The sequence below is a fragment of the Thalia democratica genome, chromosome 2, assembly GCF_965202585.1.
Source record: "Thalia democratica chromosome 2, ktThaDemo2.hap1.1, whole genome shotgun sequence".
Classification (NCBI taxonomy): domain Eukaryota; kingdom Metazoa; phylum Chordata; class Thaliacea; order Salpida; family Salpidae; genus Thalia; species Thalia democratica.
Genome location: NC_139166.1, coordinates 91,081,659 through 91,153,747, shown reverse-complemented (window position 1 = coordinate 91,153,747; position 72,089 = coordinate 91,081,659). Strand labels below are relative to the sequence as shown.

General features: G+C 24.2%; 1 protein-coding gene across 1 annotated transcript; it reads left to right on the top strand.

Moving 5' to 3' along the window:
* The first annotated feature begins 33,145 nt into the window (after positions 1 to 33,145).
* Positions 33,146 to 44,335, top strand: LOC145829106 (cyclin-dependent kinase 9-like). The gene is made up of 11 exons (XM_082936838.1): positions 33,146 to 33,210; positions 33,778 to 33,859; positions 35,511 to 35,617; positions 36,222 to 36,321; positions 37,482 to 37,612; positions 39,783 to 39,871; positions 40,237 to 40,322; positions 40,986 to 41,119; positions 42,463 to 42,556; positions 42,834 to 42,959; positions 44,219 to 44,335. Exons 1-11 carry the CDS (start codon positions 33,146 to 33,148, stop codon positions 44,333 to 44,335), a joined length of 1,131 nt encoding a protein of 376 aa, XP_082792964.1.
* The last annotated feature ends 27,754 nt before the right edge of the window (positions 44,336 to 72,089 follow it).

Here is a 72,089-nt window from a genome sequence, read left to right as displayed (position 1 = left end):
AAAGTTGGCTATCCAGTAGCTGAAAATGAAAGATTTTATAGAGCAGTTGTGGTGGGCCGAAATATCTACGCAATAGTTCGCAAGCAGATGACCAGTGAAAAGAAAGAACTCGTGATAAAACTGCACGTCGATGGCGCGTGGAAAACCGTGGCCACGACGAAGTACCGCAGCCGGTTTTGCGTTTGCAACTTCATGAAAAACATATTTATCATCGGCGGCAGATACAAACGTCGTCTCATGTGCCTCTCCGCGATCCGCTACGACGCGGAGTCGGGCAAAACGAGTTCGGTCGCTGGAACGGAGAGGTTCGATGCGGCGTGCGCCGCTTTCGACGGCCGAATTGTCGCTTGCGGAGGATTTGTTTGGCAACAGGTTCAACGCGATGTTTTTCAACGGGAAAGTGTTTACACGGGTACCAGCAGCGCTGAAGCGTTCGACCACGCGGCCGGAACGTGGTCGCGAATGCCCGACATGGTCAAACTTCACTACGATCACAGTTTGGTGGCGATCAAAAGCAAGCTGTTCGTGGTTACCAACAACGATTGGAAGCGGGAGTGCGAAGTGTTTGACAAGAGCAGCAACAGATTTGCTGTCATTGCTTCTCCTTTTTCGTTCCGCGACGTTTGGGGTAAGTCTGTTCCAGGAGCTATTTCGATCGGAAAGAAACTTGTGGTTTTTGGAAAAAGAGAGAAAACGATTGTGTTTTATGATACGGAAAAACATGAATGGTATGAAGAAACATGCGGCTGTTTTAACACTTTACAATATAAGTCTTGCGTTAAACTTCCTCAAATATAAATACTAACTTATTGTTTAATAGTATTAGAGCAGTCATGCAAAATAAATAAATATTTTATTCTTAAAATTGTGCACGTCTAAATAAGTGGTGTACCTATCATTAACAAACATTACTAATATTTTATACCTAAAAAAAAAGTACAACTTTCAATTAATTATATTTAGATATTTTTACAAAGTTTATTTATTCTATAACTTTGTTTAAACCAAAGTTTATTTTATTTAGTATTTGCGTTAACGTTGAAGTTTAATTTTGCTTATAACTATGTAATCTGACTGTGGGCTATCAATGTTGGTGACCCAACATTTAAAGCCTCAGCTGGGTCAGGTTGACTTCCTGTGGGCAGATAGTCAACCTGACCTTTTTGATCACACTTCTCAGTTATATTAGTTAAATAAACTGTCTGTCACGTTCTGATGTTTAGTTGCATCAGAATTAGTTTGAAACACGTCAGATGATTTTCATTGGCTAGTGCAATGAAGCGTATCTGACTCAAAATATTCTCTGAGCTAAACTTTGAATAATGAATAATGCACGTATTCATAACATGACGAATCTGCTTCAGCAGTTAAACAAATTTACTAAGTTTAAGAAAAAACTATTGTAGCTGTTTTTGAAACGTATTTTATTTAATTTTTATTTTTTGTCAAGTAAACAAATAGAAGAGCAAGTTTACTTTGAGCTTATTCGAAAAATAAACATGGTTGAGCGATGGTTTATTATTATTATTATAAAATATACAAACTTAATAAGAGATACAAAAAAAAAGTGGTCTTAGGGTATTAAAGGCGGATGATAAAATTAAAAAATTTTATCTTTCTTGTAGACTAAAAATATTTTAGTTCATCTTTTAAAATAAAAACCTCAAAATATTAGTTGTGGAAAAATATTTGCTTTGTAATCTGTGTTTAACTTTAATTTAGTATTTTAGTATACTGCAGTTCATAACTATCGCAGTTTACGTTTAATGTTTTACAAATTATTCGTCGAGTAATGAAGCTGAAAAATATGCACCGAACTTAAAACTCTATTTATTCAGTTTCAGTAAAACAATGTCAATTTTATGTAAAAAATCTTCTACTGCGGGCTAGGGGCATTACTGGTTTTCTGTAGAAAATCCTTAATAAAAGAAAAAAATTAGAAAATGATTCTTTAAATTTTAAACGCTGTTTACTAAAAGTCTTAACATATGTTAATCAATTTGGTTGTGCTTTGTTTTTAAAATTATAAAGAAACGTGTGGTTAAAAATGATTGAAACGAATCACAACAGTTTAACTATTCACAAAGTCGTCTCTAAAGGAACAATACTAAATGAACTTTAAGGATATTTTTTTTACTTATATAGCTAATTAGAGCTTCAAAACTTTATTTGTTTTTTGTTGTGTTTTAGAATTAAATGTATTGTTTAAATATTTAAATAAATCCTGTAAGTCTTAAGCTGTCAAGGATCGTATTTCTTAAAAACCTTTTACTATAACTTATTACATAAATAACTCATACGGATGATATTGTGAAAAACAAAACACTTAGATACTTCATTGACTGTGTTTTGCATACTGATCAGCACACAATATGCATGTTTTCAAATTATTTTGTATGAAAGGAAAAGTAGGTCAAAACTTAACAAATTTATATCTAGTTGCTGCAGATTTCTTACTTGTTCGAACTATTACACAATTAAACATATTTTCAAACATATGTGTGTGGTAAGGTTTAGTGAAGGTATTTTAAAAGATGAAATTGTTTTGTATTTCAAGTTTAAACCTTAATTTTAAATTCAGAAATTATTAACTAATTTCACACTAGACTACAGTTTTTCAATTATGAAAAGTTGTTAAAGTTGTTTTTTTTTTAGTGAAAAATCATAGTTAAAAATAGGATCCATTCTTTTATTTTAGACTACAACAGTTAATTACAAACTTTTATCTATAATAAAGTAATTAAAGAATTAAGATTAATAGATTTAAAAATATTGTTATAGACTAGTAATTCTAGTTTTTAATGTATTATTATTATTAATCTAGTTTAGGAAATAGAAATGAAATAAGATTCTAAACTCTTCTGTTATCTTTATTATCGATATAGGTCCTACGCAAAAAAAAATCGCTAAAAAGTTAAACGTTGCCACACCTACAAGTTTTACAACACATATTTCATGAAAAATAATTGAATCTTACATTCTACTGCACAGCTATAGAATTCAAAGTAAAATGGGTTTATTGACAAAAATAAAATGAACTGTAAAGATTCAGTAAAACATACTGCAACGCCTAAACTTATTCAAAAAAAAAATTTTACAGTTGTTTAACATTTAAATTGTAAATTTAGATATAAATGTCATTTTTATAAACATGTCTAAAATAATTTATGAAAAATTTTTACTCTAAAGCTATTTAGGTACAGATTGAGATTTTATTTAAAAACGTATGCAAAAATATTAGGAACTACTTATCCTTTAAAGTAAAAAATCTTTTTTTTTTTTCTTTGTTTAATGACAATAGCAATATGAATTGATTAAATTAATAAAATGTGAATTTAAACAAAATAAACCAATTAAATAACTTATTATAAAATCTGAAAAGGACACCAAGTTGGCTTGGTTTGGTGGTTATTATAATAACAAAAAAAAAATTTAATTTTAAACATATTAAACACACACTACACTACTTATACATTATCACATGTGCAAACTAAACATATAATGATTTTGTCTATTGATACAAACAACTAAAAAAGTGCTGCATGAAAATCAACTTAAAATTTTTTATAGATTTTTGAAGTTAATACAAACAAAAGTTCTATTTGTTTAGTATGAAAATGTTTGAACAAACTTTGGTAAAACCATAGTCCACTAAATATTTTTGTCATTACAACACCTATAGTTGTATTTTTTCAAAATGTTTCTTGTGTAAAATATTTTGTTTACATTAAAACTTTGACTAAATAAAGCAGGTTTTGTCTCGACTATTAATTAGTAACTAGTAAAATAATACAGTACATATATCCTTATTATTTACAAGCAAAACTTAACTATGGATTTAACATATTGTCGTTGTTGTTGTTTATTTTAGTTACACTCAAACGGTTAAAATTATTTTAAGTAAAAATAAATACTATAAAATTCGCAATGCACAGAATAATTAAAATTAAATTTATAAAAAATTCTGAATTTTCGATACTAAAACTAAATTAAGTTAAAGTATAAAATTTACAATAACACATTCAAAAAGAAATACTTTAGTTTTTTTAATATGTAAACTTGTTTATAAACAACGATATATTCATGTATTGTATAATTTTCTTTGTCAACTTGAATCAGACTAAAATAACTTTAGTTTTTGTACTATAGCCAATTTTATAACTTTAGGTAGAGATATTTTGTAAAATTATAACTAAGTTTGTCTTATTTATTTTCATGTTAGCTCTAATTGTAATTACTAAAACACAAATTAAAAGTTTAAATGTTTTTAAAAATATTACTGATTCTTATTCTTAACAAATAAATAAATATACTTTAAAATGTTAATCGATCATAAATAAAATATTCTTTAATTATGCTAGGAAAAAGTAAAGTAAGTGATTTCATGAGCTATAACTTAGTTGTGTTATTTACATTCTAACCAAGCATTAAAACCAACCGAAAATAGGGTAGCCAAATTTTGCTGTAATTGTGGAATTTTTTTTACTTAGTTTTCTAACTTAAGGTAACAATCTAACCTTAATTTCAAGCTTTAAATATTTTGATAATGTTGAAAAAAGACTTTTTTTAAAAACGCTTATAGTTCATCGTAAAATAGGGCAAAGTGAAGTTTTACTACAATAGAGTTTTTAAAAATTAAATCATTTTAATGTTTTTAAACAGGTTGTTGTAATTTAAATGGTATTATGTATAAAAAGGTTAGATTAGTATGAATTACTGATGAAATAAAAAAAAGTTACTTTTAATTTTGGTGAGTCAAACTCTTAAGTCGTATAACCGTTAAAATTTCGTGAAGTTTTTATTTATGTTTTTTTTTTAATCTTTGCAATATGTTATAAAAATGTTTTTCGAAACCATTTAAAATAATTATTTCTTCTAGCAAAATATATATTTAAGTTATATTGAATAACTTTGTGAACATTATGGTAAGGAGTAAGTCTAATTAGTTTAGAAATTTTTATAAAATCAACAAGACATTTTTTTCATTTAAAACATGTGTATCAATTCTGCAGCCCTTTGCTGTATAAAGTAAAGTTTAGGTTTCTTGCATTAATTTTTGTATTTATCACAATTTATATTTTATATAAGTCTACAGTTTGCGAAATTGTATTGTTTATCACTTAGCAATAAAATAACTTAATACTTTTGATACAAATGTCTTATCTTATATTTAAAAATCTTTGTATAACCGTAGTACTATAGATGTAATGTAAGTAACTGAAAATTTCCAACGAGTATAGAAAATTTCTAGGACGTTTAGTAATAATACCTTATAATTCTTAGCTAATATAGGTGTGAAATAAAACCAGACTATTCAAGTCTAGTCAGATTTGTTATACACTATATTTATATTGTAATTTTATAACAAAAATATACTGTAACCGTCTTCACAATATAATAATTTTGGATGGTTGGGTCTTAGTAGGTTAAGCTGCTCTTAAAAAAGATTACTATTAACGGTTATTTTAAAAATTACAAAAGTTTAGATAGAATGCAGGCTTAATTTATTATTCTAGTTTATACTACAAAAATAACGTTATCAGATTAGTTATTAGTGCACGGATTTTATATAGAAATTTAATTAGTACAGTGAGAAGTAAGTAAGAATAAAATAAATTACAATAAAAGTGTTCAAAAAGACTGTTAAAAAGAACCAAGTATGCACATTTACTAAATAATAGTGATCTACCGAATTGAAGATTCGGACTCGATTTTAGTTAAGTCCTAATTTCAAAATGAGCGTCGGATTCGGATTTGGCTGCATCCTAAATTTCAAAAATATTCTCGGATTTGAACTCGGCCAAATCCTAATTTCAAAATAAGATTCGAATTCGGCTGAATTCCATATTTTGGATTCGGAAGACAGATTTATACTTTTTGCATTTTACTTAATTGCTTGTCAAAAATGAAATGTAAAACTAGTTAATGATTTCAAGCTTTAGTGGACGAAAAATGGTTATTCACACTTACAAAATCCTTATTAATTTTGATTTAGAGTTTTGCACACAGTATAAAAACTATGATGCCTCTAAAATAAAATTAAGTACATATCTAAGGCGTATAATCTCAGATTTTTGTTTAACCACTTTTATTTATTCATCATATGTTTAGTTTATTATGTTTGTTTGTAATGAACTGCTGAATTATTTATACAAAGATAAAAAAATCAACTTAAATATGTATTTTTAAAGCAAGTGTATTTATATTTCTAGCTATATAATTTTTCTTAATTTTTTATTATTTATTTAATTGATAATTGTAATTTATGATTTATATGTTATAACTTTAAATAATTTTTTTCAAACAACGTTCCAAAGAAAAAATAAAACTTTTAAAAGTAAAATCTTATTTAATTTGTGATAAACTGTTTCAACTACTTGCATTATTCATTGTTGAACTCATAATATGAATAGGGTATTTAGAGCTTACTGCAGTTATGAGAAATAAGGCTTAAGTCTGAGGAAAAGTATTGGAAAAAAGGACAGGTTTTTAACCTACTCACAAACAGTAAACCAATCCAAGATGAGACTTTATACAGCTTTATATAGTTTTTTCCATAGTTTACAAATTTTTATTAAATTTTTGTTTTATTCGATGTTTTATTTTTAAAGTGAAAGATTGTTATGAAAACAAAATCTTAGAACCTCGCAGTTATATCATTCTCCTTACTGGGTTTCTAAAATCCTGGAATTTGAAGTTTAGACTAAAACATCTGTAAAAAATCTAGAACTTGAAAAATTAATAAAACACTGGAAAAAAATGGAATTTTGAACGAAATTCACTAAAAAACCTAGAACTTTAAAAAAATTTTACATGTTGAGAGTAAAATTTTGATTTGACACAAAAAATCTAGCACAAAATTAAATAAAATTTTGCCATCATCACTTATTATTTTATTAACAAACTTTTATCAGTAGCTCCATTTTTTATAGCTACTTTGTATACAATTTAACACAGTTTTTAACCTTAAACTTAATTTTAAACCAAAAGTATACCCAAAAATGTGTGCTTTTAAATACCTAAAAGAATTTTTGAAAACTTGGAGTAAATTTGCTAAAATAATTTGGAAACCTTGACTTTAGCAATAAGTTGAGACTGGAGACCTTTATTTGTTATATATCATTAAATACAACAGCTTTAAATAAATGATTTCGCTAACTTTATAATGCTTTAGTGCGGAAGTATAGTTTACAAAAGTTAAACATTTTTAAATAATTTGTTTTTTAGCTTTTATTAATTACAGAAATTAAGGATTGCCTAACATTTAGGGTACTTAAGGAAACGAATGGTATTTTAAATTTTAGAAAAGCTAAAATTAAATGATAAAAAGTATATCTGTTTTGAGGCTAGTCAAGGTAGTTATTCTTTTATAATGCCACCAGAGAAACCAAAACCACAACACTCTGTAAATATTGATCCGAAAAAGGTTTCAGTATACTATTATTTTTTAAAAATAAAACTAAAAACAGTATACTCAGGATGACAAACAACAGGATTCTATTTACGAAAGAACTAAAGCAGAAATAAAGTGCTTTTTGCTACAGAAAACTGGAATGCAGACACTGAAGAGGATGAAGTAATAAACTGGTGGAACTTAAACAAGACAATTTACCCATATCTTGCCAGTTTTGGAAAAAAATATGCACCATTAGTTTCTGTGAATTATGAAAGATTATTTTCTGAAGCTCGAAGTTCATACGAGCAAAAACGCAATCGATTGCTTCCGAAGAACGGCGAAAACTTTTATTTCTCCATTACAACTTGAGAAAACAGAAGTGTCTTTTGTAGTATAATAGAGACATCTTTTGCGATTGTAGTTCGTTTTATATTTAAGAAAAAGTTGCTTAGATTAATCTATGTTTTTTTTTTTTCTTAAGGTAAAAGTGTAATCCTAAGTGTAACTTATAAATGCTTTATTACAATTATAATTCCCTTTTTAGGATTTATTTACAATTGGTATTATATTTCAATTCGTTACCACTCCATGTTTTTTCGATTGCATTTTGTTTTATCCACATTAAAACTTTAAAAAGTTTATTTTCTAATTCGTTTACGGTAACAATAAAAACTAACTTAAACAAAACGTAAAAAGTTTTATTTTTTGTGATTTTTTTTACGCTATAATCATTTATTAAATTCTCTATAATTTAATTTTTATGTATAACAAAAGAACAACTTAATTTTAAATGTTGTACGAATGGATATCCAAATATTGAAACTAAGTTTTGTGTATGTAGCTTTATTTTTCAAGTATGAACTTTGTTTTTTTTTTTGCTTTTAATATAAATTATTCTAAAAAAATAATGTGTTCATTTATTAAACATTATAAATATCTTTAAAACTTATTTTACGAAATAAGTGATAATATCGTCAACATGTCATTCTGTGCGTTGAAAATCGACTTGACGATGTAAGTTTCCTATCCTCGTTTAACTACGAAACGCCTTCAATACGCTTCATTCTCCTTGCCGGCTCCACTCGCCTCTGCGTCGCTGTGCCGTCTACCCTATCTCGCGTCTGCAAGTCAACTTGTAAACTTTTTTTTCTCACAATTAGTTCATGCTTATTTTTTCTAACTTTCTATTCTATATACGAATAGTGACGTCACATAAGGCTTTGAAATTCTCTCATTATGACTCTTTTTACTGATTAAGTGAAACAAATTAGAAAGTTTTATGACTGGTTCTACAATCCTAATTTATATCCTAAAAAGTGAACTTTGAGGTGAAAAAAAGAAAAATATTAATTAATTAAAGAAAAATGTATTATTTACTATTTAGTCTGCTTAATAAATAACAGAACTCTGTATAAACAATCAATGTACTTTTATATATATACATAAATTGTGCTATTCTTTTAACTAAAGGAAAATGAAGTAATTATAACTTACAACTTATTGTTTTTTAAACAAAAACAGACTTATTTTCGAATTAAATTAGGTAGCATATATTATCTTAAAATAACGTTCAAAGAACAAATTAAACGTTAAAATTTGTTTTTGAAAAGTATGTTAGTTTATATTACTTAAAAAAAGCATAAATAATTTAAGGCTAGTAATTCGTAGTAGTAACAATTTGCTTACACAACTACTTTACGACTACTTTAGTACTTTTATTTTTAATAACAATGACTATGGTGGTTTATTGTTTACAAAAAAAAAAACATAATTATTATAGTATTTTAGTATATATTGATTACAAATATATAGTTTAAAGAAAAGCATTTTAAAACTTTCTATAACCATATTCAACAGCCATTAAGCTCTACAAACAAAAAAAAAAAAACAGATTACATGTTTTATATTATAAATGGTTTCAATTTAAAAAAAATAATGTAAGTTTGTAATATCTTGAACATTATTTCACTAACCTCTAAAATTAGTAACTTAAAAGTAATAAAGGTTTTAAATTGTACTTTTTACTCACATTTAATATCTTGAAATACATCAGTTAACAAAAACATAGCTAAATTTATATGTCTTTAGTCAAACTATTTAAAGTTTTGAGTTTATTATTTTACTTTTTTAGCCTTAATAATGTTTTTAGAAATAAAACAATGATTCTCGAAAAAAAGCTTATGTACCATACAATAAAGATGATCATTTTAATATATAACAGTTGTTTAAATAACAATTTTCTAAAAAGTTTGTCTAACTAATTAAATAGTAATTTTTTAGTTTTGTATGTGACAGTGATTAAAACTTTTGATGAGTGATTCTTCATTACACCTATACATTTAACTATATAGCTTATAAAATTTAACTAGTAACTAAGAAGATAATATTTGATATTTGGTAGAAATTTGTTTTAAAGGATTAAATATACAATATGTGTATTGTTAACTTAACTTTTAATCGTCTAAATTTTGTAAATTTATATTTCATTTTAGGTCTTTTAACTACGACAACTTTGTCGAATCGCTTGTGTTGACGTAATTTTGGTAAAACTTGATAAATGTATAGAAGCAAATATAAAAACAAATTATACAGTAATCTTCCTTTATTCTACCAACATATGTTTCTGTGTGTCAACGAATCAACACACTTCAACTGGGTTCAGTAAAAAAATAATTACTGTAATGAGAGAATAGAAGCATAGAATAGAATATGTGTATACATGTTTTCATTAAAGTAAGATATTTTCTACAGATAACAGTTACTAATAGGTAAAATACTTAATATTAAATCCGACTGTTATAAAACTATATAATATTTATGATTATTAAGTCTAAAATAAGTAAAGTAAGCTAAATTAAACAACAAATTATAATATAAACAAACAACTCACGTTAATGGTAAAGATAACTGATTCAAAATTTATTGTCGTTAACTAATGAAAGTATATTCATTGCAACTAATAATTACGTCACAATGTAAACGAGGTTATTTAAACTATCTAATTTAGAAGCCAGTTAAAGTGTGTTGATTCGTTGACACACAGAAACATTCGTTGGTAGAATAAAGGAAGATTTTTGTGTAATTTTTTTTTTATTTATATTCTAGTGAAGTTACCTCACTAGGATCTTTTGTTAACAAACGATTAAAACTATATTTTGAACAGTTAGAAGCAAATATACTTTTTTATAACAGAAAGGAACTAACTTATTTTGTTTTTTTTTTGCTTGTGAGTAAAATAACTTGCTATATATTTATTTCATCACAAATAACCTTTTAATTTTTTTTACAGTATATAAGAAAAAAGAATATACAGTACCCTACGATTTACTTTTATATTACAACGTTTTGTTTTTAATGGTTTTACTTTTTAAAAGCATGTTTTGTATTATCATGATTAAGGATAGTAATTTATGTAATTTAGTTTAAACGCATTGAAGACTGGTAGTAAGATATGCCTTGTAATTTTACATAAACTTGTTAATGTCAACCTTAAAATTTTTTAAACATGTGTTTAATTTTTGCAAAAAATAGTTTTAGCAGCCATCAGACTGTAAAAACTAAAATTTAAGTCCGAGAATGTTATTATTAATTTTTTTTTTTTCATAATAAAATTAGTTATAATCTGTATTATTTACTATTTTTGTCACAAGTGATCTACCAAATCCAAAAATTTTGGATCCGGCAAGACCCAAATCCAAATTTATTTTTTAAATTAGGATTCGGCGATATCCAAATTTGAATCCGAGTCTCAGTTCTAACATTTTTATAACTGGATTCCTAAAAGTTTTAGTTGCTTGTAATGTAAATACAATAAAAGCTAATAAATAATATTTATGCAATATACTAACACTTACTTTCTAAAAAAGTTCGAACAATACTTTCATCGTGTTATTAAACAAATTCGTTTTATTGCGATGATAAGTTATTTAAAAAGCGAACTAAGAAGGAACGTCTTGCTAAAAGAGCAGCAAAATCAAGCTACATGCACTAGAGCTTAGTTTATAAAATTTTCTATACTTGCAAGCAACATTAACAATAAATAGTTTAACTTTATCTTTAAGTAACATGAAAAGATCTTTTCATTAGGAGAAGTAATAAAATTTTTTATTTCCTAAACGAAAAAAAAAACATAATAATTAAACTAATAAGGTAGATTTTATTACTGCCTAACACGGTCCGTTTCTTAACCACTACGGTCCAGGGAACAACTTTTTTTAAGAAAACCTTTTGAATACAGCTTAGTTCTAATAATTATTTTATTATATTTATAACACTTATCTATAATTATTAAGATAGTACATACTTAATAAACAGTTTATTTAAAAAATATATAAACAGCTGAACTAAGTTTGTTTGAAAACAAACATTTTAACTTTGTACATTTGAGGAGAGGCAAACCTTTTTTTTGAACATTAGCCTGATGTTGTACTTTATTTAAAACTAATAATATCTTTTATTAACACAAACGATTTTCAACAAATGTATATAAGTGTGATACAATTAATGCAAAATAAATTAAAAATTAAAACTTTTGTAACCTTATAAATTTGTTAATCAAGAAAACAACAAATTGTAACAATATGTTTTACCTGTTAAAAATTAAAGACATGTACATTTATTTAATATAGAAAAGCAAATATTTTTTGATTATTCATTATCCTTAATTGATTAATTAGTGCTCTCATGTTATATTTAATTTTGTTTAATAACAGATCTAATTACTTTCTTGTTTTGTTTTTTTAAATATTAATTATAAGGCTATATAAGTTTTAAATACTCCTTATTTTCTAAAAATTTTATCAGACTGATAAAAGTTTGTTAAAATATGCTTGTGTTTATTAAATACTTTAATTGTTTATAAAATATTTTTTGTCAATAATTTTTTAGTAATCAAGAAAACAAGAAATTATAACAATATGTTTTACCTGTTAAAAATTAAAGACATGTCATTTATTTAATATAGAAAAGCAAATATTTTTTGATTATTCATTATTCTTGTTTGATTAATTAGTGCTCTCATGTTATATTTAATTGTGTTTAATAACAGTTCTAATTACTTTCTTGTTTTTTTTTTTTTTTTTGATTGATAAACTAAACTCTGATGCAATTATAAGGCTATATAAGTTTCAAATATTCTTTATTTTCTAAAAATTTTATAAGACTGATAAAAAATTGTTAAAATATGCTAGTGTATATTAAAAGACTTTAATTGTTTATTAACTATTTTTTGTCTATTACTTACATTAAAAGTTTTATCCAATGTTACAATAAAAGTCACGTTTTACTTAGGTGTTATCAGTTAGGCTTTTGTTATGAGATAGTTTTCATAACCTGTTTTTTTTTATCAATTAATCTACTGTAAGAAGTATAGTTTAAGTAGTTTTTTTTCATTTCAATGTTGAAAAAAAAACTAAGCTTTTAACTTTAAAGATCTATAAAAACATTTATATAATGTACTACATTAACTTTTATTAATGTATAATAACAATAGCTTATCTTATATTAATATCTAGATATTACAAGTCTATATTTTGTTTTACTAAAGTTAGATTTAATTTAGTTAATGTAATATTTAGAATACTATCAAAATATAAATTTAAAATAAACATTCATTTCACAAGTTTATTTCCACAGCTAAAACTTAAACAAGAACAAAATGAATAGCCAGAACGGAGTTTATTTACGAGGTGTTAAAGGTAGTAGAAAAAATAGGCTAGTAACCAGTTTGATGCCTGACTGTGAAGAAAGAACTTCAATAATCCAGTATTACAATTTGTTGAACGTTTTACCAGAAGAAGATAAGTATCATGTTGAAGACGTGTACAAGATAACAAGCAACCAAGATACCCCTAACAATGAAGATGAAGACTTTCAGTATGGCTTTCATGGAACCCTACCCAACAACTTAATTCCAATTCTAAATGACGGATTTAAAAGCAGTAATAGTGGTTGCTGCGGATACGGCGGAGTATACATTGCGAGCGTCAGTTCCTTGGCAACAAAATATGGGCAATTCAAGAGCACTGCCGGCGAAGATTGCACCTGTGTTGTAGTTACGTGCTTAAGGCACAGCGAGTGTGTTCCGAAGCCATTCGTTGGAAATTCGTGCGAAGATAAACTGATTGAGAGAAATGCAACAATTGAACTTCACCGAGGCCAAGTAAGCCTTGGAATGAAGCCATATAGAACTTTCAATGCAAACAACTTCCGAAAACATCTGAATAAAAAGAAGAATGTTAACACAAAGGATTGTTGGGCGTTTGACAAGTTTTTTGTCAACCCTGATATTATAAAACCAAAGTATGTGATTTTTGCAAAAAAAAGAGCTTGATTGAATTTTAATAAACCTTATTCCTAAAATAGACTTTTATTTGTTTAACATGTTTTAAGTATTAAAGTATAATTCTTAACTAAAGTGTTTTAGTTTTTAAAACTAACTGACAGGAAATGTAGTTTATTCAGCATGAAAGTTAAGAGAATCAAAACTAGTAAAATAATTACAAACACAAAAATATTTTTCTAACTCAGATATCAAAAAAATTTGCATAAGCAATTGTCTACATATTGAAAAGTTTAGATTGTAATTTTCAAAATGTTTTTCTCTAAGCTGTAATATTTTTAGTCAAAATTAATAAAATATTTAACTTTGAAATATACTGAAACCATTAAAGAAATGGTTAATTTAGTTTAATTTCAGTGTTATGTTCTCAGTAGCCTGTTTGTAAAGATATTTAAATTCTAACTTGGAATAAACAACGGTATAAGAAAATAAATTTCAAAACATAAGCTTTCTTGGAATAGTTAAAATAAGTTTTAAAAAAATTTAAGTAATAAAAACTACAAAAATTAAGATTTACCCCTAGTATAAAACAAAAATATTTTTTTCAACTAATCATTATTACAAGAGTATTTTAGATAAATATTTTAACCAAAAGCAGATTATTGTCACTAATGAAACTTAAACTTAAAATGAAACTACAAAGATATAAAGAATATTTTAACATTCAATTACCTTTTGTATCTGTTTCGAATATTTGAAGTTGCTTCCCTTTAAATTTTCAAAACATTTCAGTGAATCTGAAGGAAATGGTTCGTACCAAAACAAATTGTAGTTCAATGCTTCGTCGGCGTCTAATCTTTGTTGAGTTTTGTATAAGTTGTTTATTTTATCAATTTTATTTATATTACAATTCTTATTATAAGATTTTTTTTAAATTAAGTAAATAGGGTTTTGTTATAGAAACGTGATTCAGTACGAAATTTGCATCTAATGTCTATTAATTAGTTGTTAATAAACATATAAAGATTTATTTTAAGTTTACAAGGTTGCAACTAGTTTTTGAGAAGTTTCATCTAGGTTTTCTGAATTTCTTCCAGGTTTTTAAAAGTAAACGTTTTTAGGTCTATTTTAGTTAACAGATAAGTTTAAGATTTAAATTGTCTTAAGTATTATAACAATATTGGAAATATACAATAAAGCATCTTTAAATGTGTTTTTTTAATTATAAAACTTTGATTATGACAAAATATTTGTATCTATATGATAAATTTTTCGTTTTAAATCAAAATTTCACTACTTAAAATGTAAAACTGGTTTTAAGTTTCAGACTTATAATAATTGTTGTTCAAAATTCTAGGCGTTTTTTCAAAAATTTCTTAGATTCCAGTCGTTTCCAGGTTTAAAATAGTCGAATTCAAGGTCTTTTCAGGATTCCAAGTTTTAAGGCGACCCTGGGTTCAGAACACATCAAATCGTGTTCATATTCTTCTTCTGCGTATTTTTTACTAAAAGAAAATTTTAAGTGACACAAAAATTTTAATGTTTATGATGAATTCTTTTGACTTTGTGGAAATTTCGTTACTACCATGCAAAAATAGTTTAAAAATCTAGGGTTTCAACGTATTTTATTGACTTTTGTTTAAAATTCCTTTTTTTTTCAGTTATTTTCAATGTTTTTAGGTTCAATTTTTGCCTAAATTGTCGAATTTCATGATTTTCTGCAACTCTGCATACATAATTTAACAAATCTTTTTATTTTACCAAATGAAAACTTATAGATAACTAACCTTTTAAATTTCTCCGAGTGAAAACGTTATATTTTTATTGCAGAGAAGACTTGCCAAATCGTGTTCGCAAAATTCAAACACCAAGTAAACGAATCTGAAGGAAAAACGTATTGTTGATAGTAAAAATAAAACAGTATAAGTAGTTTGTCACTAAAATTATTTTGTGTATTAGTAAACTCAAAACAGACACACATTTATTTGTAGTCAGTAAAAACATGTATATATATATATATAAACATGTAAACATTTATTTATTTTGTGTATTAGTAAACTTAAAACATTTTTTATGACACACATTTATTTGTAAACAGTAGAAACATGTCTATATATAACTAAATATGTAAACAAATATTTTTGGCAAATTCCTTCTAGAATTTTTAATTTTTACGTCTTTGGGTCACATGTTATGTTAAATGTATATATTTAATGTTAAACGACATTAAATGGATAATAAAGCTTCTTTGAATGTGTTTTTAATAAAAGGAATTCTGATTATAACTTTTTTTTTATCTTTACGATCGATTATATGTGTCAAATGGAAATTTAACTACTTAAAATTTAAAACTTTCTTATAATTTTAACTTTTTCCAGGTTTTAGTGACTTTTGTTCGGATTTCCAGGTTGTTAGTTTAAAATATTTTAATTTTATGTTTTTCTAGATTTTTTGAGCAAAAACTATCAATTCCAGGCTTTTCTAGGATTCTTTTTTTTTTTTCATTCTTTAATATTTATTGTGGCTTGTACTACACACTAATATGTAAATAATACACTAAATTTCTTAAATCGTTACATTTTAGGTTTAAACAAAATATGTTTTTTACAAATTTTGCAGAATCCAAATTTTTTTGTATAAGTGACATAGGATAGCTGTCTAATTTGCACAAGCGTACAAAATTGCACAAGGTTACTAAATTGCACGAGGGTATAAAATTACATGAGGAAACAAAATTACACGATTGCACAAAATTGGACGAAGACTAGTTTGCGTGGGGTACAAATTGCACGAAAATAAAATTTCATGAAGGAAAATCACTTTTGCACAAAAGGAATTTTTATGAAAACACTTTAGTAAGAGCAGACAATTTTGCACAAAGAAATTTTTTGCACGGTTTTTTTTTTCTTAGTTTCTGTATTAAGTTTAATTGTTTTTAGTTAATTTTTTATTCTTTTCTATCACTGTTACCCCTAACCCTCGGTCGTAAGTATTGCTGGTTATATGTGTTAGTTTTAGTGAAAAATATTTGTTTTAGTTGTTTTATGTGCACTACATAGGTGTTAGTAAATTTATATTATTATTTTTTATATCAGAAGAAATGAACTACTAACAGTTTTATACATTATAGGGACTGAGATTGGAGTAACACTATTAAACAAATTAAATTTAAATATCTTTGTTAATAACTGAAGGAAAAAATTGAATTAAACTGATTATAAAACGTTTTTTAAGTATAAATAACTAGTTAAAGGTGAATCCATAACTGTATTTATTTTTATCTCTGTTGTTCGTATTAAATATTTTATTTACTTTAAAATTTTAACAGAAGGCCATAGCTATGAAAAATATAACTTTTGTTTAGTCAATTTGGACTGGTTTTTCTTAATTAAAACTACTTCAAAAAGTTTTTAAGTCATCTGCTCGAAATTTATTACTTTTGTGAATATTTTACTTACTTTTACAAACAATATAAATCTAAAATAAAACAAACTGATAAATTTTCTAATTTTACAGAATTTTTTGGTTTATTACTTATAATTCATTATAACTATTATAAAACAAAAATAACAAATATATATTTTTTTTATTTGTTGTATTTATTTGTACTTGCTTTCTCGATGTAAGAAGTTTTTTGAATAATTTCGTGTTTTCTTTTTCACAGATTTGTAGAATTTTCACAAAAAGTTAAAGAAATATCCAGAAAGCACTTTATTTAATTCAATTGATATTAAACATGTCTGATTGTAATAAATATACATAGAAATTTTAATTAATTGTTTTTTAACTTTTTTATTAGTTTCCATTTTTTTATATAGTTTTAAATATTTAAAAACTGATAAAAAAAAATTCAAGTATTGGATTAGGGTTTAAAATAAACTATAATTTGATTTTTTAAAGTTATTATTACAGCTTTTAATATAAAACAATTAGCTGTTAACAATTTTCAGGTAAATAATAACAATAAACATTTAGCAAGTTGTTTTTAAATAAAATAACTAGTCTGAGTCAGATTTGTTTTTTTTTTTAAATTTAAATGTAACAAGAACAAAATTCGAAAAAAATAACAGTTTAAAAAACTTCAACACTTACAATAACAACAGAAAAACCTAACAGAAATCAACCACAGATTTAGGAAACACATCAGAAATTTCCTGAGCTTTGCAAAAAACTTAAAACAAGGCTGAGATGCTACTTAAAATACAGACTAGCCTGAATTAGGCAGTCTTTAAGGCTAATTGATTAATCATATATCAATTTTTGAAAAGAAACTGATTTTAATAATGGTATCAAGATTTAGAATAAGTTTTTTTGGGGTTTTACTAGATGGCTGATTCAAAATTTAAAAACTATTCTGACGCTAACAACTTGAGTTTATTTTAAGTTTTATATCATATTTATTTTTCATAGCTATACCCTCCTAAAAGAGTAAACTTTATCAACCCTAAAGTTAGGCTGATGAGTATATATTTTAACCTAGGCAACCAAACCTACAATTTTAAAATCAATTTAAATTTATTTTTGTAGCTATAACCTTCTAGAAAATATGTGTTGATGTATTAATAGTTTAAAATTAAACAAGCTACTCTGCAATATGTTATATTGCAAAATCGACTAATAATAACCTAGCTAATCCAAAATTAGCAAGTTTTATTGAGCCATGTTTTGTAAAAATCATCTTATTTGTAAATAAACAACTAATTATAACCTAGCAAGGCCGAAAACAGAAAGTTTGAGCGTTCCATCTTTTGTTATGAGAACGTTGGCTGCTTTCATATCTCGATGTATTATATTATTGCGGTGCATGTAGAATAATCCATCAAATAGTTGGTACATTATCTGTTAAATAACAAAAACTATATGTTTATATCATTCTTTTACCTACAATTGTTATAATGCAAGTAAAAAACTCCTTCTAGTAATTAGTACATTATTTGTTTATGTAAATTAATTAAGAAGTTCATCTGTATTTAACATTATTCAAATTATTTATCAACAAGCATTTAGAATAGAATAATCCTTCTAATAGTTTGTACATTACTTGTTTATTTATAAAATAAGGGTTAAATTTATGATTATTGTACATTTATCTATTAACAATAGAATACTATTATTTTATTTTATTAATCTATTATTTTAGAATACTTAGAATAAGAACTATGTTACATTATTCATTTTACATATACAAATATTTGATAGTGAATATTATAATTTATTATTATAATACTTTTCTAGAGTTCCTTATTAAACTAGTTAGTTACAACTAAAGTTTTGTAGTGCCAGTAATAAGTGTGTCTACACAAGATATTCAACTAAAATTGATGTGAATTCCTAAATTATTAGCAAACTTGAAACAATTTTAAAAATAAAGTTTTAAACAACTTTATTCTTACTTATTTCTGTTGCTTTAAAAATAATTTTATAATTCCAAGCTTATCACTGTCATTTTACAAGCTACTAGGTGTATATCAGTTAAAATTATTCATACAATTTATAATACATAATTTAGAAAACCAAATAATGCATGCTTTTTCACATGGGGTGCATAAGGTTTTTTGATTTACTTACAAGTTTATAAAAAACAAGTTTTTGGTCCATTTTTCTTATAAAGTTATCTCAAGTTAAAAAAGTAGTCATAAATAGTATAGCAGTATAGAAAAGATACTGTAAAGCTAATTAAAAGGTATTTTTTAATAAAGGAAAATTTTAAGTGACACAAAATTTTAATGTTTATGACAAATTATTTGAACTTTGTGAAAATTTCGTTACTTAACATGTAAAAATAGTTTAAAAACCTAGGGTTTCCACGTATTTTATTGACTTTTGTTCAAAATTTCTTTTTTTTACAGTTATTTTCAATGTTTTTAGGTTCTTAGTTTTTTTAGGAATTTTTGCCTAAATTGTCGAATTTCATGATTTTCTGCAACACTACATACATAATTTAACAAATCTTTTTATTTTACCATATGAAAACTTGTAAATATACTAACATTTTTAATTTCTCCGAGTGATATTTACGTTATATTTTTATTGCAGAGAAGACCTGCCAAATCGTGTTGGCAAAATTCCAACACCAAATAAACGCTTCCGAATCTGAAGGAAAAACGTATTGTTGATGATAAAAATACAACAGTATAAGTAGTTTCTCACTAAAACTATTTTGTGTATTAGTAAACTCAAAACATTTTTTATGACACAAATTTATTTGTAGTCAGTGAAAACATGTATATATATAACTAGACATGTAAACAAATATTTTTGGCAAATTCCTTCTAGGATTTCTATATTTCACGTCTTTGGGTCTATTTTTAGTTTAAGGCGAAAAACTATGTTAAATGTATATCTTTAATGCTAAACTACATTAAATGGATATCTTAAAGCTTCTTTAAATGTGTTTTTAATAAATAATTCTGATTATAACTTTTTTAAATCTTTACGATCGATTATATGTGTCAAATTGAAATTTAATTACTTAAAACTTAAAAGTTGCTTATAATTCCAACTTTTTCCAGGTTTTAGTGAATTTTGTTCGAATTTCCAGGTGAGTAGTTTAAAATATTTTAATTTTATGTTTTTCTAGGTTTTTTGAGCAAAAACTAACAAATCCAGGTTTTTCTAGCTTTCCATGTTTTTATTTTGCACTATTTGATATTTATTGTGGTTTGTACTACACACAATTATATTAACACTACACTAAATTTCATAAAATCGTTACTTTTCAGGTTTTACAAAAATATTTTTAACAAATTTCGCAGAATCCAACATTTTTTATATAACTGACATAGGTTAGCTGTCTATTTTGCACAAGCATATAAAATTGCACAAAATTTACAAATGTTAACAATTTATTGATAGTCAACAAAATTACATAAACATACTTGTTTAGGGTTGTAGTTTTAGATCTGACAACTTCAATCAAATCCACCACATTTTTATGATGGAGAGCTTGCAAGATTTTTATCTCCCTCAGAGCAGTAATTGGAAACTGTTGTGAAAAAAGTCATTAAAATATGATTTCTGTATTGATTTATATAAAAATCATAACAAGTTGCTCATTCTTAGAGAAAGATAGACAATTGCATGACATTGATCTTTCTCAGAGCAGTGATTTGGAACTTGTAAACAAAAAAAAAAGTACATAAAGTTGTATTTTCTGATATTTAAAACTTTAAGGTTTACTTATTTTTAAAAAGAAATACACTCTTGCAAGATTTAGATCGCTCTCAGCGGAATTATGGGAACTGTAAATTTGATAAAATAAAAGTAAAGTACTAATCTTAGTTGTGTAAATACTAGTTTAAAATCATCACAACATTTATTTACTTTTCATTATTAATAGTTAAATATTAAAATAACCTAATTTAAAATAAAAAATAATGTATTCATATCAAGTAACAAAAATTATAAAGTTCAAAAATGTTATGGTTAATTATAACTATGAAACGTTTTTAAACAGGGTCGCTAAATGTTTTTTAGAATTTTCTCTAGGGTTTTCTGAGCTTCTTCCAGGTTTTTAAAAGTACTTGTTTATGGTTCTGGTTTTAGTTTAAAGTTAGGTAAAATTCTGTGTTAAGCAGTATAACAAAATTTTAAAGACACTGTAAAGCTACTTCAAATGTGTTTCGAACAAAAAAAAATTATGATGACAAAAATTTATTATCTACATGATAGATTTTTCGTGTCAAATCAAAGTTTTACTAATTGATATGTAAACATTGTTTAACGTTTCAAGTTTTATAAAAATTTTGTTAAAATAATAGGTTTTTAAGTGACTTTTGTTTAAAATTTCAGCTTTTTTAGTGATTTTGTTGAAAATCCCAGCTTTTTTTTTCGAAATTTTTCAAATTCCAGGTTTTAAGAGGTGTCTTAGCCTAAATTGTTAAATTCAAGGTTTATCCAGGATTCCAAATTTTTTTGGCACCCCGGTTATAATTAAACTAAAACATTTCAACGCGGTTATAGAAACTGATAATTTGATAAATTTATAAAATAATGCTTACATACTTAACATAGCATTTTAACAAAAAGAAAATAAACTAAAACAGAATAGTTTTGACTCACTAACAGCTTTTGTAACTTAATATTATTTTTTTATAGAGTAAAATTAACATCTTTATTTTAATACAGGTGTATTTTTTAATAGAGTTGAATAATCTAAAGTTAGAACACTGACAGCTGAATTATTATATTTTTTCGCTACTTTTAAAGGTTATTTAAATCTAAACTCAAAATTAAAGTTTTCATTTTTTATAAGTAGAACAACATTATAAAACAAATAAAAAATACTTTAATCATTACGACAATACTAATCCTTACTATTTGTAAAAATAATTTTTGTTACCGAAGGTTTAAAGAAAATTTAATTAGTTAAAAACTAAAAACATTAAGCTTCCTACTCATAACTTGTTATTTTTTAACCTTTACTACTTTTTTTTTAATTAAATTTTAACTAAACAAATTATTTTCTATTATAATACCACCCCTTTTTTTGTCCATTATATTTTATTTTCAAACTGAAACACTTATTAAAAAACTAAAAAAACTTAATATAAAAATATTACAACAATACTAATTAAAATATAACAATTGTAAATATAGAATAACATAAAATAAAAAATTTAATTATAATACTTTTAAATATAGTAAACGTATTTTACACACAAACCCCTTCTTTTTCATTTTCCGAGACAACTTTTTTCAACGCAACAACATTTTTAGTTAATTTTTCCCTTGCTTTGAACACTACTCTGTTTATTCAAAATAACAAACGTAATTTTTGTTAAGTATATTGTTATTATTTGTTAATAAATACTTTCTTTGCCTTGAACTTTTCTAATTCTCTCTCTATATATATATATGTACAGGGTTGCCAAAGATTTTTTACAGTAAAATATTCCAGATTTATCTGAGAACAATGTTTTTAGTTTATTGTCAGTATATAATTATATTTAAGGTAAAAAAAAAAAATTTTGCAAAGAAGCTACGAAGTTACTTTAAACGTGTTGAAAACAAAATTGTGATATTTTTGTTTCATAATAGAATTTTGTACATAAAGAAATGTCTACACTTTACATTTAAAAATTATCTAAAGTTTCTTGTTTTCCAGGCTATTTTCAAAGTTTCTTAAGTCCAAGTTTCTTATGAAAGTTGTTAAGTTGGTTTGAATAATTTGTCAAAAAATATATATTCTGCTCTCATTAAAATGATCAAAAAATACCAAAAAACATGATGTTACTTTAAAACTGCAAACAAGAAAATCAATTGCAATTTCTAGTATGATATACAACCAGTGTAAAGAAACCCTGAAATTTAAAAAAAAACTTTAACTAACCCAAAAGTGCCTTGTCCGATCTTCTCAATTTTTCATAACTGTCCGCTGGTCTACATCTAAGCATTTTGTTTGTTTACTTTACAATGATAGCTGTAGATAATTAACAAGTTATTAGGTTTGTCAGTTTTTATTAAATTTGTTTGCTCGAATAACTGATATTTAATTGTTTAATGAGGTCTGTATGTAAGTATAAAAATATTAGATAATGGAACTTAAAAGTGTGTAAACTAATTATGCACATAGCTAGTTATTGTGATTACTAAATTCAAAGAAAACATTTTATGAAGCCTTTCACTTTTATTTTTGTATTAAAACAAAATATAGTTGATATAATAATAATATATGCCTATAAACTCCTAAAACGCCTAAAACTTCCAGGGGTACATTACAATTTATAAATATAACTACGGTCATTATTTTAAAGTTTAGATGCTGTAGGACAATTTAAAAAATTTTATAATGTACTTTTGATATATGGTAAAGCGCAATAAAGATAACATATTATCACTAGAAAGCTTAAATGTTTTAGTCACAAATATCTAAGTATAGTTTATATAAAAAATATTAAATAATTATACTATTATTCAAATATATTTACATTACATTATTATAAATTAAAATAGTACATAACATACAGTAGTTATTATTTAAGTACAAAATAAGACATTTATATTTATAAAATATATACCTCAATACACTATAAGCTATAGATATTGGTTAATAACTTGTAATGGTTATAATATGTTTTACAACCATACTAATAAGCAATAAAAAATAATATTAATAATAAGTGCATGATTACCAAATATTTTTTGCAAACTTTCACCAGGTTTTCAAAATTTCCTTCAGGTTTTTAAAAGTAAACTTTTGGATCTTTTTTAATTTAAAGTTAAGTTCAAGGTTAAAACCTGTGTTAAGTACTTAAAAAAATTGAAAAGATACTGTAAAGCTACTTTAAATTTGTTTTTAAATAAATAAATATTTTTATGACAAACAAAAATTATCTATAGGATATATTTTTTAAGTCATATCAAAATTTTACTACTTAACATGTTTAAATTAATAAAATTTCCAGGTTGATCAAGACTTTTTAGTGATTTTTGTTCAAACTTCTAGAATTTTCCAGGTTTATTTTTAAAGTTTCTCAAATTCCAGGTTTTTCAAGATTTTTAGCCTAAATTGCAACATTCCAGTTTTTTCCAGGTTTTTAGGTTTTTTGACAGCCCTGTAAATAATACTTGTAGCTAAACATTATAAAACTAAGCATAATAATGAATGAACATATTTTTATTAATAAACAGTTGCAGATACTAAAAAACATACAAAAAACACCACTATAAATTTGGTCAAAACTTTTACACAAAAACTAAATCTAACAGGAATATATCTTAAGAATATCTAAAATAATATTATAATTTCTAATTACTTAGAATTCGAATCAAAAATATAATTACAAGTATTAACATTGTTTCTTAATAAAAGACTTTTACAATAGAAACAAGAAACACAAATGTCTACATGTTAGCCAGCAAGGCTTGAAAGCTTGCACTGCCCAAACTCAATATACATATAGCTTAAGATATATTTCTATAGATTTATTTTAAGTTTTTTCAAGATAATTAAGTATTCAACTAAGTTAAGTGCAACTGGTGTTCCATTACACTTCTTACTTCGTTTAGGTGTTACTTAAATAATAAACTTACAAGGTCACTTGAATGTTTACAATATATAACTCACCTACACAAATAACCACAACTAAGTCTTAACTTAACCTATACTAAATGCTGATATTAGGTGAACCTTTGTTGAAACATTAAGACTTTGTTAAGTATATAATCTTTATTTTCTTAAATTAAAAGAAAACTAATGAAAACTGGTGAAAAGTTTAAAGTATACTATAAAATAACTTTTAGGGTCATAAGGTGATCCAAAACTTTTTTTTAACTATAGTTTGTTCTTATGAAAGCAATTAAATTTATACTACTACTTTAAGAACAAAAACAACAATTACCTCTACACAAAAAGTTTTTTTAAAATATCTCATTCAACATATGAAATTAAAGTTTTTTATGACCAATTTTCTTAGAATTCTGACAAGTTTATTAATATATACCTTCTTCATTAAAAAAAATTAACTTGAAATTTTGTGTTAAAAGAATTGTACTTTTAGATAATACATACAGTTTGTAGAAATAGATTTTTTTTTAACTTACGTCTTGATATTTTTTTTCTTATTCATTTTATATCATACTGTAATAAGTAAACCATAACAGTTAAGAGAATTTTGTAATTAAATAAAAAAAAGTAATACAAACTCTAAGAAACTTCAAAAATTAGAGTTTCAAGTTAAATGGCACATAACTAGCTTTACCCACAGTTTACTAAACAATCTTTAAATCTTATTAAACATTGCCACTGAATTTTAGTTTTAGTTACTTTTTAGTTTTAACTAATCAAATTTATTATACACTATACATCAAGTCTATAACAGAATATCAGGTGCAACCATTCCAAGTGCTTCCACCACTTTCTGTGGTTAGTTTATATACGGGGTTATAATTTTATATTATGGTTTTATACAAACTTATTACTTATAACAGTTAATTGAGTACAAAGATGACAAATTAGGGACACATACTATTCACTATTTAGTTTTGAGAAACTAATACTAAAGCAAGCATGTTTGTAAAGTGCTCTTTAGTACTTCTGCTCTTATACTTTTAGATTTCCTTTTGTATGGATATTTTAAGTATGAATTGTATTTATACTCTAATAACAGGTGTTTACATAGTAAGTAAATAATTTTTATAATCAATTCTGTTTTAAATTTTACTTACTTGATAACAACTTCCACCTTGTTCAACCTTTTGAACAAACCACTTACAAACATAAATTAACAATAAGATTAAAAATAAATAAAACTTACTATTAAATACTGTTATTCAACTTCATTGCAGAACTTATAACAATGTGATAAAACTCTACTACATATGTTTTACATAACTAATTATTATTTATTAATTTATCTTTATTATTATTTAATATGTACCAATTTGACAACTGCAATTTTTTTAACTAAAGTTTAAAAATACTAAAGAATCAGATTTTAAAACATCTCACTTCTAGGTTAACATTTTTATAACCTCATTTATACATTAATTTTTCAAGTACTTGTTTAAAATGCCTATGATTGACTACAATTAAACCATTAAGTATGTCTTCTTCTAAAAATTCTATAAAATAAAAATAAACTTTGATGTCAATATATTCTCCATCCCATATAACAGGAATGTACTTGATTATTATTTAAATTTGATGGAAAGTTTTGAGCTATAATCACTGTTCATTCAAGCGTTTAAGAGAAAGCTTACAAGGTCATGTGATATACTGATGCAATATAATTACAGTCAAAATAAGAAGAAAAAAAGAGTGAATACAAGAATTTACTTACATAATGTAGCATAAATTTAAGAACGTAGCTATATAAACTAGCCACAGAAGTTGGTAAAATATTCTAGCCATAGCCTGCTGCAGTAGACATGATATTCAAGAATAGACATCTATATTGTTTGGTTGTTTTGTATTAACTTTTAAGTTAACGATGTTTTTATCTAATAAACATGTTTATAATCTTAGTTTCAAGCAGTTAGTTCTCATTTAAATTTAAACATTCTCAATGTATAATTAACGTTAGATTTAACTCTTGTGTAAACTTTAAAGAATTTTTTAAACTTGATTTTTTTTAATACATTTGTTAGTGTTTGCAATTGTTCTTTAAAACAACAGTTCATTCATTGTCATGCCTAGTTTTATATAGAGTAGCCCAAAGTATTATTTAATATCGGCATTAAGTATATGTTAAGTTTATTATTTAAGTAACCTACATCCATAGACTACAATTAATGGTACAATAGGTTACATCGACATTTCTTATAAATTTAATATAAACACCTTACCTTTAAAACAGCGTTTCAAAAGTGGGCCATAGGGTGAACATAAATTGAAACTCACACTAGGTATTCTGGAGTTGATAGTAAAGAGCAAAAAATAATATTCAGGGGTACTTTAAGAAATTACTCTACATATTTAGGAAATTTTTAAAGTTTAAGGGGTCACAAGCTAAAAAAATAGAAAGCCATGAGGCCTTACTTTTACTAGATGGTGAAAAAAGAAGAACAAAAGGTTTTTGGTATATTTAAGATAAGTTTTCAAGAAATCTTGTTGGAGGTGGCCATAGCTTTTTTATTTTTTAAATGGGGGCCTTATGAAAAAAAGTTTGGGAAGTGATCAACTAAGGTATGTAAATTTGTTAATCAATTAAAATAAAAAACAATTTGTATAAGGATACTTTTTTGCAAATGAAACACTGAAAGAACTTCCTTCATAAAACGTGCTTCTTTATTCAAAAAAACTTCTATAAACGGGGGTTTTCCTTTGAGCGAAAAACTAGACCAGGGATGTTTTGTTTGCTTCACAATCCGTACAACAACTCTTGTGGAACATCACCGACAGCAATCAAAGTAATAAACTGTACAGTAACCTCTCGCTAATTAATGCACATTATATCCACAGAAAATACGTAAAGATACGAGAGATTGTAAAGATACAAGAGGTACCAAATATACCTACTATTATGGCTGTTTTTTGATATTGCTGTTAATTGAAAGCAGACTGGAGACTTCCCCACTTTTGACAATTTATTTTTTTTATTTATATATGTGAAAACAAAAGATAAAACTAACCAAATATTAAAAAAAAGATTAAAAACTTATATAAAATAATAATATTGTAGAAAAATTTTACGATATTTAGATAAGTTAAATTTATATTTATTTTTATTTACATATGAATTATTTGGTACTTAACATTTATATTCTATTCTTCTAACTAGTGATATGTTTAATAAAAAAACAATTGGTATTTGTGCTAAGTGTAAGCTCTATATTTACTTAGTATCACTGATAGTTTTTGCTAGGAAGTTTCATTAGATTTCTTTTTTAAATTTTTTTTATATATAAGAAAAAAGTGGTGTATTATTTATTTGTGTTTTAACTCTCATTATTTCACTATACTTTCATCATTTAACACAGTCATATTTATTTCAGAATTTTAATTTTAATCTCTTATTGTTAACAAAACTTCTGGTATACTGATATATAACTAAATGGTTTTCAATTAGTCTAAAGATATAGAAAGGTAAGTAAGCATTTAAAATCATATTTTAAATTAAAAAATACAATAAACCTAATTTGTGCAATTTAAATGATTTTTTTTTTTTCTATTGTTTAAGAATTCTAAAATGCGTAACTAAACGAGAATGCGTAACGTCACGAATGCGTAAAGATGCGAGAGGTTACTGTAATTAATATCTTTGTTAACAAAAAGTTTTTGTATAAGTTCAATTGTTTCAAGGTAAAATTTAAATTTCCATCATTTCGACTATTTTTTTTCCAAAATCTTATCCATTACTTTGATAGCTGTCGGTGATGTTCCATAAAAGTTGTTGTACGGATTGTGAAGCAAACAAAAAATCCCTGGTGTAATTTTTCGCTCAAAGGAAAACCCCCGTTTACAGAAGTTTTTTGAATATAGAAGCACGTTTTATGAAGGAAGTTCTTTGTTTCATTTGCAAAAGAGTATCCTTATACAAGTTGTTTTTCAATTTAATTAACAAATTTACATACATTAGATGAGGACTTCCCAAACTTTTTTTCATAAGGTCCTCATTTAAAAAACTAAAAAGCTATGGCCACCTTAAACAAGATTTCTTGAAAAACTTCCCTTAAATATATCTAAAACCTTGTTTCTTCTTTTTTCACCATATAGTAAAAGTAATGCCTCATGGCTTTCTATTGTTTCAGCTTGTGACCCCATAAACTTTAACAACATTTTCTAAATATGTAGTGTAATTTTCTAAAATACCCCTAATTATTATTTTCTGCTCTTCACTATCAGCTCTAGTATACCTAGTGTGAGTTTCAATTTATAATCCCCCTTTGGCTAACTTTGGAAAACGCTGTTATAAAAGTAAGATGTTTATATTAACTTTATTAGAAATGCGATGTAACCTATTGTAACCATTAATTGTAGTCTATGGATGTAGGTAACTTAAATAATAAACTTAACATATACTTAATGCTGATATTAAATAATACTTTGGGCTACTCTATATAAAACTAGGCATGACAATGAATGAACTGTTGTTTTAAAGAACAATTGCAAACACTAACAAATGTATTAAAAAAAATCAAGTTTAAAAAATTCTTTAAAGTTTACACAAGAGTTAAATCTAACGTTAATTATACATTGAGAATGTTTAAATTTAAATGAGAATAAACTGCTTGAAACTAAGATTATAAACATGTTTATTAAATAAAAACATTGTTAACTTAAAAGTTAATACAAAACAACTAAACAATATAGATGTCTATTCTTGAATATCATGTCTACTGCAGCAGGCTATTGCTAGAATATTCTACCAATTTCTGTGGCTAGTTTATATAGAAACGTTCTTAAATTAATGCTTAATTATATTAGTAAATTCTTGTATTCACACTTTTTTTTTTCTCCTTAACTTGACTGTAATAATATTGCATCAGTATATTACTTGACCTTTGAACTTTCTCTTAAACGCTGGAATGAACAGTGATTATAGCTCAAAACTTTCCATCAAATTTAAACAATAATCAAGTACAATTCTGTTTTATGGGATGGAGAATATATTGACATCAAAGTTTCTTTTTATTTTATAGAACTTTGAGAAGTAGACATACTTAATGGTTCAATTGTAGTCAATCATAGGCATTTTAAACAAGTACTTGAATAATAAATGTATAAATGAGGTTATAAAAATGTTAACCTAGAAGTGAGACGTTTTAATATCTGATTCTTTAGTATTTTTAAACTTTACTTAAAAAAATTACAGTTGTCAACTTGGTACATATTAACTAATAATAAAGATAAATTAATAAATAATAATTAGTTATGTAAAACATAAGTAGTAGAGTTTTATCACATTGTTATAAGTTCTGCAATGAAATTGAATAACAGTATTTAATAGTAAGTTTTATTTATTTTTAATCTTATTGTTAATTAATGTTTGTAAGTGGATTATTCAAAAGGTTGAACAAGGTGGAAATTGTTATCAAGTAAATAAAATTTAAATCAGAATTGATTATGAAAATTATTAACTTACTATGTAAACACCTGTTATTAGAGTATAAATACAATGCATACTTAAAATATCCATACAAAAGGAAATCTAAAAGTATAAGAACAGAAGTACTAAAGAGCACTTTACAAACATTTTTGCTTTATAGTTTCTCAAAACTAAATAGTGAATAGTTTGTGTCCCTATTTATCATCTTTGTACTCAATTAACTGTTATAAGCTTATAAGTTTGTATAAAACCATAATATGAAATTATAACCCTGTATATAAACTAACCACAGAAAGTGGTGGAAGCACTTGGAATGGTTGCACCTGATATTCTGTTATAGACTTAATGTATAGTGTATAATAAATTTGATTTGATAAAAATAAAAAGTAACTAAAACTAAAACTCAGTGGCAATGTTTAATAAGATTTAAAGACTGTTTAGTAAACTGTGGGTAAAGCTAATTATGTGTCATTTAACTTGAAACTCTTTTTTTTGAAGTTTCTTATAGTTTGTATTACTTGGTTTTATTTAATTAAAAAAATATCATAACTTTCAGAGTTTGGTAAATAAAATAAACACTCAATGGTAGTTTTGCTGCATAAACAGCACATTTTATAAAATAATTGGTTATTTTTTTATTAAAAAATAAGAAAATTAAAACTTTATGAAAAATAATTGAACAAGTTTAGAAAGTTTAAATAGTTTTTATAAGAAGCCCAAATAAAAAGGCTAAATAGTCTGTTTTTAAAATTTTATCTGTTTTTTTCTGTTTTGTAGCTCATTGTATTAAAACTTGCTCAGTGTAGTAAGAATAAAATTTTTAACAATATGCAGGAAAAAGAATGAATAAAATAAACAAAAAATTTCATAAATTAAGTTTAAAAAAAATATATTTCTACAAACTGTTAGTATTATTTAAAAATACATTTCTTTTATTACAAAATTTGAATTTTATTTTTTTTAATGAAGAAGGTATATTTCTAATAAACTTGTCAGAACTCTATGAAAATTGGTCATAAAAAACTTTAATATCATATGGTTTAATGGAATATTAAATAAAAACGTTTTGTGTTGAGGCAATAGTTTTTTTTGTTCTAAAAATAGTAGTATACACTTACTTTAAGCTTTCATAAAAACAAGCTTTAGTTATAAAAAAATTAGGATCTTCCTATGACCCTTTAAGTTATGTTTCAGTATACTTTAAGTTTTTTACCAGTTTTCATTATTTTTCTTCTTATTTAAAAATTATAGTGTTAATATACAAAAGATAACCCTTAATGTTACCATAAAAGATCTTTAAATATCAACATTTAGTATAAATAAAACTTAATTTTAGTCTATTTTGTAGAAGTGATATATATTCTTACCATTCAAGTAACCTTGTAAGTTTATTATTTAAGTAACATCTACACCAAGTACTTGATTTTGTGGAACAAAGTTAAAGTTAGGATAAAATAAATCTGATGAAATATATCTTAATCTATAGCCTTATGTATATTGAGTTTTGGCAGTGCAAGCTTTCAAGCCTTGCTGCTGCTAACATGAAGACATTTGTATTTCTTGTTTCTATTGTAAAGATATTTTTAATTTATTACTTTTATTTTGTTACTCATAAGTAGTTAGAAAGTATAATATTATTTTATATATTCTTAAAGTATATTCCTGTTAGATTTAATTTTTGTTTAAAAGTTTTGACCACATTTAAAGTGGTGTTTTTTGTATGTTTGTTAGTACTTGCAACTGTATTTTAATATAAAATACGTTCATTCATTATTATGCCTAGTTTTATAAAGTTTAGCCACAAGTATTATTTACAAGGCTGTCAAAAAACCTTAAAATTTGGGAAAAACTGGAATCTTACAACTTAGGCTAAAAATCTGGAAAAACATTGAATTTGAGAAACTTTGAAAATAAAATTGGAAAATTCTGGAATTTAAAAAAATCTTGAACAACCTGGAAATTTTAACAATTTAAACATGTTAAGTAGTATAATTTTGATATAACTCAATAATCTATCCTAAGGATAAATTTTTTTGTCATCAACAAATATTTTTTTGTTTAAAAACAAATTTGAAGAAGCTTAACAGTATCTTTTCAATTTTTTCCTAAACTATTTAACACAGGTTTTTACCTTGAACTTAACTTTAAATTAAAAAAATGACCCAAAAGTTTACGTTTAAAAACCTGAAGGAAATTTTGAAAACCTGGGGAAAGTTTGCAAAAAATATTTGGTAATCATGTATTTAATAACTGTATTAATTAAAGGTGATTTTTTGTGCTTATTAGTATGGTTGTCTAACATACAATAACCATTATATGTTATTAACCAATATCTATAGCTTATAGTGTATTGAGGTATATATCTTATAAATATAAATGTCTGATTTCATACTTGAATACTAACAAATGTATGTTATGTATTATTATTATTTATAGTAATGTAATGCCAATTTATTTGAATAATAGTATATTTATTTAATTATTTTTTTATATAAACTATCATCAGATATTTTTTTATTAATGCATTGAAGTTTTCTAGTAATAATATGTTATCTATGATGAACATAACCATATATCATAAGTACATTATAATGTTTTTTAATTTGTCCTACAGCATCTAAACTTTTAATTAATGACCATAGTTATATTTATAAATTGTAATGTACCCCTGGAGCTTTTAGGCCTTTTAGGAGCTTATAGGCATATATTATTATTATATTAATTATATTTTGTTTTAATACAAAAAAATTGCCAGGCTTCATAAAATGTCTGCTTTGAATTTAGTAATCATATTGAATAGCTATGTACCTAATTAGTTTACACACTTCTAAGTTCCAATATCTAATATTATCATACTTACATACAGACCTCATTAAACAAATAAATATCACTTCATTAAGCAAACAAAATTAATAAAAACTTACAAACTTAATATTTTGATAATTATCTACAGCTATCATTGTAAAGTAAACAAACAAAATGCTTAGATGTAGACCAGCGGACTCTTATGAAAAAATTGAGAAGATCGGACAAGGCACTTTTGGGTTAGTTAAAGTTTATTTTTCAAATTTCGGGCGTTTCTTTACACTGGTTGTATATCATACTAGAAATTGCAATTGATTTTCTTATTTGCAGTTTTAAAGTAACATCATATTTCTTTTCGGTATTTAATGATCATTTCAATGAGAGCAGAGTATGTATATTTACAAAATTATTAAAACCAACTTAAAAACTTTCATAAGAAACTTGAACTTAAGAAATTTTAAAAAAGCCTGGAAAAACAAGAAACTTTAGATAATTTTAAAATGTATAGTGTAGAAACTTCTTTATGTACAAAATTCTATTATGAAAGAAAAATATCAATTTTTTTCAACACGTTTAAAGTAGCTTTGCAGTTTCTTTTCAACAACTTTTTTTACCTTAAATATAATTATATACTGTAAACTGAAAAATTGTTCTTAAATAAATCTAGAATATTTTACTGTAAAAACCTTTGGCAACCCTATACATATATATATAGAATTAGAAAAGTTTAAGGCAAAGAAAGTATATATTAACAAATAATAACAATATACTTAACAGAAATTACGTTTGTTATTTTAAATAAACAGAGTAGTGTTCAAAGCAAGGGACAAAGCAACTAGAAATGTTGTAGCGTTGAAAAAAGTTGTCTTGGAAAATGAAAAAGAAGGGGTTTGTGTTAAAAATACATTTACTATATTTAATAGTATTATATTTAGTTTTTTCATTATATGTTATTCTATGTTTACAGTTCTTATATTGTAGTTGGTATTATTATAATATTTTTATATTATTAATTTTAGTTTTTTAACAACTGGTTGCGTTAAAAAAAAATATTGTTGATAAAAAAGGGATGGTATAATTATTGAAAATAGTTTGTTTAGTTAGAATTTAATTAAAAAAAAGTAGTACAGATTAAAAAACAAATTGTTATGGTAAGGAATATTTTTAGTTTCAAACTAATTAAATTTTCTTTAAACCTAGGGTAAAATTTATTTTTACAAGTGGTAAGGGTTAGTATTGTCGTAATAATTAAAGTATTTTTTATTTGTTTGTAATGTTATTGTACTAATAAAAAATTCGAAAACTATTTATTTTGAGTTTAATATTAAATTACTTTTATAAGTAACAAAACAGTAAAATAATTTAGCAGATAGTGTTGTAGCTTTAGATTATTCAACTCACTCATAAAATAAACCTGTATTAAAATAAAGGTGTTAATTTTATTATATGAAAAAATCATATGAAGCTGCAAAAGCTATTAGTGAGTCAAAACTATTTTACTTTAGTCAATTTTTTTTTGTTAAAATGCTATGTAAAGTATGTAAGCATTATTTTATAAACTTATCAAATCATCAGTTTTTATAACCGCGTTGAAAGGTATTAGTTTAACTATAACAGGAATTAGAATCCTGAAAAACAAGTTTGACAATTTAGGCTAAAAACAACTGGAATTTAAAAAAATCGGAAATAAAAAGGAATATTGAACCAAATCACTAAAAAAGCTAAAACTTTAAAGAAAAGTCACAGACAAACCTGGAATTTTAAACAAAATATAATAAAGGCTGGAATGGCCTGAAATAATAAATAGTTTTTACATTTTTATCAGTAAAACTTTAATTTAACACGAAAAATCTATCATGTAGATATTTTTTGTCATTATCACATTTTTTTTTGTTAACAACACATTTAAATTAGCTTTACAGTGTCATTAAAAAATTGTTATACTATTTAACAGAGCATTTTACGTTAAATGTAACATTAAATTAAAAACAGAGATAGAAACAAGTACTTTTAAAAACCTGGAAAAAGCTTAGAAAACGTTAAAGAAATTTCTACAAAACACTTAGCAACCCTGTCTAGATTTATTTAATAATTTTAACGAAGCATAAGACTTTTAAATTTTATAATTTTTGTTACTAAATATGATTTACATAATTTTTTTTTAAATTAGTTTTTTATAGTTTTTAAATATTAATTATGAAAAGTAATTGAGTGTTGTGATGACTTAAACTAGTATTCACACAACTAAGATTAGTACTTTATTTGTATTTTATCAAAATGACAGTCTCATTATTCCGCTGAGAGCTATCAAAATCTTGCAAGAATGTATTTCTTTGTTTTAAAAAGCAAACCTTAAAGTTTCAAACATCAGAATATACAATTTTGTATACTATTTTTTTTGTTTATCAGTTTTTAATTACTGCTCTGAGAAAGATCAAAGTCATGCAATTGTCTATCTTTCTCTAAGAATAGGCAACTTTTTATATTTTTTATATAAATCTATAGGGAAAACATAGTTTAATGATTTTTTTCACAACAGTTTCCAATTACTGCTCTGAGGGAGATAAAAATCTTGCAAGCTCTCCATCATAAAAATGTGGTGGATTTGATTGAAGTTGTCAGATCTAAAACTACAACCCTAAACAAGTATGTTTATGTAATTTTGTTGACTATCAATAAATTGTTAACATTTGTAAATTTTGTGCAATTTTGTACGCTTGTGCAAATTAGACAGCTAACCTATGTCACTTATATAAAAAATTTTGTATTCTGCGAAATTTGTTAATAAAATATTTTGTATAAATCTAAAAAGTAACAATTTAATGAAAATTGGTGTATTGTTAATATAGTAGTGTGTAGTACAAACCACAAAAAATATTAAAGAGTGCAAAAAAAAAAACATGGAATCTTAGAAAAGCCTGGAATTGATAGTTTTTGCTAAAAAACCTAGAAAAACATAAAATTAAAAAATTTTAAACTAACAACCTGGAAATTCGAACAAAATTCACTAAAACCTGGAAAAATTTGGAATTATAAGCAACTTTTAAATTTTAAGTAGTTAAATTTTAACTTGACACATATTATCTATCGTAAAGATAAAAAAAAAATTAGAATCAAAATTCCTTTTAATAAAAACACATTTAAAGAAGCTTTAAGATATTCATTTAATGAATAATGATAAAATACAATTTTAGTGACAAACTACTTATACTGTTGTATTTTTAGTATCAACAATTTGTTTTTCCTTCAGATTTGGAAGCGTTTATTTGGTGTTGGAATTTTGCCAACACGATTTGGCAGGTCTTCTCTGCAATAAAAATGTAACGTTTTCACTCGGAGAAATTAAAAATGTTAGTATATTTACAAGTTTTCACTTGGTAAAATAAAAAAATTTTTTTAAATTATAAATAATGTATGTAGAGTTGCAGAAAATCATGAAATTCGACAATTTAGGCAAAAATACCTAAAAAAACTAAGAACCTTAAAACATTGAAAACAGCTGAAAATAAAAGGATTTTTAAACAAAAGTCAATAAAATACGAGGAAACCCTAGATTTTTAAACTATTTTTACATGTTAAGTAACGAAATTTCCACAAAGTTCAAAGAATTTATCAAAAAATTAAAATTTTTGTTTCACTTAAAAGTTTCTTTTATTAAAAAATACCTTTTAAGTAGCTTTAAAGTATCTTTTCTATGCTGCTATACTATTTAAGACTACTTTTTTAACTTAAGATAACTTTATAAGAAAAATGGACCAAAAATTGGTTTTTTATAAAATTGGAAGAAAATCATAAATCCTTTTGCACTCCATGTGAAAAAGCATGCATTATTTGGTGTTCTAAATTATTCATTATAAATTGTATAAATAATTTTAACTGATATAAACCTAGTAGCCTGTAAAATGACAGTGATAAGCTTGGATTTATAAAATTAGTTTTAAAGCAACAGAAATAAGTAAAAATAAAGTGGTTTAAAACTTTATTTTTAAAATTATTTCAAGTTTGCTAATAATTTAGGAATTCACATCAATTTTAGTTAAATATTTTGTGTAGACACACTAATTACTGGTACTACAAAACTTTAGTTGTAACTATTTAGTTTAATAAGGAGCTCTAGAATATTATTATAATAATAAATTAAAATATTTACTATCATATATTTGTATATGTAAAATATATAATGTAACAAAGTTCTTATTCTAATTATTCTAAAATGTTAGATTAATAACATAAAATAATATTATTCTAATGTTAATAGATACATGTACAGTAACTGATATAAGTTTCTTTATTTTACACATAAACAAGTAATGTACAAACTATTAGAAGGATTATTCTATTCTAAATGCTTGTTGATAAATAATTTGAATAATGTTAAATACAGATGAACTTCTTAATTAATTTACATAAACAAATAATGTACTAATTACTAGAAGGAATTTTTTACTTGCATTATAACAACTATAGGTAAAAGAATGATATAAACATATAGTTTTTGTTATTTAAACAGATAATGTACCAACTATTTGAAGGATTATTTTACATGCATCGCAATAAAGTGATACATCGAGATATGAAAGCAGCCAACGTTCTCATTACAAAAGATGGAACACTCAAACTTGCTGATTTCGGATTAGCTAGGTTAGAAAAAAATTATCAATATAAAAATGAGTTATTGGTCATTACAAAAGACGGAATACTGAATCTCGCTGATTTTTTTAAGCTAGGTTAGGAAAAAGTAAAAAAAAATTATTGGTCATTACAATATAATGATTTCGGCCTTGCTAGGTTATAATTAGTTGTTCATTTACAAGTAAGATGATTTTTACAAAACATGGCTCAATAAAACTTGCTAATTTTGGATTAGCTAGATTATTATTAGTCGATTTTGCAATATAACATATTGCAGAGTAGCTTGTTTAATTTTAAACTATTAATACCTTTACACATATTTTTAGAAGGTTATAGCTACGAAAATAAATTTAAATTGATTTTCAAATTGTATTTTTGGTTGGCTAGGTTAATATTTATACTTATCAGCCTAACTTTAGAGTTGATCAAGTTTACTCTTTTAGGAGGGTATAGCTATGAAAATAATTATGATATAAAACTTAAAATAAACTTAAGTTGTTAGCGTCAGAATAGTTTTTAATTTTTGAATCAGCCGTCTAGTTAAACCCCAAAAACAATTGTTCTAAATCTTGATACCATTATTAAAAACTATTTCTTTTCAAAAATTGTTATATGATTAATCAATTAGCCTTAAAGACTGGCTAATTCAGGCTAGTCTGAATTTTAAGTCACATCTCAGCCTTGTTTTAAGTTTTTTGCAAAGCTCAGGAAATTTCTGATGTGTTTCCTAAATCTGTGGTTGATTTCTGTTAGGTTTTTCTGTTATTATTGTAATATTGTAAGTGTTGAAGTTTTTTAAACTGTTATTTTTTCGAATTTTGTTCTTGTTACATTTAAAATTCTTTTAAATAAACAAATCTGACTTAGACTAGTTATTTTACTTAAAAACAACTTGCTAAATGTTTATTGTTATTTTATACCTGAAAATTGTTAACAGCTAATCGTTTTATATTAAAAGCTGTAATAATAACTTTAAAAAATCTAATTATAATTTATTTTAAACCCTTAATCCAATAATTGAATTTTTTTTATCATTTTTTAAATATTTAAAACTATATAAAAAAAATGGAAACCAATAAAAAAGTTAAAAAACAATTAATTAAAAATTCTATGTATATTTATTACAATCAGACATGTTTAAATCAATTGAATTAAATAAAGTGCTTTTTGGCTATTTCTTTAACTTTTTGTGAAAACTTTACAAATCTGTGAAAAAGAAAACACGAAAATATTTAAAAAACTTCTAACATCGAGAAAGCAAGTAACAACATTGTCAATAAATACAAAAAATATATATTTGTTTTTTTTTTGTTTTATAACAGTTATAATGATTAATAAGTAATGAGTTAAAAATTTCTGTAAAAAAAGAAAGTTTATCAGGTTGTTTTATTTTAGATTTATATTGTTTGTAAAAGTAAGTAAAATATTCAAAAAATTAATAAATTTCGAGCAGATGACTTAAAAACTTTTTGTAGTAGTTTTAATTAAGAAAAACCAGTACAAATTGACAAAACAAAAATTATATTTTCCATAGCTATGGCCTTCTGTTAAAATTTTTAAGTGAATTAAATATTTAATATGAACAGAGATAAAAATAAATACAGTTATGGATTCACCTTTAACTAGTTATTTAGACTTAAAAAACGTTTTATAATCAGTTTAATTCAATTTTGTCCTTCAGCTATTAACCAAGATATTTAAATTTAATTTGTTTAATAGTGTTACTCCAATCTCAGTCCCTATAATATATAAAACTGTTACTAGTTCATTTCTTCTGATATAAAAAATAATAATATAAATTTACTAACACCTATGTAATGCACATAAAACAACTAGAACAATTATTTTTCACTAAAACCGACACATATAACCAGCAAAACTTAAGTTGTTAATATTAAGTAAGTGTTGTATATACGACTATTTAGCAGAATTTGCAAATTAAACATACAAACTGATTATGATTAATAAATATTTTTTTTCTGAAATGACGTAATGTTTTAAAATATAATTTTCAAATATTGTAGTTTAAAAGAGCTAACATTACCATTTAAACATTTATGTATTGTATTTATAAATATTAATATAACTTATAACAGCATAATACACAATTAAAAAAAGGAACAAAATAAGTAAAGTAAACAAGCATATTTGAAATGCGTATATATAATATTTATTTCAGAGCATTCACAGTTCGCAAGGAAGGAGAATCGAACAAATACACAAACAGAGTGGTAACTTTGTGGTACAGACCCCCTGAATTATTACTTGGTGAGAATTTTTATCAATTATTTAGAATATGTAGACAGATGTTGTTTTGCATTTATATTTTATATCTGATGGTTGAATAGGTTAGGTAATTGCTTTTATTTAAGAAAGTTATCTTGTTTGTGTTTCTGTCTTATATACCTTAACTCTTACTTGGTGAGTAATTATATACTTTTTTTAAAACTCTTTAGTATTTTTGTTACATCTTAATTACTGTTTAAAGGTTAAAAAAAATACTTGTTTTTTGTCTAGAAATTTTATTAATTGTAATTATAATTTAGCAATGACCATAAATAGTTTAGACGTAACAAAAATTACTGTTTTTATTATTACACTGTTTTTTTTTTATTTACCTTAATTATTAAAAGGCGAAAGAAACTACGGGCCACCAATTGATCTTTGGGGTGCTGGATGTATCATGAGTGAATTGTGGACCAGAGTGCCATTAATGCAGGTTTGTATTTAGTCAACTAATAGGTAAAAAGTAATTAGTGTTTTTTTTTTGCCTTAATGCAGGTTTGGTTAGTTTATTATTATTTTAATTTTAATAACATTGTTAAAAATTAAAAGTGTTTGTATAGTTTTTTCTAGTTACGTTGAAAATAATATCAGGGTTGCAAAAAAACCTGGAATCCTGGAAAAACCTGGAACTTAAGAGGTTAAAAAGAACTTGAATTGTGAACAAAATTCACTTAAAAACCTGGAATTTTTAACAACTTTTACATGTTAAGCAGTGAAATTTCGATTTGACACAAAAATTCTGTCATATAGATAAATAATTTTTGTCATCCCAAGTCTTTTTATTAAAAAACACATCTAAAGAGGCTTTATGGTATCTTTTTAATGTCGTTTTAGTACTTTACAAAGATTTTACCTTAAACTTAACTTAAACTAAAACTATCGAAACGTATACTTTTTAAAACACGGAAAAACTTCATATATTCTGGATAAAATATCTTAATACAGTGGAAACCCTGCCAATTTGACAAAATTTTTAATTAATAGTAACCTAAATTACTAATTTAAGGTTATACTAAATACTAAATCTATAACAGTTATTTGTTTATATATCTATTACTATTTTAATTACTACTAAATATAATTATTATTTCCTCAGGGAAATGTGGAAAAGAACCAACTTGATTTGATAACAAAGTTGTGCGGATCAATTACCCCAGATGTTTGGCCTGGAGTTGACAAATTACAACATTACCAACATTATATTGTGAATGATAAAAAACAACATAACAGGTTATATATAAAAAATAAGTAGATTTATTTGGTGTTGAAAAATCACAATATTATCAACATTATATTGTGAATGATAAAAAACTAAATAACAGGTTATCTTTTTTAATGATAAAAACGTATTCTTTTTTCTGAAGAGCTACATCAACCTCCAGACTATATTTTTAGAAATAGAAAAGTAGGTTGTTTTAATTTTTTTTATTGTATGGAGTTGAAAGATTGCAACATCATTAAGATAAAATTGTAGATAATAAAAAACAACATAACAGGTCATATAATACTTTATCTCAATATAGAGGTTCTTAAGGGTTATAGGGAATAATAAGTTATAGAAGATTAATACAACAAGCGAAACAAAACTTATCTAAATAAAAAATGAACTAAAAAATACAAAAATACATTTTAACTGCATCACACTAAACTAAAACTACAGTTAAATACAAATGATTATAAAATACTAATAAGTATCTTTGAACTTAAGTAGAGAGCATTAGTACTTAAATATAATTGTTTAAAGCTCAACTTTAGCTTACCAATTACTTACAAATTAATGTGTCGAATGCTCATAACTTTCAAAATATTGTTTACTTTTATTTATATCAAAAGCAAAGAAAACTTTTTTTTTAACGTATTCATTGAAAAAAATTAACTCCCTCGAATAAACAATGTTGTTTTGAGAAACTGAGAAAATTATTTTGAGAAAGTTTATCAAACTTTTTTATTGTTACAAATAGTTCTATATATATTCATACGCTTTTAAATTATAAAATTAATTGTTTATTTTATTACAACATTTTAACAACTATTAGTAGGTAAATTTTGTTGAGAAGTTTTGTTGTTGAGAAATTTGATTAATTAAAATGATGAGTCTCAATGAAAAAAAAAACCATAAATGTTGTTTACTTTTAACAAGAGCTGTGAGCAGATAGATGCATGTATTTTTACTTAGCTTAAACAAGAAAAGACGACTAAAAAGGTCTTAATAAATGTTACAAAATAAGTTTTTGCTAGTATTTTTTTTGCTTTCAATAGATATTTGCACCTTTATATACTAAACAAAACAGGCAATAATTAGAATGTGTTTAAGTGATTTGTGCATGAAACCTTCTTCAGGGTCTATTTTCAACAAAAATACTTTGCTCTAATTTGCTTATTAAGTACACAAAGCTATGTTCCAACTTTTAAATAAAACAAAATATCTTATAAATACCAACTCATATGTTTTTATCTAACTACACTTATTTGTAGAAAATAAACCTGGTAATTTCTTTACTTGTGTGACGTAATCAGTTTTTCTCACACATAGTTTTCTTTATTTTTTAATAACATTTGTTTACTTTAAACAGGAAAAGGGTATTGAAAGATAGACTGATGTATAAAATAAGAGATAGGGACGGATTTGATTTGATCGACAAATTGTTGTGTTTAAATCCTAAAAAGGTTAACAAACTTTATATGTATAAAAAAATTACTAGTAGTTTTAATTAGAATATATTAATATGAAAAATTAAGCTCTTGCTTAAGATTGTTAATCAAAATTCACATAAATTATTGTCTTATGTTTGGTGGGTACCTTTATTGCTTGGCATATTAATTAAGTGAACTTGTTTTATTACTGATTTTTACAAAAACATGTTTCTTGCATTTAAAATATTTCAGTGAATACTGTAACATATACAAAATTAATAAAATAAACAACTTATACAAAACTCAACAGAGGATTGACGCCGACGAGGCTTTGAACCACGATTTTTTCTGGAAAGACCCTCTACCTTCTGATTCGCTGAAATGTTTGGAAAATTTGAAGGAGAACAACTTCGAGTTTACCAAGCGTTTACAAAAGGTAATTAAATGTTTTAATATGTTTTATATCTTATAACAGCAACAAAATCATCAGAAGCAAATGTATTTGTTTGATAGTAATAAAAAAAAAGTTTCATTAAAAACTTGAGAATCTCCAGTGAAATTACCAAAACAATATCTGATTAAATGTTTTATTGTAATAAATAGTTTGTTTCAACTTCAAATATCTGCCACAAAATAATCGAAAACACTCAGTAGTTTAATATTGATTGTTTTGTTTCAACTTCAAATATCTTCCACAAAATAATCGAAAACATTCAGTAGTTTAATATTGACTTGTTTCTACTTGCAGGAGCTTGAGAAACTTGAAAAAAAATTCTACGAAGAAGCGGTATTTTGTTGTTTGTATTAATAATAATTAAATTAATTAAGATATTTATTAATAAATTCAAATCTCTGTCACAAAATCACCAGAAAAAAAATTAACTGTTTAATGATGTTTTATGTTTTGTTTCTTTTAGCGACAGGCAATTAACGGACCAAAATCACCAAAAAATGCAGGAGAAAGTTGGTAAATAAAAACGTATATATGAATTTAGTTGTACACACTGAGTTTTAGTTCTTTTAACAGTAATAGCACTTGTTTATTTTCTTCCAAAGTTTAAAACATTGTTTTTAAACCTGGAAAAATGGTGTAAAACCCTAAAATTCTTTAGTCAAAATTTTATATTAAAAAATATAACAAAAGAAATTACCTAAAAATAATTTAATTGACTATTTTTTTGTTATAAAGTTAAAGTTCATTCGTTTTTTATCTGACCTATAATAATAGTAATAAAAAATTTTAATATATTTATATTAGATTAGTATTTTAATCGTATGTGTTCACAAGCAGCTGTTATGACTTAGTTTTTCGTTATATTTTAACCTGTCAATCAAAATAAAGTTTTAAAAATAATCTGAAAAAAACTAAAATAAACTTATGACTAACGCGTGCCAAATATTTATGTTCATTTTTACCTTTTTCAAATACGCGTTATATTTACTTTTTCACGCTGTAACACGGGAATCTCCTTTATAAACCATAGAAAAATGCCCGAAACAAAATAACTTTTGACTCACACTGTTTGTTAATAATCTTTATTGATTATTTGGTTGTTATACAATTTTCCACTCCGCGCAACAATATAAATAATCAGTACAACAATAAAATGTTTCAAGTATTACTTGAAAATAATTAGGATATCAATTATTATACTTTTATTATTTCTATATACTTTTATTGTAAATTATTCACAGGCGGCAAAACAACATCAACACAACAACAGACACCATCCTTACAATTATCACCAGATAAATAATTATAAACAGAAAAAAGAATATTCTTCAAAGCAGTATGAAGAGAGAACTTGGTAGAAATATGATGAAATAGTTCCTGAATGTTTAACTTGTGATTGTCTAGAAGTATAAATTTGTGTGCAGTTATTTTTTAAAGTTGTTTTCTTTACGTTTTCGGTAGCATTTTCCTTCTGTTTGACTAGTATTAGTTTTTAAAAAAGTATCTATCGTATTATTCATCGTACAAATACTAAGTATCTTTTATCTTGTGAATGTGCTAGATTCACATTTTATTTTGTTAATATTCTGATTTTTTTCTATATACGATGTTGGGGCTTAAACTGACTTTAGTGTACTTTAAGTGATAGCAAGTCTTAAAAGAATTTTTTCATTGAAAAATATATTTAGAAAAAGATAATTATTAGATTTTATTTATAGTCCCTTACATGTTATAAATTAAAAAAAAATATTGTGCGGTACTTTTTAGGCAAATTATTTTGATTTATATAGTATATACAGTAATTAAATACTAAGATTATTGAATAAAATTATATTGAAGTCTTTTGTAATGAAAATTAAGTTATTAGTACTTAAGTTGAGTAAAGATTAATTAGAAATTTATTTACAACTGCTCTTATGACTATGCATTAAGTTAGGTTTGATAAAGTGCTGTTTTTTTAACATTTATAAACATACATAAAAATATGTGAATTTGTAAGGTGAAAAGTTTGAAGTCCTTTGTGTAACTTATATAATATTTGCAAACCTTATTGTTTTCTTAGGATGAATCGATCTTATTTTCTTATAACATTATTTCCTATTATTTTATTAATAAACAATTGTGAAACTTTGTTTATTTTTAGTTTTTTTAATTTGCTTAATTTTATCTGTATTTTTTTTTTCCATTTGAGCTTCAAGGCAAATGATTATGCAAAACAAATTTAAAAAATTTAGTTTTAATAACTACTTGATATAAGTATTAATTTAGATTCATTCTATTGTGAAACATAGTGAGTTTTTAATAGTACAGGAAAATAATATTTTTTCAACTAATAGTTTTTCGCTTGTAAATAAGCATCATCTAAAAACTAACTAAGAAATAAGTTACTAGCTTCTTTAATTTGTTTTAAATTCATAATACTTAAAAACTTACTATTTCTTCAGCTACTTTTTGCTATTATCGAAAATGTTGAAATTTTTCCCATATTATCATTAAATGTTATTTAAACTCATTTAATGTACAGTTCCAAATGTAGCAAACAAAGCCTAATAAGTTTGTTATATTAAATATCTTGCTTTTGAATACAAAAGTAATCTGAGATACTGTTGTAATAACAATAAATTTAAAATAAATTCTATTGTTTCCTATATTACAGTTAGTTCAACTTTTATAGTTTAATGTTGAGTTACCTTTTTTTTTATCACATAGTAATTTATGTTAATTTTTTTAAACTACCCCAACTAACTTTTGTTTTGGATTTTTGTTTTCTTGTGCTTAAATAAATGCATATTTAAAATTTAGCAGCTTTATAAGAAATAAACTAATAATAGTATAATTTAAAAAACAATTAAATTTATTTACTGTTTTATTTAATGCTTCCTTTTTTTTCATCAGTTCTGATTTATAAAGAATAACGGCTTCATATTTTTAAACACAGCTAACTAAGTATTTTGATTAGTAGATAATTGAGAATAATTTTTTCCATGTAAATATGTATAGGAGTTTCCTCAACTTTGTGATTATTTACTAGTTGTGATTTGTTTATTTTCATGCTAAATAAATATTAAATGCTGCCACTTTTTTTATTATATATATAATACTATATTATATTATTTAGTTCAACAACATCACCAAATATACAAATTTTAATTTTTTGGTAAATAAAAATCTAAATAAAAAAGTTTTACTTTTTATATAAACTCAAAGTTCTCTACTCTGTACTTTTATTAGAAACAACTAAATTAAAACTAAGTTAAAAGTATCTTGTTATTTTATTTTATAGTGTTCATTATTTTTTTTTTATATTTTAGTTAGTACATAAAAGCTGAATGCTAAGTTAAACTTTACTTTTAAACAAACTTAAAATTAAAAGATATGTCTTAGATCTATAAGTTTGTTTTAATCACCTTGTATTAAATCTCGATAGTAGTTTTGTTATTTTTAGAAGTCTTGAATTAAATATTGCTCAAAAAGTACTAATATTAAAGTATAATTAGTTTTTACCTTTAAGACCTGGTTTCAGCAGTTAAAGTTTGATAGTTTTGTTTGTAAACTTATTATATAGACAATTTTGAATCCTGTTAATTACTAAACAGTTATAACTGTATAATTTTTATTTAGCTAGTTTCTATGAGTCCAAAAGTTTTTTAAAAATTGAAAAGACTTTCAACAAAAAAACCTTTCTACAGTCAAAAAGAATAAATATATATAGTTTTTTTCTATATCTTACAAAAAAACTTCAATATATTTTGAAAAAAAAAATATTTTTATTTTTGAAACTTACTAAAATTAAGTACATAACTTTTTAACATAAAAATAATCAGGACAAAATATATACAAGCTTTAAGTGTAAGTTGAATATTTAAAGCCTTCCCTTATTATCTTTATATAGGATTGGAGATAACTGGCATAATTTATATATTTAAACAGATTCGTGCTGGTCTTATTTAAACTATATAAAGTTTGAAATTAAACAATACAAGTGCAATACTATATAAAAAATTTATCATTTATATACTAGATTAGGTTTTCATTTAAAATAAAAGTGAACTGATTTTGCTGAGTATTAATCCAAGAATATTTTTTTCAATTTTATAGCGCAATTTGTGTACACAACATTTTTCAACAAAAAATTGTAAAAAGTTTAATACTTTTGAAGTTTGTAATGACGGAGCGGTTGTTTAAAAAAAGAAATGTTTTATCAAATAAAAACAAAAATAAGAAATTTCTTAAGGAACAGAAAATGCAACTTGAGTTTTGAATCTTTAATTTGGAGCTGATATAAACCAGCTTAAAATTTATAAAACCGGAAAAAAGTTAATGAATGAGAACAATATGCGCTGCCATTGCTAATTGGTGTCATAGCCTTAGAAGATTTAAAACATAATGTGTATTAGAAAAGTTGTAATTTATTATTGTTTTTATACCAACATTATAGGTTATTTATTTAGCATAGTGTGTTTTTGTATATTTTTTGCAAATAAATAATTTTCAGTTGTTTAGAACAAGTTAATATTTAAATGAATTCTATAACCAAACGTTAGTAGTTTTCCAATTATCTTATAGGTAATATTGAGTTATTAGGAGAATTAAAAGTCCTTTTGTAATGTAACTTAAACTGAAAATTAAAAAATAATAATAAATCTAGAAAAGAAAATTAAATTGTGCTTTTTCCTTATCAAGTAAAAACGCAACGAACTTTATAAAAGCTATAGTTTGGAATATATCTTTTTATGTTGAGCAAAGCATTATTAAATTGTTGAAATTAAACAAGTTAAACATTTCTGAAGTACCGAACATATTAATAGCGTTGCTAGAACACTTAAGAAAAACTGTCTAAAATACAATAGGAACAAGAACTATTAACATCTTAAGTTATTAGTTAAGTATCAATTTCAAAAAAGTAAAAACTTTCTATAAAAAAATGAATAAAAAGTAATTATTCTTTCTACACTGACTTGAATGCATGTTTGGGGTATTTTAGACTGATGTAAATCAGAACACATCTTACAATAAGTTTAAGGTATACTATAAGTTTCAAATAAGTTTTTGTTTTGTTAAAGTAATATCTAATTTTTGATAAAATATGTGTATGTATGAGTTTTGTTATAGCTTTTAACTTTGACATCAACTTATATTTTAAGCTAATGTTTGTATGTTAATTTTAAAATTTTAACTTTGTAACATTTTGTTTTACCACAAAGTTGTTTTAAGTAATAATAAACTTAATGTATTTTCCCTTGACTGTGTTGAAATTAAACTTTCATTTTTTTTAAAGAATCAGTTTACATTATATCAAAAATCTTATATTTTTTATACGACCAAAAATTTTCAAAAGCTTGGATTTGGAGTAAGAAAAACGTTTCGGTTATCGATTCATTAATAAAAATAACAAGTTTTCGTCATAAATTAAAAGATAACTTAATTTAATGTTTGACGTATCAAACATTAAAGCATATGTTTGAATAAATAAAATAAATTGAATTAATTTATATACAGTGCATTATACCATCTCTACATTTTTTTTAAAACTATGAACTTGTACATTCTGGTTTATATTATACAATCCTGCCAGAAAAAGTCTTTTGGTAATATCAAAATATGTTCTCTTATTATGTACTTTGGTTAGTTCATATTTATACCATATTATCTTAATATGGCTTTTTCTTGCGATATAAATTGGTTATGTTATTAGCTTTAGAAGATTAAATAATTTATAAACACTACTTAAAACTTTTAAAGCAAACATAAAAATTGATAAGTTTAAACTAGCACTGTTGATAACTGAAAATTAAATCAACTGTGGTTGTTTTGCTTTAATTAAGTTTTTAAAACAAGAGTCAAAGTCAAGTATGCAACACAATAGTTTACCAAATGTTAGCTATAATCAATATTCTTTTATAATAATGTAAAAAAAGCTTTATTTTCATATTATTTGGTTAACACTAAAACTATACAGGACACTCTTCTTACATCTAAAGACAAAGGTACATAATATAACTTTTGATTTATTTTCTAGTTTTGAAACGATTTAAAATGTTTAATAAATTTTTCAAACATTATTTAAAATGAAGCCAACTACTTACTATGATTTTTTTTAACATAAACTGAATTCGGTTAATGTTTTGTGAAGAAATCATAAAAGTACAAAGTGTTTTACTAAAGCGGCTAAGAACATTTTTAAAAACAAGCTCAAGCTAGGATAACATGTTAAAGTGTAAATTAATAAAAGCAAATAACAAGTTTATATTGTGTTTAGATGTACAATTTCAGATGTAAATATCAATATTAGTATGTATTAAAACACTTTTATTAAACTATATTTAGTGTATATGTTAATTATTGGATACTTTTTTTAATGTCATTAGTAATTAAACTGCTATATGTTTTTATCAGTAATGTAAAGATAATTGAACCATTTGATGTTAATTAAATAAAATAATTAAAATATATGTAATTTAGTTTAGTATTAAAACTAAAAACAAAACTTAAACTGAAATATTGAACGAACTTTCAAGAGATGTTTTTTAGAATGATGTGGTTAGATATATAATAGAAATCCAAAAAGTAACTATACTTTCAGTAAAAAATAGTGATATATTTTAAGATCAAATATTAAGAGAACTCTATTATAAAAGTTTACGTATCAATTTAACATTTCATTTTTGCATTAAACGCTTTAAATTGTTTTTAACCGCTTTTATGTTTACCTAGTCAGCACAACTATTTCAGTTTTATCTGCAAATTTATATAGTATACTAATTTTATACATACCAATTAACTAGTATATGAGTGTAAACTTGGATAAAACAGCAGTTTCTAGTTTTATTGCTAAGCCTATTTGTTTTAAACATCTTTACTAAAGTTAGATTATAAATTCCGGTTGGGCGACGTATGGCTTTTACAAAAACTTTTCATGTGGCAAAGATTTTTATCGTTAAAGTATCTCGTGTGCTTTTATTAATTTTGAGCTTTAGATAATGAAAACACTTAGACATGTACTTAAAGTTTAATTTTTATTACACACTGGCACTTATTTTACTGTTTATCCGTTACAAACTTGCTTTTAATGAGTTTCTACAAGTTTTGTGTTAAAATATACAAAATTAAGTGACCTGTAGCTTTTTTTAACAATCCAATATGCGAAAGATTTCTTCTAGTAGTTTCCCTACCCGCAAAGTATTGCCTATCACTGTTATAATTTTTTTTTTGAACATCAGCAAGCTAAATCATAGTATTATAATATATTATAAATATTATGAAGGTAGTAAGTACAAAGGTTATGTTACATGTAGATTTACACTAATTGTGTGTTAGCTTAAAAAAAATTAATATAATACATACAAACTAGTCAAATAAATTATAAAAAAAATATATAGTAAAACTCCTTAAATACTAAATTTTATAACCTTGCAAGGTCATACTTAGGTATACAACCACACTTAAAACCATAGTTAGTTATAATCTAAACTACACTAATATTAATATTATGTAGTACTTAGAACTACTCTAAATAAAACTAGACATCATAATGATTTTACATATTGTATTCAAGAACAGTTTCAAACACTAATAACTATTAAGGACCATGTAAAAATAAAACACTTTATGCTCATAATTTACTTTGAGTGTTTTTGTTTTTACACTAAGAATTTTAAAGTTGAAATAAGTGATAACTGCTTAAATTATAAAATTAATTTCTTAATGAAGAAACATTAAAAAAATTGTACACAACCAAATCAAATAATATAAATGTGTATTTTGAAATAACATGCTTCCTGCAGCAGGCTGTAGCTAAAATGACCCAGACCACTATCTATTACTGGTTTATATAGATTTTTTTCACTTACATTCAACATTCAACATTAAATCAAGAATTTGACTGTTTATATTCTCCTTACCTTAGAGGTATTGGTTGACTTGCTGGAAATAAAGTTTTTTTTATGCAAGAATGGACAAGTTTTTAAGGTTCACTGAGCACATAACATTAATAATTTAGAATTACACAAATAACAACTAAGAAAAACTAAATTCAACATCAACTTTAAAACTTAAAAAATCTTAAACTTTTCAATAGGTATTGTACAAGAAATAGTTTGCCATATAGTTTCGAGCTAAGTTTATGTCAATAAATTATAATGTTTAGCATAAGGAAGCAAGGTGATTAAATTTGATTATTCCTTTCATCAACGACTTTGGTCGTTTTAAAATTCAAAGTTTTTAGTGAGTTAATTAATACTACAAAGAAGTCCAACATTTAATTTTAGAACATATAACATAAACTCTTGCCTAAAATCTATAGTTGTATACTGTAAGCTGCTTTATTATGAATAAAAATATATATAATTTTTGACATGTAGTCAGTTTTGTAGAAAATTTTTCGAAATTTTTATTGTGGTATTTGAATTTTAAATAAACCTTTAGAAATTCTTCTTTCACTTAAATATTTGATAAACAAACCTTAAATTTTCTGGATATGTTCCGTTTAATAGTTAAAAAGTCTTATTGTATGAATTAAAATATTTATTTAGGTTTGTTAAGCATAAATAAATTAAAATTAACATTTTTACACAACATGAAAAAACTATACAATAGAATTGTTTATTATTAGAATTAAACTAAGAAAATTTAATAAATTTATTACTTTCCAAGGTCATACTTAGGTACACAACAAAACTAAAACCCGTTTCAAATTAAACCTAATTTGTACTAATACTAACATTGAATACTACTTAGGGCTACTCTATATAAAACTAGGCATGACAATGAATTTACATATTGTATAAAGAACAGTTTCAAACACTAACAACTATTAAGGACGATGTAAAAATAAAACACTTTATGCTTATAATTTACTTTGAGTGTTTTATTTTTACTTTGAGAATTTTAAAGTTGAAATGAGTAATAACTCCTTAAATTATAAAATTAATTTCTTAAAGAAGTAACATTAAAAAATAATCGTTCACAACAAAATTAAACATATAAAATGTCTATTTTGGAATAACATGCTTCCTGCGGTAGGCTGTGGCTAAAATGACCCAGACCACTATCTATTACTGGTTTATATAGATTTTTTTCACTTATATTAAACATTAAGCATTAAACCAGGAGTTTTACTATATATATTCTACTTACCTTAGAGGTAGTGGTTGTCTTGCTAGAAATGAATTTTTTTTATGCAAGAATGGACAAGTTTTTATGGTTTACTGAGCAAATAACATTTATAATTCAGAATTACACAAATAACAACTAAGACAAACTAAATTCAAAAACTACTTTGAAATTTAAAATTTTTTAAACTTTTTAATAGGTATTTTACAAGAAATAGTTTACCATATAGTTTTGAGCTAAGTTTATGTCAATAAATTATAATGTTTAGCATAAGGAATCGCAAATAAAGGTAATTGAATTTGATTATTCCTTTTATCAACAACTTTATTCGTTTTAAAATTCAAAGTTTAAGAGCTACAAAGTTAAATTGATTTTATTGATATAGGCAATTTTGTCAAAAGTTTCTGTGAGTAAAAATTGGACCACAACTTCTCAACTTTATTTATAAATTTAAAACTCGCAATACTGAAACAAACTTTTTTTCTTTATTTATAATAAAAAAATATTCAAAATCTATTTCTGTAACCCCAAATGACAATACTAAAAAAACTTCTTTTAAATCTTATATTGCTTTATGCGGAAACATCTTCTGAATAACATTTGAATTAATGAACATTTTTTAAAACTACACATAAAATGACTAAATTTTTAAGTGAAAAACCAAGTGTATCTGCTGTAAAATATAAAATTAGAAATAAAACTTTTTGAAATATTAAAGTTTTTGCAAATCTAAATTTTATTTTTGCATTTAGACTTTGACCGAACATTATTTTGCATAATAAAGTCTTGAAATAATAAATATAATTTTATTAGCATAAATATTTATATTTAAAAGAAACTTGATTTAAAATAGCTTCATAACACAAACATAAACTTACTAAGTTTATTTCGAAATTTTATTTGATAAATATAAATGCAACTTACCAACATTTATATTTTATAATTTAGAACCTGATTGTCAATCTAAGTTTTTTTGTGTTAAAAAATCAAACTTTTTTTGTATCTTTATAAATACAAATAGCAAAGAGCTACTAGCATTTTTTTTCTTGTTTAGTATTATAAAATATTTAAAAAGTTTAGTAGAATTAAAAACTTTGAGTATAATCCTTAAAGCTACAATAAAAATAAAGGTTTTTTGTTAGTAAATCTTTACTTACAAAAAACTGCAGACACCTAAATTTTAACTATAATTATCATCATTATTATTTACTAAAAATGACAATAATTTAAGCTTTAAGTTTTTAGAAGTTTGAAATAAAATAATGAGCTTTTTGATAAAACATTATTTAATGAATATTTTTTATATCAAACGTTTATATAAATTGAACCAATGTTAAGTGCATTTTGATTTTTTACATACCAAACTATATAAGATACTTTTACAAATTTATATACAACACTCGGTTATAACAAAGCTTATATTTTAATTTCATTGTAAAATATGTACTGGTTTATACCAGTTCAAAATTTATACTATCATATTTTAATCATATAACAAAAAAATTCTTCAATTTATTTCTATTTTATTATAATATCAAATTTTTGTAACTCTTTATTTTTAAACACACTTTAAATGAAAAAAAGTTAAATGTTACAAAGGAAATAAAAAAAACTTTAATTGGTTTTATTTTGTAACATTTATTTTTGCAGTTTTAGTTCAAATACTTAATTTTTTTGATAATTACTTAAACTTTTTGACTAAAACTCAAAATGACAACATAATATTTTATATCTTTTTGTTAAGCTTAACATGTTAAAAAAACTTTTATTTATAACACCTTAATAGTATTATCATTTATCTTATGTTATGAGCATTGAAAAACTTTTTATGTATTACATATGTTTGTCTTTTTTATTTATTTCATGAATATTTTTCTAGTTTTACGCTCTTGAAGAGATTATAGAAGTAATATGTTGTATTTTAAGAATTATTTTCTTTATCCTATTAGAAATTTTAATATAAAAGTTCAAATACTTTAAGAATTATTAATTATAAAATTTAGCAGCTGTAAGTGTTAAGTTTAGATATACTCTTGGTTGTAAGAATATATCTTTTTGTCTATTTAAAAAGCAAAAATAAAAATTTAAATTTAAAGCTTGAGTTAAAACATTAAGTTTGTTTTAGTCATTAATAAGTAGTTTTAGTCATTAATAAGTTTTTTTTTTTGTAATAAAAAATGGAAAGGAATAAAACAAACGAACGTTTCAATTTAGAACGAAATAATGAAAACAAGTTATTCAAATAACAGTAAAAATTAACGAAAATAGTTTTAAAATTGTTGTGGATTAGACTGAAGTTTTTCAGTCATTTTTATACTAATATAATTAAAAGTTTTATAAAATTTTATTTTTAATAATAAAAATTTTTTTATTTGCAATAAATACCTCTAAAATACTTACATAAGTAAGATTTTTTGACTAATAAAACTTCAAAGCCCTGATCAGATAGTCCTGTACATTACTTTTTTTTATGGTAACCTACAGTATGATGTATGTTGAATCTGAACTAATGCTTCTGGAAAAGCAAAAACAAAAGCTCACATTGTTATTTATGTCTACAATTACGTTTTTATGTGTTACCCTGTCTATTTAATTTTGAGTAGTTTAGTAATGTATATTTTACCCAGAATACAGGAAAACATTGAATTTGAACAAATGTCCAATTTCAATGTTTGGCCCAAGAACCCCCTTATTGCCTCATCCCACCACATGGCCTCTTTGCAGCTCATGACCCACTTTTTAAACTTGATTTAGCAAATTAAAACCAAAGTTAACCCTTAAATTTGAGTAACAACATAGAATCTTAGTCAATTCAGATAAAGTTTTGGTTGTAGATAGTTGTGACATTTGATAAATATATTAATACAAAATAATTTAATTTGTTGTCAAGTATACTTTAAGTAGTATTAATTGTATTTAAGTTAAATGACACAAGAAAGTTTGCTAATAGATAAAACTGGAAGAAATCATAAAACTATGATGAAATTTGTAAAAAGCCTGTTGGGATTAACTTGTCCCTAAAATCTAGAATAGTGTTCAACAATACTGGACTAATTATAATTTATAGTAAATATTTAACCCAAAATACATTTTTTGTTATGAACGCTTAGAATGTATTAAGTTATATCTTAGCTTTAAGACAAACATAAAATAATGAAATATAATAATATGATCACATATAATTTTATTTTTTATTTTTACACATTATTGTACAGTACATAGTTAAATTATTTATGATTCAACAATCATGATGGACACTTGATTTAAAACCACAACACCATACCATCCAGACATGGTTAGTTTTATTTGTACTGCTTAATTGCAACTTGATAGATAGATTGATTTGTATCAAACTAATTTACAAATTTTTTTTATTTATAATTAATCTTGATCATGTTTTTATAATGTTATAACTTTCATCAGAACATCCCCCACCAGTGCTGCAGTAGGAAAAGCTGATTTCCACCACTTGTTTCAAGGTTTGTTATTACATAAGTTCTCACTTTGTTTTATATGATTTGTAATTTAATTGTTAAATAAATTAAATATTAATCTTAACTAACTTAATTATAATATAAATCTTAACTGTAATTGGTAATTTAAAATAGTTTTAACATTTCTTTTGATAGAGTTTTATTTTTTATAATTTGATAACAGTTTAATTTCTAAAGCATTTGAATAGTTTACAATGTGAGTGATTATTAAAAAAAAATTGTGTTTTAAAGATTTCTTATTATTATTTATTTTGCTATATAGTTTGTGTGATTAAGAGATAAACTATATTTGATCGTTTTAAATAATTTTTACACCAAATAGTGAAATAATTTTACTTATATCCCTTAGGTCGAAGCTAAATTAAATCCCAATACATTTTGTGTAATTTAAAACAAGCCTAGTCTATTTTGTGAGCTAAAATTGTTTCTGAAAGTTTTTTGACAGACAAATGTTTGTAAAGGGCAGATATAATTTTTTTATTTTCTTAAATTTTGATCGACAAAATTTTCTAAATTTTGCAAGAAACATTTCTTAAAAGTTTAATTTAAGGTAATTACCTCAGAAAACTTAAGAGGAGGTAGATTTTAAGTGAATTGTAGTGAAGATTTAAGGAGGTCTTTTTTATCCCTTTTTAGCTTCTCACAGGGTTGGCACATTAAAACTCATCAATTAAAACTAAGAAATGTGTACTTTTAACAACCTGTAAGAAATTAGGAAAACCTGGAAAATTGAAAAAAAAAAAGAGTGGCAACCCTGCCTTCACGAGGAACCTATTGTAGTCTCGGACTTGACCTGATTTTTTAAAATTTGTAAAAAGCAAATTGTAAATAAATTGTAACTAAACAAAAAAGTGGTTAACCCCCCTATGCCCTTTAAAGCCCACCAACAATTTATCTTCTATTTTAAAAACTCTGTGCTAGAGACCTTAGATATTCAATAAATGTTTCTTGAACAATGTATAAAAGATTCAATCAAAAATATATTAAGAATTAATAGGGTTAACAATGGAAAGTTTAATTTTTTTTTGTAAACATATAACTTAAGATACTAAAGGTTTTTTAGTTCAATTATTAAAGTTCTCTACATCTAAAAACAACTTGATGTTGAACATTAGGATTGAAAACATAGTAAAAAATTTGAAGACAAGTTTCCAAAGTTCAGTATGTTTTTTTAACAAAACAATAATCAAATAAAAAAAACTAACACTTATACATAAGGGCGTTTATGATCTAAATTTTTTTTAATGTGTCACAATTTTATTTTTTTAATTTATATTAGTTAGTTACAAGGAAAGATTTTACAATAAAATATTTTGAGTTGGGTAAAACACTTAATATTTAAAAATAATATATTTGGATATGGTGGGTAGGCTAAACTATATTAATAATCGTTGGTACATGGTGATACTGCACTACTTTATCAGACTATAATTACTTATTTAAATAGATTAGGTTTTCTTAAAAGGACATAACATAATAGTATGCTCCATAGTCCAAAGCTAAACTGTTGCAGCCAGATGATTAATTATAAAAAAAGCTGTATTTAATTACTGTGCTAAATAGATCTATTTTATTCTTAGTTATTAGTGAAAAAAAAAGGTTTTTTGTATAGTTTTCTAAAATTAGTAGCATAGCTAATTAATAATCTAAGGTTTTATTTAAAAATTGAACAAAAACTTTTTACTAAATAGTTGGAAATGAAATTACTTAATATGACATCATAGGTGAGAAATCCCAACCACTGAAGCTGATGTCCTCAATTGATGAAAGAAACCAGCTCCTGGAATAAAAAACTTCCGGTTGCGGTTACCAGGAACTTTTAGCAACTTTCCATAGAAAAGGTGTTGAGGTCCGAAGTGCCCCAAGGCTACCAAAGTTAGTATAAAAGAATAAAAAGTAATTTTTAATCATAACAATCACTTAATTTTGATTTAGTATTTGTTTGCAAAAGGTTTATTGTTTATTGTTTAATTTTTTTTTTTGATTGAGTATTTATATATAAAAGTACTTTGTTGCAGTAAAATCTCTTCAAATTCTGTATTTTAATAAACACCCAGCAAATTAGTTATATTTAACAGGTTGAAATTTATTTTGTAATAGGTACATCATAATTAAAAAAATAAAACCAAGAGTTTAAAATAGAATTGTAATATGGCCTAAAAGTTTTTTTACCAACAAATTGTTAATGTATTATCTTGCAAGTTAAATTAATCTTGTTTTTTATTTTGTTTTTATTAGAATTAGTTTCCAAGACATTAATTAGCGTTGCCAAAAAAACTCTTAAAACCTGGAATTTGACTATCCAGGCAAATATAAAACTGGAATTTGAGAAATTTTTAGAAAAACCTAGAACTTTAAACAAGTTTACATTTAAAATAATAAATCTGGACTAAATACAAAAAATCTATCATACACAAATACTTTTTCTTATTTTGGATATTTTTTTAAGTATAAAACACACACAATAGTATCTTTTTATACTTTTGTTCCATTTAAGAGCTTAAATTTAATTTTATACTAAAGGTTGACTCAAAAATTTGTACTTTCAAACACTTGTAAAACTCTTCAATAAACGATTGGCAACCCTGAGTAATAGTTTATTTTTTCCTGTAAAAAAAAGTTTAAGAAACTTTAGTAATTTAATAGTTTTACTTTTGAAATAATTTTGCTTTTTATCATTGTTTTCATCAACTTTGAGTAATAGTTTTTTTCCTGTAGAAAAAAAGTTTAAGAACTTTAAGTAATTTAATAGTTTTACTTATGAAATGATTTTGCTTATGACTATAGTTTTTTGTAGCTTTTATAATGGTAAAAGGTTGAACTTAAAACTTTGGTATAGATAAAACTTAATTTTAAGTTGAAACGTTTTGCTCGTTGTTGTAGTTTATGTAAACATTTTGTAAATTAAATAACTTGTTATAAAATCGCTTAGTAACTTTTTCATTTTATAGTAGCCAAAGACTAAGATAGTTTAAAGCTTGTTGAAATATAGTTTAACTTTAAGTGTTGACACTTTTCGGTCTTGATTTATTTTCTAAGAAAATTAGTTGCTTTTAATTAAATTCAATATTACCACTAGTATCTTCCATTATTCTATGTTTATTTTTTAATAGTGTTTTAAAATTGATAGTCTTATTTGATGAAACTTTATTTTACAATGATTTTTGTAAATTTTTCAAAAAGTTGTATTTAAAATTGTTTAGTAGTAAAACCTATACTTTGAAAAATTTTGTTTCTATTAATTATAACTTCGACCAGTTGTAATTTAAAAATATTTTTAAAAAAATTAAGACACAATTTAAAATAATTTTTCTATACAGTTATTTGTTATGCATAGTTATTTATTACATATTTGTTTATACTTTTTTAAATTTCATAACATAAAAAGTATTATAACCAACGTATTAAACAGGAACTGATGACAATGAAATTCAGCAGACGAAGGGTGATGGATGCTTCTTCAATTTTTATTGTTGTTTTTTTTAATGGTTTTGTGAATAAAATTACATCTTACTGCAAATAGACATTTCTTTGTTTAAATGATGAAGTTTAATTCTTCGTTTTAAAGGTTTATTTATAAAAGAACCTAAAGTTACTAAAAGTAATGTAAAAGTAATTTAATTAAATTAAGAAGTTTAAAGTAGGTTGAAAGTTTCCTTATGTCATAAGTAGTGTCTACCTTGTTTGTTCACATTTTTTTAACAATAAGGTCTTCGTTTTTTACAAAAAATTAAATGTTTCTTCGGCTTATATAAGTTTGTTAGGTTTCTCATGTAAAGCTCAAAAAGTAGGCTGTTTAACTTGAGCTTTTTTTCTGTTTAATTCACATTTAGATGCTTATCTACCTAAGTTTTCAGCAAGTGAAAGCTTATTAATAAACGTGTAATTAAAATGTTTTTTGATAAGTGTAGTTGATTTTAAAAACTGTTTCGTTGTTTGGGCTTGTTACACTAAAGAAGGTGGTATACCTAGTTGTTTTGTAGAATTAAATCAAGTAAACATCATTTTACTAAAATTCAGAACTTGGTTTGGTATAAGTCATTGGCAAGTTTTTCTTTAAGTATTTGCTCGCGTGCCGTACTTTCTAGAAGAGCGTTTTGACTAAAATGTACGCAGTTTGCTGAATCCCAAAGTACGCATCTTGTTAAATATTAAAGTTTACTTATGTCATAAGTAGTGTCTACCTTGTTTGTTCACATTTTTTTAACAATAAGGTCTTCGTTTTTTACAAAAAATTTAATGTTTCTTCGGCTTATATAAGTTTGTTAGGTTTCTCATGTAAAGCTCAAAAAAGAAGGCTGTTTAACTTGAGCTTTTTTTCTGTTTAATTCACATTTAGATGCTTATCTACCTAAGTTTTCAGCGAGTGAAAGCTTATTAATAAACGTGTAAATAAAAAAAAAAAAACGTGTATGTTTTTTTTTATAAATACAAGTTTTCATATCGGTCTACAAAATTGGCTGTACGCTGTCTAGCAAGTAACGCAATTTTTAGGTCTTTCTTCTGTCTATGTACAGCAAAACATGTTATAAATTAATTTGACCGTCTCTACGTCGAATTCATTTTTAACAAACGACTTTTACTCGACTTTATTCCATTAAAAAAATTATATTTTTGAAAATAAGTAAGACTTTATCGTCTGAATTTTATGGCTAATAGAACTGTAGAATTATTTACACATGCAAACTTATTAAGACTGATGCAAAGTAGAAGAAAGTTAGGCTTATAAACATTTTAACGGATGTCTTTTGATTACCATTCAACTAGCAAGTATCTAATTAGTTTACTATGTACATACACACAAACGCTCATTTAAAAAGTAGTAAATTAAATTTTCTTAACTAGGGTGTAAGCTGAGTTATAAAATTGGCTTTTCAAAATATGAGTCTTTCATTTGTTTTTGAATAAAAGTCAATTTATTTTTGTTTAGTTGTCGCTAGCGCATTTAAAATAAAACCTTTTAATCTTGTTTTGTCAAAATTTGTCTTATAAGTTTATAAAGTAGTAATTATAATTAAAGTATAGAAAAGTAATACTTTTGCAAAATTTATGAGCTTAAAAACCCGTTTATACTTTTGAGAATTTCTTGAATAATAGTAAAACAAATAGTTTAAATCTCTTGTATGTGTAAAACCTGTTAAATGTCAGAAATGAAAAACCTGAGCTTCTATAGTTTTAAATTACTGATAATAACTTGAAACATTTTGCTACCAAATTTGTTTAAAACAATGTACTTCCCTAATGCTTTATTGATATTATAAAAAACGCTTACAAACGTAGTCTTGGTATAGTCTCAGTGTACAAAAAAGGTTTTAAAGACTAAGCAACTTAGACCTGTACTAACTTTTTTGTAATCTTCAGTTTATTAGCTGTGAAAATGGTCTATGTTTCGTTTTTAACGACAAATAATTAAAAATCATCATTTGACCTCTTTATTTGTGCATGTCATAGAATGTACAATTTATTTTTATTTCACGATTTAATTCAAAGCTTTCAAAAATCTTTTTTTTTTATATATAAATATATATCAATGCTTTTTAAAGCCTTGGTCAATTGCAACAGTACGTAAAAAGTTCAAAATTGTGTATACACAAACTAACAAGAAATTAACACTTGAAACTATACGAAAATGGTTAATCAAATGAGAAAACGGTTTAATAAAAATAGCCTTTCTAAACCAAAGTTTTTAATAGACAACATAAAAACTTTCCTAATGTACTGAAATCACTGTAATTCTTAAAGATGAAATTGACATTGCATTAATAGTTGCATTATTGACGTATTTATACTGATATTTTCCTTAAAACATTTTGAAACAAAATAATACATGACTTAAGCTGTAACTTACATAACTGTTTGCACAAGATCATTTAAATGTGTCGGCAACACAAACACTATAAACTTTTGATGAAATACAATTTCATCTGCAAATAGTTGGTTATTCTGGGTTGAGTTGCAAAGTAGACTATTCTTTTGTAACTATGTGATACTTACCAACAACAATGTTATTCAAATAACTAAGCTATTTTCGTAAAGTATGAGTCTTTATAAGTTTGTTTATATACGCTTGATTTAAAATAACTAACACTTTATTCTTTCTTCAAACTATCATTTGCGCTTCATTAAAATTGTAAGCGAACTAAAATTGTTAATATATTGTTTTGTCAAACTGGACCATTATGTTATGTATATCATTACGTATATTCTAATAGAAATCTTTTAAAACATTCAGATTATTTTAAATCATTATGAATTGTTTTTAAAGTTTAAATTTACACAAACCACTCGATTGTTTAATAATGCAAATGATCTATATTTTGTCGGATAGTAAACGAAATTTTATTGATAACTGCACATAAGTAGTTTTAAACTATTTACCGTGAAGTAGATCAGTTTAATGAAGTATTAACTGCCGTTTTTATGAAAAAAAAAAACTAATAATTAAGTTTAAAACAGTTCTGCATTGACATCTATGTGTTTTTTAAAGTATCAATTATAGTGTTATATAGTATCATAAGTTAAAAGGTATCATTACTAGCTAAACTTTGAAAAACTTAATTATTTACTTTATTATTTCATTCAAAACAAGTTCATGCCTGTTATAAACACTTAAAATATAAACCTTTCTTTTGTATGTCGGTTTTTTATGAATTTAGAAGATTCTAAAATTTTTAGACTAACGTAAGCTTTGAAACAACGAGTTATTTTAATGTTGAAGTTTTAATAAGTTCATACCTAGAAAGACAAATTATTTTAAGAAATCAATTACTTTAGAACAAAGCAGTAGCAGATGTTATACATGTTATTATATAATTAGCGATAGTACTTATTTTAACTGTTAATTAATATGCTGATCTTAAGCATACAAAAAAACATGAATTTTACAAAAGTTATAGTAGATATTATTCAAATCAAACTTTAAAGGTGTTTTCTAAATTTATAGTGATTAAAACTAAAGTATTTCTTAAACTAATTTGTATGATAAAAGGAGTAATTTATGATTAAAATTAAGAACAACTATAAAAGAGTTTAAGAATGAAAAAAAAAATAACATAAGATACACTAATAAGTAACATTTTTTCGGACCTATTCTTAAACAGTTATGCAGAACTAATTGAAATTGACAGTATGTTTATTTTTGTTACTGAAAATAAACATGTTAAACAAAAAATAAGAAAATTATAAACGAAAAGTTCCAAATTTTCTTATAAGTTTTTGAGATTAAATGTTTTATTTCTTCGTATATTTATTTTACTTATTAGTGTAAAATTATTAAAGTTGAGACTTTACTTTAACTTTGTGCGACATATTAAGTAAAATGTGTAAAAAGCCGTTAGTTTAAAAGAAACATAGTTAAGGTTTTTAAAGTTTTAGCTATAAGAAAAATAAAACCTAATTGCAGATTGAAGACTTAAACAAAACTTTTATCCGCTAGGTGGCGCCGCTGAGTCCTTAGTTTTGTCTGAGATTGCATAGAATTTGATTTGATAAAAAATATAATTAAAAAAATTTACTGTATTTTTCACCACACGTGTCGCTGTTCTCAGACCACCACGTCCCCGCCTCCACCCTAAAGGTTTAGCCCGGCTTAATACTGAGCCAAATTTTTTTTTCACTCTAATTTTCATCTTACGTAATTTACTCTTTCAAATGCATTTTATTATTTTTATATCACTTTCGTTACTATGCTAACAAAACATCAAAATTATATTTACAAACTCTTTATGTTAATATACTAAATCCATAGTTTAGTTTTGCTTGTAAATAATAAGGATTTATGTACTGTATTATTTTAGTAGTTACTAATTAATAATCGAGACAAAAACTACTTTATTGAGTCAAAGTTTTAATGTAAACAAAATATTTTACACAAGATATATTTTGAAAAAATACAACTATAGGTGTTGTAATGACAACAATATTTAGTGGACTATGGTTTTACCAAAGCTTATTCAAACATTTTCATACTATAAGACTTACAACAAAAAAAACCTTTCTACAGTCAAAAAGAATAAATATATATAGTTTTTTTCTATATCTTACAAAAAAACTTCAATATATTTTGAAAAAAAAATATTTTTATTTTTGAAACTTACTAAAATTAAGTACATAACTTTTTAACATAAAAATAATCAGGACAAAATATATACAAGCTTGAAGTGTAAGTTGAATATTTAAAACCTTCCCTTATTATCTTTATGTTTGATTGGAGATAACTGGCATAATTTATATATTTAAACAGATTCGTGCTGGTCTTATTAAAACTATATAAAGTTTGAAATTAAACAATACAAGTGCAATACTATATAAAAAACTTATCATTTATATACTAGATTAGGTTTTCTTTTAAAAAAAAAGTGAACTGATTTTGCTGAGTATTAATCCAAGAATATTTTTTGCAATTTTATAGCGCAATTTGTGTACACAACATTTTTCAACAAAAAATTGTAAAAAATTTAATACTTTTGAAGTTTGTAGTGACGGAGCGGTTGTTTAAAAAAAGAAATGTTTTATCAAATAAAAACAAAAATAAGAAATTTCTTAAGGAACAGAAAATGCAACTTGAGTTTTGAAGCTTTAATTTGGAGCTGATATAAACAAGCTTAAAATTTATAAAACCGGAGAAAAGTTGATGAATGAGAACAGTATGCGTTCTCAGTGCTAAGTGGTGTCATAGCCTTAGAAGATTTAAAAAATAATGTGTATTAGAAAAGTTGTAATTTATTATTGTTTTTATACCAACATTATAGGTTATTTATTTAGCATAGTGTGTTTTTGTATATTTTTGCAAATAAATAATTTTCAGTTGTTTAGAACAAGTTAATATTTAAATGAATTCTATAACCAAACGTTAATAGTTTTCCAATTATCTTATAGGTAATATTGAATTATTAGGAGAATTAAAAGTCCTTTTCTAATGTAACTTAAACTAAAAATTAAAAAATAATAATAAATCTAGAAATGAAAACTAAATTGTGCTTTTTTCTTATCAAGTAAAAACGCAAAGAACTTTATAAAAGCTATAGTTTGGAATATATCTTTTTATGTTGAGCAAAGCAATATTAAATTATTGAAATTAAACAAGTTAAAAATTTCTGAAGTACCGAACATATTAATAGCGTTGCTAGAACACTTAAGAAAGGCTGTCTAAAATACAATAGGAACAAGAACTATTTACATCTTAAGTTATTAGTTAAGTATCAATTTCAAAAAAGTGAAAACTTTCTAAAAAAAAATGAATAAAAAGTAATTTTTCTTTCTACACTGACTTGAATGCATGCTTGGGGTATTTTAGACTGATGTAAAACAGAACACATCTTACAATAAGTTAAAGGTATACTATAAGTTTCAAATAAGTTTTTGTTTTGTTAAAGTAATATCTAATTTTTGATAAAATATGTGTATGTATGAGTTTTGTTATAGCTTTTAACTTTGACATCAACTTATATTTTTAGCTAATGTTTGTATGTTAATTTTAAAATTTTAACTTTGTAATATTTTGTTTTACCACAAAGTTTTTATAAGTAATAATAAACTTAATGTATTTTCTCTTGACTGTGTTAGAAATTAAACTTTCAATTTTTTTTAAGAATCAGTTGACATTATATCAAAAGTCTTATATTTTTTTTACGACCAAAATTTTTCAAAAGCTTGGATTTGGAGTAAGAAAAACGTTTCGGTTATCGAGTCATTAATAAAAATAACAAGTTTTCGTCATAAATTAAAAAATAACTTAATTTAATGTTTGACGTATCAAACATTAAAGCATATGTTTGAATAAATTAAATAAATTGAATTAATTTATATACAGTGCATTATACCATCTCTACATTTTTTTAAATTATGAACTTGTACATTCTGGTTTATATTATACAATCCTGCCAGAAAAAGTCTTTTGGTAATATCAAAATATGTTCTCTTATTCTGTACTTTGGTTAGCTCATATTTATACCATATTATCTTAATATGGCTTTTTCTTGCGATATAAATTGGTTATGTTATTAGCTTTAGAAGATTATATAATTTATAAACACTACTTAAAACTTTTAAAGCAAACATAAAAATTGATAAGTTTAAACTAGCACAGTTGATAACTGAAAACTAAATCAACTGTGGTTGTTTTGCGCTAATTAAGTTTTTAAAACAAGAGTCAAAGTCAAGTATGCAACACAATAGTTTACTAAATGTTAGCTATAATCAATATTCTTTTATAATAATGTAAAAAAAGCTTTATTTTCGTATTATTTGGTTAACACTAAAACTATACAGGACACTCTTCTTATATCTAAAGACAAAGGTACATAATATAAGTTTTGATTTCTTTTCTAGTTTTGAAACGATTTAAAATGTTTAATAAATTTTTCAAACACTATTTAAAATGAAGCCAACTACTTACTTTGATTTTTTTTAACATAAACTGAATTCGGTTAATGTTTTGTGAAGAAATCATAAAAGTACAAAGTGTTTTACTAAAGCGGCTAAGAACATTTTTAAAAACAAGCTTAACCTAGGATAACATGTTAAAGTGTAAATTAATAAAAGCAAATAACAAGTTTATATTGTGTTTAGATGTACAATTTCAGATGTAAATATCAATATTAGTATGTATTAAAACACTTTTATTAAACTATATTTAGTGTATATGTTAATTATTGGATACTTTTTTTAATGTCATTAGTAATTAAACTGCTATATGTTTTTATCAGTAATGTAAAGATAATTGAACCATTTGATGTTAATTAAATAAAATAATTAAAATATATGTAGTTTAGTTTAGTATTAAAACTAAAAACAAAACTTAAACTGAAATATTGAACGAACTTTCAAGAGATGTTTTTTAGAATAATGTGGTTAGATATACAATAGAAATCCAAAAAGTAATTATAGTTTTAGTAAAAAATAGTGTTAAATTTTAAGATCAAATATTAAGAGAACTCAATTGTAAAAGTTTACAACTCAATTTAACATTTTATTTCTGCATTAAACGCTTTAAATTGTTTTTAACTGCTTTTATTTTTACCTAGTCAGCACAATTATTTTAGTTTTATCCGCAAATTTATTTACCCTACTAATTTTATACATACCAATAAACTAGTATATGAGTGTAAACTTGGATAAAACAGCAGTTTCTAGTTTTATTGCTAAGCCTATTTGTTTTAAACATCTTTACTAAAGTTAGATTGTAAATTCCGGTTGGGCGACGTATGGCTTTTACAAAAACTTTTCATGTGGCAAAGATCTTTTATCGTTAAAGTATCTTGTGTGCTTTTATTAATTTTGAGCTTTAGATAACGAAAACACTTAGTTATGTACTTTTCGTTTAATTTTTATTACACACTGGCACTTATTTTACTGTTTGTCCGTTACAAACTTGCTTTTAATGAGTTTCTACAAGTTTTGTATTAAAATATACAAAATTAAGTAACCTGTAGCTTTTTTTAAAAATCCAATATGCGAAAGATTTCTTCTAATAGTTTCCCTACCCGCAAAGTATTGCCTATCACTGTTATAATTTTTTTTTTGAACATCAGCAAGCTAAATCATACTATTATAATATATTATAAATATTATAAAGGTAGTAAGTACAAAGGTTATGTTACATGTAGATTTACACTAATTGTGTGTTAGCTTAAAGAAAAAATTAATATAATACATACAAACTAGTCAAATAAATTATAAAAAAACTGTATAGTAAAACTCCTTAAATACTAAATTTTATAACCTTGCAAGGTCATACTTAGGTATACAACCACACTTAAAACCATAGTTAGTTATAATCTAAACTACACTAATATTAATATTATGTAGTACTTAGAACTACTCTAAATAAAACTAGACATCATAATGATTTTACATATTGTATTCAAGAACAGTTTCAAACACTAATAACTATTAAGGACCATGTAAAAATAAAACACTTTATGCTCATAATTTACTTTGAGTGTTTTATTTTTACTTTGAGAATTTTAAAGTTGAAATAAGTGATAACTGCTTAAATTATAAAATTAATTTCTTAATGAAGAAACATTAAAAATATTGTACACAACCAAATCAAATAATATAAATGTGTATTTTGAAATAACATGCTTCCTGCAGCAGGCTGTAGCTAAAATGACCCAGACCACTATCTATTACTGGTTTATATAGATTTTTTTCACTTATATTCAACATTCAACATTAAATCAAGAATTTGACTGTTTATATTCTCCTTACCTTAGAGGTATTGGTTGACTTGCTGGAAATAAAGTTTTTTTTTATGCAAGAATGGACAAGTTTTTAAGGTTCACTGAGCACATAACATTAATAATTCAGAATTACACAAATAACAACTAAGAAAAACTAAATTCAACATCAACTTTAAAATTTAAAAAATCTTAAACTTTTCAATAGGTATTGTACAAGAAATAAATTACCATATAGTTTCGAGCTAAGTTTATGTCAATAAATTATAATGTTTAGCATAAGGAAGCAAGGTGATTAAATTTGATTATTCCTTTCATCAACGACTTTGGTCGTTTTAAAATTCAAAGTTTTTAGTGAGTTAATTAATACTACAAAGAAGTCCAACATTTAATTTTAGAACATATAACATAAACTCTTGCCTAAAATCTATAGTTGTATACTGTAAGCTGCTTTATTATGAATAAAAATATATATAATTTTTGACATGTAGTCAGTTTTGTAGAAAATTTCCGAAATTTTTATTGTGGTATTTGAATTTTAAATAAACCTTTAGAAATTCTTCTTTCGCTTAAATATTTGATAAACAAACCTTAAATTTTCTGGATATGTTCCGTTTAATAGTTAAAAAGTCTTATTATATGAATTAAAATATTTATTTAGATTTGTTAAGCATAAATAAATTAAAATTAACATTTTTACACAACATGAAAAAACTATACAATAGAATTGTTTATTATTAGAATTAAACTAAGAAAATTTAATAAATTTATTACTTTCCAAGGTCATACTTAGGTACACAACTACACTAAAACCCGTTTCAAATTAAACCTAATTTGTACTAATACTAACATTGAATACTACTTAGGGCTACTCTATATAAAACTAGGCATGACAATGAATTTACATATTGTATAAAGAACAGTTTCAAACACTAACAACTATTAAGGACGATGTAAAAATAAAACACTTTATGCTTATAATTTACTTTGAGTGTTTTATTTTTACTTTGAGAATTTTAAAGTTGAAATGAGTAATAACTCCTTAAATTATAAAATTAATTTCTTAAAGAAGTAACATTAAAAAATAATCGTTCACAACAAAATTAAACATATAAAATGTCTATTTTGGAATAACATGCTTCCTGCGGTAGGCTGTGGCTAAAATGACCCAGACCACTATCTATTACTGGTTTATATAGGATTTTTTTCACTTATATTAAACATTAAGCATTAAACCAGGAGTTTTACTATATATATTCTACTTACCTTAGAGGTAGTGGTTGTCTTGCTAGAAATGAATTTTTTTTATGCAAGAATGGACAAGTTTTTATGGTTTACTGAGCAAATAACATTTATAATTCAGAATTACACAAATAACAACTAAGACAAACTAAATTCAAAAACTACTTTGAAATTTAAAATTTTTTAAACTTTTTAATAGGTATTTTACAAGAAATAGTTTACCATATAGTTTTGAGCTAAGTTTATGTCAATAAATTATAATGTTTAGCATAAGGAATCGCAAATAAAGGTAATTGAATTTGATTATTCCTTTTATCAACAACTTTATTCGTTTTAAAATTCAAAGTTTAAGAGCTACAAAGTTAAATTGATTTTATTGATATAGGCAATTTTGTCAAAAGTTTCTGTGAGTAAAAATTGGACCACAATTTCTCAACTTTATTTATAAATTTAAAACTCGCAATACTGAAACAAACTTTTTTTCTTTATTTATATTAAAAAAATATTCAAAATCTATTTCTGTAACCCCAAATGACAATACTAAAAAAACTTCTTTTAAATCTTATATTGCTTTATGCGGAAACATCTTCTGAATAACATTTGAATTAATGAACATTTTTTAAAACTACACATAAAATGACTAAATTTTTAAGTGAAAAACCAAGTGTATCTGCTGTAAAATATAAAATTAGAAATAAAACTTTTTGAAATATTAAAGTTTTTGCAAATCTAAATTTTATTTTTGCATTTAGACTTTGACCGAACATTATTTTGCATAATAAAGTCTTTAAATAATAAATATAATTTTATTAGCATAAATATTTATATTTAAAAGAAACTTGATTTAAAAATTGATTTAAAATAGCTTCATAACACAAACATAAACTTACTAAGTTTATTTCGAAATTTTATTTGATAAATACAAATGCAACTTACCAACATTTATATTTTATAATTTAGAACCTGATTGTCAATCTAAGTTTTTTTGTGTTAAAAAATCAAACTTTTTTTGTATCTTTATAAACACAAATAGCAAAGAGCTACTAGCATTTTTTTTTTCTTGTTTAGTATTATAAAATATTTAAAAAGTTTAGTAGAATTAAAAACTTTGAGTATAATCCTTAAAGCTACAATAAAAATAAAGGTTTTTTGTTAGTAAATCTTTACTTACAAAAAACTGCAGACACCTAAATTTTAACTATAATTATCATCATTATTATTTACTAAAAATGAAAATAATTTAAGCTTTAAGTTTTTAGAAGTTTGAAATAAAATAATGAGCTATTTGATAAAACATTATTTAATGAATATTTTTTATATCAAACGTTTATATAAATTGAACCAATGTTAAGTGCATTTTGATTTTTTACATACCAAACTATATAAGATACTTTTACAAATTTATATACAACACTCGGTTATAACAAAGCTTATATTTTAATTTCATTGTAAAATATGTACTGGTTTATACCAGTTCAAAATTTATACTATCATATTTTAATCATATAACAAAAAAATTCTTCAATTTATTTCTATTTTATTATAATATCAAATTTTTGTAACTCTTTATTTTTAAACACACTTTAAATGAAAAAAAGTTAAATGTTTCAAAGGAAATAAAAAAAACTTTAATTGGTTTTATTTTGTAACATTTATTTTTGCAGTTTTAGTTCAAATACTTAATTTTTTTGATAATTACTTAAACTTTTTGACTAAAACTCAAAATGACAACATAATATTTTATATCTTTTTGTTAAGCTTAACATGTTAAAAAAACTTTTATTTATAACACCTTAATAGTATTATCATTTATCTTATGTTATGAGCATTGAAAAACTTTTTATGTATTACATATGTTTGTCTTTTTTATTTATTTCATGAATATTTTTCTAGTTTTACGCTCTTGAAGAGATTATAGAAGTAAAATGTTGTATTTTAAGAATTATTTTCTTTATCCTATTAGAAATTGTAATATAAAAGTTCAAATACCTTAAGAACTTTTAATTATAAAATTTAGCAGCTGTAAATGTTTAGTTTAGATATGATCTTGGTTGTAAGAATATATCTTTTTGTCTATTTAAAAAGCAAAAATAAAAATTTAAATTTAAAGCTTGAGTTAAAACATTAAGTTTGTTTTAGTCTTTAATAAGTAGTTTTAGTCATTAATAAGTTTTTTTTGTAATAAAAAATGGAAAGGAATAAAACAAACGAACGTTTCAATTTAGAACGAAATAATGAAAACAAGTTATTCAAATAACAGTAAAAATTAACGAAAATAGTTTTAAAATTGTTGTGGATTAGACTGAAGTTTTTCAGTCATTTTTATACTAATATAATTAAAAGTTTTATAAAATTTTATTTTTAATAATAAACATTTTCTTTATTTGCAATAAATACCTCTAAAATACTTACATAAGTAAGGTTTTTTGACTAATAAAACTTCACAGCCCTGATCAGATAGTCCTGTACATTACTTTTTTTTATGGTAACCTACAGTATGATGTATGTTGAATCTGAACTAATGCTTCTGGAAAAGCAAAAACAAAAGCTCACATTGTTATTTATGTCTACAATTACATTTTTATGTGTTACCCTGTCTATTTAATTTTGAGTAGTTTAGTAATGTATATTTTACCCAGAATACAGGAAAACATTGAATTTGAACAAATGTCCAATTTCAATGTTTGGCCCAAGAACCCCCTTATTGCCTCCTCCCACCACATGGCCTCTTTGCAGCTCATGACCCACTTTTTAAACTTGATTTAGGAAATTAAAACCAAAGTTAACCCTTAAATTTGAGTAACAACATAGAATTTTAGTCAATTCAGATAAAGTTTTGGTTGTAGATAGTTGTGACATTTGATAAATATATTAATACAAAATAATTTAATTTGTTGTCAAGTATACTTTAAGTAGTATTAATTGTATTTAAGTTAAATGACACAAGAAAGTTTGCTAATAGATAAAACTGGAAGAAATCATAAAACTCTGATGAAATTTGTAAAAAGCCTGTTGGGATTAACTTGTCCCTAAAATATAGAATAGTGTTCAACAATACTGGACTAATTATAATTTATAGTAAA

Coding starts and splice junctions, on each gene's coding strand:
- LOC145829106 (XM_082936838.1), top strand. CDS start 33,146: ATGCTTAGATGTAGACCAGCGGACTCTTATGAAAAAATTGAGAAGATC. Junction 33,211..33,777: donor ATCGGACAAGGCACTTTTGG/GTTAGTTAAAGT, acceptor TTAAATAAACAG/AGTAGTGTTCAAAGCAAGGG. Junction 42,960..44,218: donor TTACCAAGCGTTTACAAAAG/GTAATTAAATGT, acceptor AATTATTCACAG/GCGGCAAAACAACATCAACA.